Genomic DNA, 60,948 nt, shown 5'->3' with positions numbered 1-60,948 from the left:
CGGCGTCTCCGTTCTCGGTTCTTCAATCAGGTGATTCAGGCTGGTCTCTTTTACGGTTCAAAGGCGCGTGTTAGTGATCATCAAAGCTCGGGCTTGGCACCAGAGCAAGCTGCAGGTACTCCGTATTTCTTCCTTCCGTAGCTTGGGTTTCCCAAGATGATCAAAGATTATCATTCATCAGTTTTATCTTCCGTAGCTTGCGATTAAGTAGTACTTCTCCAACTTCTTTCGTTCTGTTCTCTGGCATGTCCTCGGCATGCTTCAGTGTGGTAAAGATGAGAAAGCCTGGTAAGAGCAGGGAGAGCAATGCATATTTCTATCCGGGTCACAAGGATGAGAAGGACAAGTATTTCTTCAAGGTTCTGGTTGGTGATTTTCGTGAACGATTGGTAAGTTTTCTAGTCCGTCCACTGTGTTCAGTGTGACTTTTGCTGTGGCCAGTGGCTCAGAAGTGGAGATATTGTGTTAGCAATTATATCAACCCCCGTCTCTGTTCATTTGCCCCAAAAGTTTTGGCTCCAAAACCAACCCAGAAACCTGAATGGAAAGATCTGGCCTCTTGTAGATGCAAATTGAAACCCAAGATATATGTGCCGTGTTATTGTTCTGAAGATATGCTAAAATATTGTTCATTTGTAATCAATGCTAGATTTTGACAGAAATGCTTGTGCAACCTGAGAATATTTATTGGCTCTAACATGTTGGACGTATTAATATAGTTAAAACAGTGATAAACTTAGCCCTTGTTTAGTTCCACCCCAACTTCCAAAAAGTTGCTACAGTATCTGTCACATCGAATGTTTGCGGCCCGTGCATGGAGCATTAAATATAGACGAAAAGAAAAACTAATTGCACAGTTTGGTGGGAAATTGCGAGACGAACGTTTTGAGCCTAATTAGTCCATGTTTGAACACTATTTGCCAAATAAAAACGAACGTGCTACAGTAGCCCCAAAATCCAAATTCCTACAACTAAACACAGCCTTAGACCTTATCTGTTTTGATGTCTGGAATGAAATCGTTGCACTATCAGCCAACTTCTTGAATTGAAGATATATATAAGAGCTTGTTCCGTGTAATTGCTGCAGGCCATACCTGACAAATTCGAGCAACATTTGAGAGGGCTAATAGCAAACAGTGTTAAGCTAGAATCACGCTGTGGACACACTTTTGATGTTGAAGTAGCTAAGAATCTGGGCAAAGTAGTCCTTCAAACGGGATGGAAGGAGTTTGTTACTGCCCATGACTTGAACATGGGGGACTTCTTGGTTTTCATGTACGACGGGACTTCTCGATTGAAGGTTTTCATATTTGATCTTAGTTGTTGCGAGAAAGTGCCGCCATGCCTTGTCAAGAGAAATCATATCTGCGGCAGAGAAACAAGGGAAATGCACATTGAAATTTCAAGCAGTTGTGGAGATCTTCCCATGAATGTCACCGCTAGTTCATCAACCTCCCTATCTGACTCATCAGGTTATGAGTCACCAAGTTGAACCAACTTGACTAGGATTTACTTTACAGATCATGACCACACATTTCTTTCTCTTTGTTTCTGTGTAGGAGAGTCTATATGTCCAGAAGATCAGAAATCACATTATGTTCCAGGTTACATCCTCCCACAGGGAACCTGTCTCACCGGTGTGCAGATGAAGAAACTGAAAGAGAGAGTCGGAGCTAGTAGTTCTACTATCCCCATCTATGGATGCATCATGAAGAAGAGCAATGTTCATGGAAAATCTCAGGTTATGGTGAGCTTGGAAACTTTATTCTTGGATTGATATTCTAGTGCAATTATGCTTCATTTTGAAAGCATGTTGTTGTAGAACAGGCGTTCCCCAGCTTTATGAGGGAGCGAGCTTCTACGATTTCAGAAACAGGGATAGGGGAACTGAAGTACCAGTGGGAGGAGTGGACTTCTTAGCAATCACCATCTTTTTCCTACAAAGCCATAGCCCAGCAAATCCCTTGCAAGCAAAATTAAACCACATAATCCTTCTCCCCTTTTCCTTGGCCAGGTCAATATGGCATTGAATAAAATCAGAAGATCAAGTAGAAAAAATATATAATTTTTAAGATTCAATTTTTTAATCTTTGAAGTACTACTAGCTCTACACAAATTGCCTTGAAGAAATAATTTAAAATCTTGATGCAAGTACTTCCAGCTTGATCTATTTTTCAGTTAACTTTTACACTTTCCTACTGCAATCAGGACATACCAAGAGTATATGCTGATGTATATCTACCATTTGAGGACCAAACACTGATGCTTCAATGCCGTGGCAAGAGTTGGGAAGTGCGGTGTGTGATTAAGAAGGCCAGAGTCAAAAGGCTTATGAAAGGGTGGAAACAGTTTACTTGTGACAACAAGTTGCGGCTGGGAGATCTCTGCCTCTTTGAGCTACTTGAAAATACGAAGTACACGATGAATGTGCATGTCATTCGTGCAAAATGAAATTTGGCAAACAGTTAACACTGTTGGTTCCAGCTTTTGCAATATGTTGGTAGCAGTGATATTAGGTTTGAGCGCCTAGCTTACCCTGCTGATATCATATGGCTTGTCCATCCCCTGACTGGGCAATTGGTTAGCTCATGTTCTGCCTAAGTTCAGACTGTTTCCCTTGTAATCCATCTATGTTTGTGTTTCGGTTGTGATGTAATTAGCTACTGCAACGTCAAGCCATGACGTTTCACTTGTAATCCATCTATGTTTTTCTTTCTGCTTTGATGCAATTAGCTACTGCAACGTCAAGATATGAGCTTGCTTGTGAAAGATACAAAATTTCTCCATATCACTCAAAGTTAACTTGGGCGCATTTATTTCCAGTCTCATAATCTTTTCTCCGCAAACACAAGAGATGTGCCGCTTAAAATCATGGTATGCAGAAAGATTGAGTGTTCACAGATATTACGCCATTTTATGTTACAAAGAGCTCATATGGTGCACACATTACACACACGGACCCTGCTCCTTTCGCCCTCACGGATTGCAGCACGAGGAGATCGCCAACAAGGAGTTCATGATCCATGTCGTTGCTCCGGTGAGGCCGCCGGCAAGAAACAAGGACCTCGCCATCGCCACCTTCGACCCCTTGCCCGGTAATGCTCTCGATTTCGGGGCGGTGAGGGCAATTCTTAGAGACTTTCTGCAGCTTGAGAGGGTCTTGCTGTCCTTGACATCCAGTTATCTCATTTGGGGACAACCTCATCCTTGAAAGCCCACATGTCTTTGACAATATCACCATCTCCTTGAAAGCCCCCATATCTTTTTCTTTTTATGAAAACCATCGCACTCCTAATGAAAATGGCGCGGACATGGCGCTCAGGCGCCCAACAATACGAAGTTACAAACTTGACACGGATGGTAATGGCATCGCTCTGTTTCATTGCAGGTGCATGGTGTTGGAATGATCTCCCAGCCAATAAGCCCAACGGCCTATTGGGCCTTGGTCACGCGCCCTGATCGGAGGCGCCCAACCCTACATGGTTGGTGGGCCCCGTCGCACTACGCTATATAAAGTGGTGGGGGCCAGCGGCTCATCGCACGAGGTTTGCTGTGAGCCACTCTGCCCCACCAACAAACCCTAAGTCCGATCTCAACAGGGTGCGCAGCCAGCGACGGGAAGCCGCCACCGTCATCACCGTCGGCCTCACCGCGCCGCCCCGCTCCGACGACAGCAACTACACCGACATCTTCCCCAACCATCGCTGCCCGTGCGCAGACTGCATCGATGAACCTGATGGAGGCCACTGGATCTTCCACCCCTGCGGTCTCAGGTTCGAACCCCCTATCTATCTATCTCTATGTCTCCATCTCTCTGTCTAGATGTACTAGGGCTTATTTAGGATCAACTGGTTACCTAGAAGTCCCTCGGTTCTACCCTAGATCGATCATATGGTTTTAACATTGGTACCAGAGCCAGTTTTATTCTAGGGTTTTTAGATCTAGAACGGGTAAATGATTAGAAAAGAAGGGGGCTTCGGCCGACAAAGGGTTCGGATGAACACTAACCCTAACAGGGTTAAGAAAATCAGAAAAGAAAAGGGTTCGGTTGAACCCTAACCCTAACTGGGTTAAAGAAAGAAGAAGGGCTCGGTTTCACGTTTAAACCAAACCTTAAAACACGAAATCAATTTGGGAAAAGAAACAGTGAAACCCCATCCCCAAACCCTAACCCTAATCTCCAAATCGGATGAAATCCGAGCATAAGAACCAAAGAAACCGAAAGGGGAAGAGGGGGAAGGGGGTGGCTTACCTCGCCGCCATGCAGCGTTGCTGTCACGTCGACGCGCGGGGAAAAGAAAGGGCCTGGCCGAGGGGCACAGCTCGCCGGGATCCGGCCACTAGGGGCGTCCGCGGCCAGGCCAGCTCGACGGTGGCATGCTCACCCGCTAGGGGAGCGCGCACACCTGGCGAGGGGGCCGGCGACGGCGCCAGGGCTCCACCGATTCGCCGCTTGAGTCGCTCGGTGCTGCTGTGGCTGCGCTGAGGAAAGAGAGAAAGAGGGCAGGGAAGACAGAGAGTGGAGAAGGCCGAATGGCACTAGGGTTCGAGGGCGCCGTGGCGGTCGCCGGTTTTGATCCTGCGATGCGCGCGGACGGCCGTCGGATTGGCGCGGACGACCGAGATTGATCGGGCCATTTTCGCAGCCCAGGCGGGCGCATGCGGCAACACGGCTTTGGTGGCCCAGGCCCTGGTTGCGGCCTGGGTGCGGCCGGGTGTCGCGAAGAGGTGGTGGGCCGGGCTATTTTGCCGGCCAGGCCGAATGATCAGTACTGTTTGAGTCAATTTTGTTTTTTCCTTTTCCAGTAAAAATTTTTATTTTCTGGAAAATGGAAATTGGCTAAAAAGAAAATAGAAAAGAGGATTTTCCTGTGGGTAAAATTCAAGAAAATGAGTTCATTTTTTCCGCTGCGTATTTAAAGATGTAATTTTCATTATTAAATTCGAACCAACGGGAGAATTTAATTTTAAAAATGGATATGTTTTAAATTGATTATAATATTGTTGTTATTCTAACCAACAGTTGATTAATGGCAATATTATGATGTTTTGTCTTGTATTAATTCTATTTCTGCCCAACTGATGATGTAGAATTAGTGTAGAGAACAATTGTATGTTTTAATTTTAACCAACGTTGAAAATAAGGCATGCGATTGTTATTGTTATTATTTGTGTTCTCACACTATTTGAATTGTGTTTTCAGGCGATTACAACTTGATGAGTTGTATTAAAGAGATCCCCACTCTAAAAGGGGATAACTACATTGAATGGAAGAAAAAGATCGACTTGGCCTTCATATTGGCTGAGGTGGAACTGGGTAGTCACCACACCGTGTCCTAAAGAACCTGTGGCACCGGTGAGGGAGACTGATGAGACTGATGCTGCATGGCAGAACAGAGAGCGGGACTTTGCTCCCGTAAAGATGTCTTTTGACCTTAACATAGAAAGTGGGTCACAGCCAATAAGAAATGTTTGGCTATGATAAAGAATACAATTGAGCCTGCAATAGTGGGCTCAATTCCAGACTGTGACACGGTCACAGAGTACCTAGAAAGAATAAAGAGTCAGTTCACTGGCTCTTCAAAGACATATGCAACCCAGCTGATCAAGCAGCTGGTCACAGAAAGGTACTCTGGTGGCGGCAGTGGCATTAGAGAGCACATACTGAGAATGAGCAATTTGGTATCTAAGCTCAAACCAATGGATTTGGCTCTCAAGGATGAGTTTCTTATTATTTGATTTTTGCTTCTTTGCCAAAAGAATTTGACACTTTTTGTTGTTAATTACAACATACAGCTCGAGAAATAGGATTTAGAAAAGCTCATAGCCATGTGTGTGCAGGAGGAGGAAAGAATAAAAGTTTCACAGGGTGGTACTAGTCAACTACCTAAAAGATAATAAGAAAAAGAACTATAATAACAGCTCTTGCTCCAAGTCATCTGAAAAGGGTCCCATACAACAGTCTCAGAACAAGCAATTCTCAGTGGATAAAGACCAGTGTCTCTATTGTAAGAAGATGGGACATTATAAGAAGAATTGTCCCGATTTCCTAAAGATGATTATGAAAAATAAAGGTGAGAACATTATTACGTTCGTAAATGAATCCGTGTATGTCAAGTTTTCAAAATCTACTTGGTGGATTGATTCATGTGCAACTATTCATGTTGCTAATTCTTTACAGGGATTCCAGTTCGATGAGAACTTTGCAAAGAAGCGAAAGTTTCATTAAAGTCGCAAATGGAGTACAAGCAGATGTTGAGGCCGTTGGCGATCTTCCGCTAGAGCTTGCTGATGGCTTCATACTTTTTCTTAGAGATGTTCTTTATGTACCTTCTTTGCAAAGAAACTTGATTAGTGTATCAAAGTTGGACCATGATGGTTATGATTGCCATTTTGGAAATGGCAAATGTCAGATATTGTTTAATAATAGATGTATTGGTCTTGCCTTCTGACAAGACGAGCTTTATTTGTTATCACTTCAGTGAAAATGTAAATTCCATATGTGATGTGAATGAGAATGTATCCTCATCAAACAATGCAAACAGAAAACGAAAGAGAGCTCATGATGCGTTGTCGAAATTATGGCACTGTCGTTTAGGCCATATTTCGAGGAGGAGAATAGAAAGACTAGTTAAGAATGATATTCTTCCTCCATTAGAGCTCTCAGATTTAGAACAATGTAGAGATTGCATAAAAGGAAAGTATGTAAAGAAAATTAAGAAAGATGCCAAACGAAGCACAGGAATTCTACAGATTATTCACACAGACATCTGTGGTCCCTTTCCTGTAAAGGGTGTGGATGGTTTTGATTCATTCATAACATTCACAGATGATTACTCCCGTTATGGCTACATTTATCCAATCAAAGAAAGAACAGAAGCATGGGATAAATTTAAGATATTTAAGGCAGAAGTTGAAAATCAACACGATTTAAAGATAAAGATAGTCAGGTCTGACCGTGGTGGGGAGTACTACGGTTGGCATACCCCATATGGCCAAGTTCTTGGACCTTTTGCAAGGTTCTTACAGGAGAATGGCATAGTAGTCCCAGTATTCCTACACCGGACGAACCTCAGTAGTAATGGAGTAGCTGAAAGGCGTAATCGTACCCTGATGGATATGGTGCGTAGTATGATAAGTTACTCCACTTTACCGATGAGTCTGTGGATGGAGGCGTTAAAACCGCACATTCATATTCTCAATAGAGTACCAAGTAAGTCGGTGCCCAAAACACCGTATGAGTTGTAGGACAGGAAGAGTACCCTCACTTAACCACTTGCGTGTGTGGGGGAGCCCTGCTGAGGCTAAAGTTTTTAACCCTAAACATTGGGAAGCTAGATCCCAAAATAGTGAGGTTACCATTTCATTGGCTACCCTAGAAAAGTCAAAAGATTTTCGTTTCTACTGTCCAGATAGACATACAAAGTTTAGTGGAAATAAGACATGCTTGTCTTCCTAGAGGATGAAATGATAAGGGGGAGCATAGGTAGCTTCGAGAAATTGACCTTGAAGAGAAGCGGGTGTATGCACCCACTCCGATAATTCATGAGCCCATTTTTCTCACTACCTGCTATTGCTGCACCGACAGTACAAGACACTGTGGTGCCAGCACCTGTTGTTATCCCGCCTGTGGCAACAATGAATGATGATGAGGAACCTGTTCTTCAGGATCCTATAGAACCTATTGCCACACATGAGGGGGAAGCAACAACAGCCTCAAACAGAAAATGTGCCAAATGAGGAGGCCCCTAGAAGGTCTCAAAGAGTTAGAAAATCAACTATTCCTGCTGATTATGAAGTGTACAACATTGAGGAATTTCAAATGGAGGATGATCCCACCTCATTTGAAGAAGCCATGAAAAGTGATCATTCATCAAAGTGGCTTGAGGCCATGGAAGATGAAATGAAATCAATGAATGCAAATAAAGTTTGAGATTTGGAGATAATTCCTAAAGGAGCCAAAACAGTAGGCTGTAAATGGGTCTACAAAACAAAACTTGACTCTCAAGGGAATATAGAGAGATATAAAGCCCGACTTGTGGCAAAATGCTTTACACAAAGAGAAGGAATTGATTATAATGAGACCTTTTCTCCAGTCTCATGTAAGGATTCCTTCAGAATCATAATGGCATTAGTGGCACATTACGATTTAGAATTACATCAGATGGATGTAAAGATGACATTTCTCAACGGAGACTTAGAGGAAAATGTTTACATGGCACAACCGAAAGGTTTTGTCATGGAAGAAAAGAACGAATGGGATGCCGCCTAAAGAAATCCATTTATGGATTAAAACAAGCTTTAAGACAGTGGTACTTGAAGTTTGATCAGACAATAAAAAATTTTGGGTTTAAAGATAATGTTGAGGACAATTGTGTCTACGCAAAGTTTAAGAATGGGAAGTTTATCTTCCTTGTCCTATATGTGGATGATATCTTACTTGCTAGTAGTGATGTCAGTCTACTACTAGAGACAAAGAAGTTTTTGTCCTCAAAATTGATATGAAAGATCTTGGTGAAGCTTCGTTCGTTCTAGGGATCGAGATTCACTTGAGATAGAAGAAAAGGGATATTAGGACTGTCACAAAAAGCATACATAGAAAAAGTCTTAAAGAAATTCAGTATGCACAAATGTAGTCTCTCACCTGCTCCTATAGTCAAGGGCGACAGATATGGGGATTTTCAATGCCCCAGGAACCAATATGAGATCGATCAAATGAAAGTGGTTCTATATGCTTCAGCTGTCGAAAGCTTGCAATATGCTCAAGTGTGCACGCGCCCTGACTTGGCATTTGTTATCGGGTTACTTGGCAGATTCCAGAGCAATCCTGGAATAGAACACTGGAAATTGGTAAAGAAAGTCTTACGTTATTTGCAAGGAATGAAAGGCCTCATGATGACGTATAGAAGATCTGATTCACTCCATATAGTGGGATATTCAGATTCTGATTATGCGGGAGATAATAGAAAATCCACAGTCTGGATATGTATTCACTCTCGCAGGGGGAGCTATTTCATGAAAAGCTCAAAGCAAACCGTCACTACATCGTCCACAATGTATGCCGAGTTTGTAGCGTGTTATGAGGCAACGGGGCAGGTGAACTGGCTAAAGAAGTTCATACCCGGTTTGAAGGTGGTTGACGACATCAATAGACCACTGAAGTTATACTGCGATAATAATCCAGCAGTACAGTATGCTCACAATAATAGGTCAAGTGGTGCTGCCAAACACATTGACATAAAGTATTATGTTGTGAAGGATAGAGTCCGGGATCAAATGATAAGTCTTGAGCATATAAGTACCGAAAAGATGCTCGCACATTCGCTTACAAAAGGCTTACCACCCAACGTGTTCAGAGAACATGTAGCCGGCATGGGTTTAAGGGAAAACCTATAATTCCTGAACTATAAAAGGCACAAAAGTTAAAGTATCTATTTTAGATCAGAGACGTGCATTGTAGCTGTTAAATCTATCGGCAATTGACCATGACGATGAAACATGCTCTATGCATCATCTGTGAAGAAATGAGAAAGGAGAAGAGGATTGAAGTTTAAAGTTTAAAGATAAAAGTAATAGTGTGAGATCAAGGAGGAGAATATTGGAATGATCTCCCAGCCAATAAGCCCAACGGCCTATTGGGCCTTGGTCACGCGCCCTGATCGGGGGCGCCCAACCCTACATGGTTGGTGGGCCCCTGTCGCACTGGGCTATATAAAGTGGTGGGGGCCGGCGGCTCATCGCACGAGGTTCACCGTGAGCCACTCTGCCCCACCAACAAACCCGAAGTCCGATCTCAACAGGGTGCGCAGCCAGCGACGGGAAGCCGCCACCGTCATCACCGTCGGCCTCACCGCGCTGCCCCGCTCCGACGACGACAACTACACCGACATCTTCCCCGACCATCGCTGCCCGTGCGCAAACTGTATCGACGAACCTGATGGAGGCCACTGGATCTTCCACCCCTGCGGTCTCAGGTTCGAACCCCCTATCTATCTATCTCTATATCTCCATCTCTCTGTCTAGATGTACTAAGGTTTATTTAGGATCAACTGGTTACCTAGAAGTCCCTCGGTTCTACCCTAGATCGATCCTATGGTTTTAACACATGGCTCTTAAGAACTCGTGCAGCACCGTCGTAGACGATCCCTCGTCCTACCGCCAGGCACTCGTCAACGCCACCTGGACCTCCTTGACCCGCCGCCTCATGGCTGCCGACTCCACAGTGTCCCCCATCACCGTCTCCATGGCCTCGGCCACCTTGGACCTCTCCACGGCTGAGCTCTCTAGGTTCCCACGCGCCACCTCCGCGCACACCCCCCACTCCTCTGCCAGCATCCACGCGTTGTAGAACTGCTCCGTAGCTATGGGCCACCCGAGGATGGGCACGCCGTGCTTTAGGCTCTCCAGCACCGAGTTCCACCCGCAGTGGCTGAGGAACGCGCCCGTGTCGGCGTGCGCTAGGATCCGCACCTGCGGCGCCCACCCGAGCACGACGAGGCCTCTCTTCTCGGCGTGCGCCCGTGCCTCGAACCCCTCGGGCAGCCACTCATCGCGGAATGCGCCGGCGACGTTGAACCCCACTGGCGGCCGGATCGCCCAGACGAACGGCCGGCAGGTGCTTTCCAGGGCTGCGGCGAGCTCCGTCATCTGCTTGGCTTGTATGGTGTTCTGTGACCCAAAAGAGATGTACAAGACGGATGACTGAGAATGCATGTCTAGCCACTGTAGAACGCTGTCGTCGGTCTCGTCTATGCTCGAGTCGTTGTCGCAGCGGACGAGAGGGCCGATGGGCTAGACCGGAGCCTTGCCGGTAGCACGGCGCATCATTGTCAGCCCCGTGCTCTCGAACTCCTCGACGGTGTTGGCGAGCACCACGTCCGTGTGATACCTGTGCCGTATGGCCCGCTGGTAGAACGCCGTCCACCGGTCGCTCAACTCGGCGTGGAGGAGGAAGACGGGCGACAGCTGCGACCGGTGGAGTGCCACGTCCGGGTACTCCGGCAGGCGGAGCAAGTCGTCGGAGCTGAAGGGCAGCACTGGCATGTGGTTCCACAGGGCGCGAAAGATGGCTGTGCCGAACGCGCCGCAGGAGACGAAGACCGCGTGCGCGCACCCGTGCCGCTGCGCGACGTCCACCGTCCACGCGACGAACACGTCGGCGACGATGCAGATGTCCGCCTCGTCACCGCTCTGTCCACGGAGGCCCGAGATGTAGTCGTCGAAGGCGGGCTCCAGGGACTCGAAGGCCTCGAAGAGCGTGACGAACGATGGCACCGGGAGGCAGCTGGTTGACTCTTAGCCGACGGGCAGGCCGTGGTCGGCCGGGACGAACGACGAGGAGGAGCGTAGGGCAGCGACGTTGCCTAGAGTGGAAACGAGCGTGATGGCGGCGTCCGAGAGCTCACGGGCGAGGAGGCGGGCGATGGTGAGGAAGCTGGCGTGGTGGCCCTGACCAGGGAAGGGAAAGAGCACGACGTGTTTGGTTCTCGAGGTGGCCATGGATGGGAGATGCGGCTGAGGCCGTCCTTCCACGCCAGCGATCCCGATTGGACAGGACGAACGCCATCGAGCAGCGAGGACCGAGGAAGTTCCTCATCCAGAGGACGACTCTTCCGCTTTGGAGGGGTATGAAGGATTACCATTCATTCACGGGGGAATTCCACGTGGGTCATTATAAAAGATAAAGATTGTAATGCCCTGTGTCTCTGAAAAAGCTTTACGGTCTTCAGCGTCACTGCTCCAACTTTTTCGTACCCTCCATGTCACTTCCGTCAGTTTGGGCTCTAACGCCGTCAATCTGTAGGTGTGAAAAGACGAAAATACCCTTAAGTCTAAATATGTCATTAAATTTTTTTGAGCATCTAAACGACTTAAAATGAAAAAACTCAAAACTAAAAAGTTGTAGATCTCGTCGAGATCTATAATTTTCATATAAAAATTATTTTTATTTAATTCCGCAAAAAAATAATATAATTTTTCTAAGATATATTAATAATATCAAATCATATTTTTTTTACGGAATTAAATGAAAATAATTTTTATATAAAAATTATAGATCTCGACGAGATCTACAACTTTCTATTTTTGAGTTTTTTCATTTGAAGTCGTTAAGATGCTCAAAAAAATTAATGACATATTTAAACTTAAGTGTATTTTCGTCTTTTCACATCTGTAGTTTGACGATGTTAGAGCCCAAATTAACGGAAGTGGCATGAATGACACGAAAAAGTTGGAGCAGTGGCGCTGAAGACCGCTGAACTTTTCTAGGGGCACACAAGGAGTTACGATCTTTTATAATGGCACACAAGAAATTCTCTCTTCATTCATTTCTTTTTAATCGGCTTCTTTCAATGAAAAAGTCATTTAACCTCGTGGGCTAAGATCTGTAGGCTCGTCCTTCTATTGGCATTTCTACTGACTTGCTGGACCAGACTCGCTGAAAGGCCTTCGGAACTCCAACTCCAACCACTGAATTTCTAGGCCCATACCAGAGTGCGGACGAGCTGCGTTCACAGGGTCCGGCATGACCGACTCCAGACTCTTGACGGCCAATTTATATAATTTTTGGGTCCGTTCGGCCAATCCCAAGGGCTTGTTACCTTTCTTCGAGGAAAAACAATGGACTGAAAACCGATCAAGACTCGAACATAGGTCGGGATGCCCGCGGCGCTTGTGCGTCCAAGTACTGGCCGCTAGTGGACCTATCCCTTTCCACCCCTCGCTCTAAGGGTGTCCTGGAGCGGCTGTGAACCCGTCGGCGGGCCAGCCTTCGAACTCCTGGTCCTAAATGGGCCGTATGAGCGTTTTCAGCTCCGTATCCCTCCTTACCTGCGACGGTTCTTGGCCCATCGACCGAGTGAACCGTCATCCGGCATGTCCTTCGAGGGCGCGGCTAGATATAGAGTGCGCACGATCTTCGGAGGGAGATGACGTGATGCAGCGCAGCGGGCGCGTGAACCTTGGCGGACGGTTCACCTTCTCACCCCGCTCTGTCCTATAAATAGCGGCCTCCCCTTCACGTTTCTGCACACCAAAACCACAACCTTACCTTCTTCGTTTCTCCACCGTCGCCGTTCGGATCTGTCGTGCTCGCTAATCCGCCACCGGAGCCCTAGATCTATAGCTTCCGCTTCTCCGCCGCCGCCTTTGTTTCTCCGCAGCCGCCTCCATCCTCCATGGATTCGTGGTACCGCTCCAATGTTACCCATGCGCGCATGGAGGGCCTCGTCAAGCGTGGTCTTCTCTACGGGAGGACCGATGCGGCGGAGTGGCTTGTGCCTGACCGTGAGGATGCGCCGGCACCGCTCGATGGCTATGTCATCTCCTTCGCGCCCTTCCATGAGCACGAACTCATGGTTCCTCCCCACCCGTTCTTTTGGGGTCTGTTGCACCACTATCAGATTGAGCTACAGCACTTGAACCCCAACGGGATCTAGCACATCGCGGCCTTCATCGCGATGTGCGAGGGGTACCTGGGGATCGAGCCCACTTCGAGCTGTGGAGATATTTCTTCTTCATCTCCTTGATCAAGAAGAAGGAGAGAGGCCGGGAGACCCTGGTGCCCATGGGATGCGCGGGCATCCACCTCTGGGTACATGCCCTGCCAGCTCTCTAGATCCAACATGGAGTGGCACTCATATTGGTTCTACCTGAAGAACGACCCTTCCGCTCCCTTGCCGGTCTTCTTCGGGCGCCTGGTCGAAGAGGTACCACCATCATGGCTGTGGGGGCCACCCGTCAAGGAGAAGAAGAGGATGTGCGACCTCCTTTAGGCCATCATGTTCCTGAAGACCCACAGCCTCTCACTATATGGGATGACGCTCGACGCGTAGCTCATCGAGTCGATGCTTGCCCAGGGGCTGCTCCACGACAGCGAGGTCACGCAGCGCATCAAGGAGGCCACGGGGGAGGCCGACGCCGTGTTCCCAATCCCAGGGCATCCCGTGATGCGGCTGGACACGGGCTTCATCGAGCTACCTGTGGGGTTAGCCTTTCGGGATTCTATCGTGCCACCGCCAGAGCACGCAGCTGTGAGGGCGGCGAACCGTGCCACGGATGAACAAAGGAAGAAGAAGGACAACAAGGAGAAGAAACGGTAGTCGAAGCAGTGAGCGAAGCTGCAGCGAGAGAAGCGGTGTCAAGGTTCATCGGAAGAAGAGGAGGAAGAAGAAGAGGAGGAGGAAGATGACGGCTCCAGGTCACCCATCCCGTGGGATGATCTAGCCACCAAGGAAGAGGACCCACGAAGAGTTTTCCTAGACTTCTGTCAGCAGTTTTTGGGATCCCATGGGATCTCAGGACGCGCGCATGTGCCCTAGAAGTTTCCCACGAAGATCTCTTTTAGGTCCGCCCAACTTTAGATTCGGTTGGGCAGAAGGTGTTTCAACCACATTCGTGCCGAATCGGCCAGGAACAATGGAAGGTTGCGGATAATGAAATTATCACTATCCGCTCCACCGGCTTGATAGGCAAGTTGATAATCCTCGAGCCATAGTCTGAGGTTTGTTTCTCCAAAGTATTTTGGGATGTTGGTCGGTGGTCGGTACCGCGGTGAGAAGACAGCATTGAGGATGTGTCAGCCAAAGGCCTGAGGTCCCGGCAAGTCGGGGCTTAGGCTTTGGTCCTCCCCGCTGTCGTAGTGTTCGTCACGACGAGGGTGGTAGCCACGGCTAGCCTCCTCCCTCTCATCACCATGGGCACGCCTGCGGACATCAAGGGTGTTGTAGTGTCATGGTAAAGGCCGAGATGCTCATGCACCGGGGCCGCGACGTGAGGCCTGTCGCCTCGCTGCGCCTGGTGGACCGACATGTCCCTATCGGGTCACTCTAAGGGCATGCGCTAGCTAGCGTCGAGCTTGCATCATTAGGACAACGAGCTCTCGGCCTGCTACGCTGCCACATGCTCGAGTAGCATGCGAATCTCATGATGGGCAGCGATGTTCTAGCTTGCCCGGGTGAAGTGTGGGAGGGCTTCGTCGTCCTCGATGATTCTTTGGTTCACGTCGCGGGCCATGGCGCGTGCACACCCACCATCTTCGCGGCGCTCGATCTCTCGCTCGAGCTCCGCGTGTTCCTGCTCAAGCTAGAGTCATGCTTCTTCGAGCTCTTGGTGCCATGCCCTTAGCTGCTCTACCCGCGGGTGAGGTAGGGCCCCTGCATCCCCCTCAACCTCCTCGTCGAGGTCGTCTATTAGGGTAGCCCCTCGCAGATGCTTTCGATGTATCCCTCAGGGGTTCCTTCCATGAAACATTCTTGCGAGGGGTGATGGCTTCCCCTGTTAGAGTCAGAGTCAGAGGGCGACTCTGATTCTCCCGCAAGGTCATGGAAAGATTCTATGATGTATTTGGCCATCCACACAAACTCATTGTTCATAGGGGTGGGGGTGTGTGCTGCGCCACAAGGTGGCCAACGATCTCTGCGATGTTGCACAGACCAAACAGGAGCGCAATCGGGACACTCCGGATGACGTATTCCAGGGAGAGCGGCTCTCCTTCGGCAAGCTACGTCATGATGTTGGTGAACGAGAAGGTGAGGCGGTGTAGGTCCTCCCAGGATGGTCAGGGTCCCAGGAAAGCGCCAAGCTAGCGCTCTAGCCTCCCATAATCGAAGCCGAGGAGCTGGTCACTCCTGGGGGCGCGGGCCTCTGGTTCGTGCAGCTACAGCTCCTCAAGCGCCTCAACGATCGCGTCGAGGCCGATGGAGTGGAGAGGTTGGACGGCGACGGGAACCTACGCCAACTCTCCCTCTGTCGTAACGATGAAGTCCAGGTTCCCAAAGCGCACATGCATGCCCGGGACCCAGCTGACGCTGTGACTAGCCATCTGACGCCTGATGTGGACGTCGAGATGCGCAAAAAAGCCCCTACCTAGCGCGTCAACTGTTGGTGTTTTCATACCACCAACGAGTAAATTTGTATTTGTGTGTCTAGATTGAATGGTGTGCTCGGAGGACATAAGGGTTTATACTGGTTCGGGCAAAACTTCTCTATGTCCAGTTCACTGTTGCTCATGTTACCGGCACTTGGTTTGCAGTAGGAGTTACAAACAGGCGAGAGAGGAAGAGGATCCCAAGTCTTTGGTGGAAGGAGTGATCGGGTGCTGAGAGCTCGCTTGCCACTCAGTCGTGTGCTCGTGTCGTGCTCTTATGTTCAGATCCCCCCTCCTTGGGGTGCCCTGCTTCTCTTTTTATAGACGAAGGGAAAGCGCGGGTTACAGAGGAGGAAAAGTAGAAGAACGAGAGAGAGAAGAAGGCTTCTAGGGTTGTCGGGTCCTTCTCCTTCATGCGAATCCCGCTGATCCTATAGACATCAACAAGGACGGCTCCATGTCATGGCCCTATTCGTCAATGGCGCCATGTGCAGGCGTCATTTCCGGTCATGGCATTCCACTCCGTCCCGACGGACGCGTGGTGAACTGACGAGCCTGTCAGCGTCCGTACAAGGATTAGGTAGAACAGCACCAGCATGCCCGACACTGTTCTTGATGTGAATCCCTAGGTATGGTCTATCATGGCTATGGGTTACATCGAAGCATGCCAGCCTCTTCCCTAGCGTCTGAGTTTTGACCTAGGTCCATATGCTTGGACCTTAAGTGGTTGGCGGCGGTATGGGTCCTCATCGGACGAGACGGAACCCGCGTCCTCGAGGTCGGGCGGGGCGGAGCCCACGACCTTAGGCGAGACGGAAACCGTGTCCTTAGGGCTAGGCAAGATGGAGCCCGCACCCAAGGGGTCGGGCAAGAAGGAGCCCGCGGCCTCGAGGTCGGGCAAGACAGAGCCCGCGGCCTCGAGGTCGGGTGAGATGGAGCCCACGACCTTAGGCGAGATGGAACCTGTGGCCTTGGGTAAGATGGAACCCGCGTCCTTGGGGTTGGGCGAGATGAAGCCCGTACCCAAGGGGTCGGGCGAGACAGAGCCCATGGCCTCGAGGTCGGGAAAGACGAAGCCCGTGGCCTTGAGGTCAGGCAAGACGAAACCCGCGGCCTTGGGCGAGACGGAACCCGTGGCCCTGGGGTCGGGCGAGACGAAGCCCGCACCCAAGGGGTCGGGTGAGATGGAGCCCGCGGCCTTGAGGTTGGGCGAGACGGAGCCCACGGCCATGGGGTTGGGCGAGACCTTTTAATACGTCTCGAGCCATCTGGGGAAGTTAGCGTGGGCGCTAACTTGCTTGCTTTGTGTATCCCTAATATCGATACCTGATAGGTTGTTCACAGTGTTTTGTCCGCACAAAACAAGCTCCAAAAGACTAGGCAAATGAGTGACCCATTTTAGGTGGGAGCCAACGCGGGACATAAATAAGTGTCCTCTCTCCGTCCTTCTACGTCTCCACGCAGGCGCCAGGCCCACCACCTTGAGGGAAGGGGATGACCAGAGCCTGGTCTGGCGAGAGCAACGCCTTAGGGTTGCAGCACCGGAGCCGGCTCAACGTGGATCAGAGCTGAGGAAGGGGGTCATAGGTGCCACTCCGGTGGACCGTAGGGCCATGCCGCCAATGCTGCTCTGCCGATGAGGGGAGGAGAGGGCGGCCAGATCTTGTGTTGAGGAAGGAGGTCGCAGGTGCTGCTCGCGGTGGGGATGGAGGCGGCGAACGAAGGGGCCACGCCGTGAAGGGGCCCATGCTGGGGACGCTGCCAGAGCTCATCCGCACGCCTCGCTGGATCTCACGCCGAAGCTCCCAACTCGGTGGTCTCTCCTACAGCGGCGCTCTGCCCACAATGGTGCCCGTGAGGCGGCGGACGAAGGGGCAGTGCCGCCAAGGGGCCCACACTGGGGACGCTGCCGGAGCTCGTCTGTGCGAAGGGGCGCCACACCTTGTTGGATCTCGCAGCTCGGTGGCTAGCCGTGGGGAAGACGAAGACGGAGGAGCAGGTAGCACTGGGTGGAAAGAGGAGGAGGTCGTCGTCGCGGAGGTGCGCATCGGCATGGCGAGGTGGGTCCGCGGTAGGGGAGCCACCAACGTGGTGAGGCGGGTCTGTGGCGGCGCACGGCCAGCACGGTGAGGCGGGTCCACGGTAGCACACGACCGGTGGGGAGCGGCCCGACGCGGCGAGGCGGGCGACGCTCGGCTGGGCGACGTTCCGAGCTTCTCGTTTTGCGTCGGCTGTTGGAAAAGGGAAGTTTTGGGTCCGTGACCCTTTCGCTGTGCGCTACCCAAACCATCGAATGCCTCTCGTTTTTAGGTCCGGGCTGTTGGAGACAGTCTAACCACGTCGTTCTCTAATCTGAATCGAAGCTCTTCGTCCCTACCGGCCCACCACCGCTAGCCTTGCCCACTATCCTGACCAGAGGCGCCCTTCCACGAGCTGCACTGCCCACTGCCAAACCCTCACCCCCTCCTCCCCATCCTCCCTTAATCCTAATCAGACGATGAAGATGTCGCTTTCTTTGCCCCCCGCCACTGGCTCTGCCCATCCGGATGTCTCACACCGCCCGCTTGGCGATGCCCCAACCGTCTCGCGTGCCGCCCCCAACCCGCCACCACCGTTCGGCTCCTCTCCCATCTACGGCCATAGGGCATGGGGATTCTTCCATGAAAATCAGAAATTTCCAACACCAAATCCCCCACTGTTGTTGCCTCGTCCATCGCCACTGCCCTACGGCGTCGCCAGCCGCATGGCCCACTGCTCCCCCCACTGCCCTACGGCGTCGCCAGCCGCATGGCCCACTGCTCCCCCGCACTGGGCTACCTCCACCCTTCCTTAATCTTAGGAAGAATACATGTATCGCGTGCAGTAGCAACAAACTCACATTGAATACAAATTTTGGGTGAGTAGGTGACTTCACGTTTGGATGTACTAGGCGCTATACGGAGTTACATATTGGCGGTGAGGAGTTATATCATAGGAAAAATATAGGTACTAGAGAATTAACAGAAGAGATAGAGAGAGAAAAAAAGACAAAAGGATAGACCCCGTGAGCACACATGAGGTTCTATGTTATAGATCTTAGAGCGTCTCCAATTATCTAGCTTAGAGCTAGCTCAATCATTTTTTTAATTATTTTGAATAGTGGAAAACACAAGAGACTAGCCTGAACTCAAGAGATAGTCTCGCATTTTTCACGATGCATTCCTCTCTCACAACACGATATTCAAGGTCCCTTGCTGATGTCTCTCTTCTGCGTATTAATTAGCTTAGAGCTAGTGCTAGCTGATACTGTTGAATAAGTCCTTAAGATCTTTAGGCTAGCTCCAATAGTAAATTATAAGGTTGCTCCAAGCACATTGTTTCGTATTATTTAATAAAAGAGAGAAATATTAGCCCTCAAGAGCTAGTGTGATACATACATTTTAAAATTATATGAGGATGTCATTTGTTATATAGGGCTATTCATGTACTTATAAATTGACTTAGAGCTAGCACTGTTAGCAACTTACATCATTGAAGGTGCCCTAACCTTTCATTTCTACCAACGATCGTCCCATTATCATGTTCATTTTTTTTTCCATAAAGAAGTTCTTGGAAAATTGACTAACGAAGGCAAAAATCACAAAACAAAAAGATACACATTGCCAGAATAGTGTGACGCACGCATAGACCATTTTGCTCTGCAGTGCGCTCGTCGGATACCACGTACCTTTTTGTAGTTTCAGTGCGTAGTCTCTTGGGGCCAGGGAAAGGAAAACAGTACCTAACCACTACCACACATGTCGTTGCTTCCGCTTGCTACTTTACTGCAAATGTCATGTCAAGTATATTGATACAAACGCATACTCTCCCTCAGGCCAAAAATAGAAATGCATCTTGTTTTTCAAAAAGTCGAATTATCTCAACTTGTTAAATATATAAAAAATATTAATATTTATGATATCGAATAAACATTAGATTCATTATGTAATATGTTTTCATATAATATTATTTTATTTAAATTCAGTTAAACTTTAAATTTATTAACTCATCAAAAGGAGAGAAATAAAAAACCTCGATCTGCGGGGTATGACGGGCCCTCGGTTTTTCATTAAGAAGAAGATATTATCACGGAAATCCCCAAATCCCAGCCACACCCATACACAAAGGTGAGAATTAGAACATATTCCCTCTGTCCCTAAATATTGATCGTTTTCGTTTCTCGAGAAACAACTTTGATTAAATATATATTAAAAATATTAATATTTATGCTATATATTTAGTATCCTTAGAACGATCTTTAAATCTAGTTTTTTAGTAAATTTATTTCAAGATACAAATGTTGCATAAGTTTTTTATAAATCGAGTCAAACTTAGAGCACACATAACAACGACGACAGTTATTCCACAAAGGTGAGAATTAGAACATATTCCCTCTGTCCCTAAATATCGATCGTTTTCGCTTCTCGAGAAACAACTTTGATTAAATATATATTAAAAATATTAATATTTATGCTATATATTTAGTATCATTAGAACGATCTTTGAATCTAGTTTTTTAGTAAATTTATTTCAAGATACAAATGTTGCATGAATTTTTTTATAAATCGAGTCAAACTTAGAGCACGCATAACAACGACGACAGTTGTTTAGGGACGGAACGAGTAGATAGTAGGATACAGTTGCCAATTATTGTTTCGCAAATAACTTGAATGTTAAGGCATATCTATATAGTAAGATTTAAACACAATGCAGAAATAACCTCTGCAAATAAAACAAACGCTCAAACTTTATAATTTGATGGAATCAAAATATGCTTTTTCAAACTTTTTATAAAACTTATTGAATGGATTCCAGTGCCTCAAATAATAGCACTTTGATCAAGTTTAATGCACTTTGATAAGACTACTTCTATGTAAACCAGTGAACAAGTTTAATTTATTTGAGAAGTGAGTATAGTTCAGTTGGCTAGATTAATTAATTGTGGACTCGTGCAAGTGAATCTTGCATACTCGTGAGTCTTCAGTCATGATACGTACTTGCAGTTTCAGGTCCCTTTAGAATACGGGATACATTTTTCTTGTGAAAAAATAACTAATTAATTCTTGTCAAATTCTCGTAGGATCTCTATGAATTTCTCTGTTCCAAAGAGGCTATCAATTAAGAGTCACTTCGTCAATTTCAAGATCTTCTAGTCTAGTGTTTTGGAGGCGTTTATATAGGCAGGGTGTGCTTCTGTGTATTACTAAAGATGAGTTTTACACATGAGTACGTGAAACATATTTACGTTAAAAGAATTGGGTTTCACTGGGATATGGCAACTTCATAATTAGGAAAGCTTACGGTCATATATGGAATCATGCGTTTTTCCATGAGAAATATTTTCAAATAACTCTACTGCATAAAAAAAAGGGCGTACCCAGTTAGAGAGCTCCCGCTCTGTGCGGGGTCTGGAAAACGGTGTTAGTGGCAAGCCTTACCCTCGCCTGTGCAATGCGAGGAGACCACGACTCAAACCCGGGACCTTCCAGTCACAGACGGTAAGACTCTACCGCTTGCACCAGGCCCACCCTTCATATAACTCTACTGCATAGATGTAAATAAATACTTCCTCCGTTCAAAATTATAATTCATTTGACTTTTTTATCCCAAGCTTGACCACTCGTCTTATTTAAAAAAATTTGTGCAGACATAGTCAAATTTAAGTCATTATTGAACAACTTTTGTTAATAAACCAAGCCACAGTCAAAGAAATGATATTTTGCACAAATTTTTGAATAAAACGAGTGGTCAAAATTAGGGTCAAAAAGTCAAACGAATTATAATTTAGAACGGATTTAGTATAAAAGAACTGGTATTTTGGTCGGCCAACTTTCATCTATTTATTAGCCTCTGAAGTCCCCACACTCAATGCTATCTCAACGCCGAGGAGAACTGTAGAACCTGATGTCTCTGAGCTCCCCTGCATCCTCCATTCAGCACTTCCCTCTCTGCTTTTGTGATCTCACATTTTTCCCTAGCTAATCTCTCTCTGTCTTCTTCCGGATCTATAGAATATGATGAAGAACCTGGACAAGAACTGCAGGATTTGCATGGAGTGGCAAGAGCATTACTACTGGAACCACATGGCCGACGACAATGAAGCATTTCTTCAAGCCTATGGTCGGGGACTTCACTGAAACCATGGTGAGAAAGAAAGCATCTCAAGCTTCCCTTGCATGCGTTGCTCTCCATCTGTGATTGAATGTGTTAGGAATCCACTTCCCTGGGTTATTTTGGGCGTGCATGTTGGTATACGCAGAGGAAGATTGCTGTGTTCTTCACTTACGGTGTATTGCTGTACAGAAAATTTCAGCATTCGCATCTCAATAGGCTTTCTAGCTTCATGCATTTCCATAGTAATAAGCTTAAGCATGATTACTAGGTAAAGAAAAGAAGAAATGTGTCACAGAACCAAAAAAAAATAAAAACTTATTTTGTTGCAGAGCATACCTGCAAGATTTGCAAATAACTTCAACGGCCACATCTCTGAGGTCATCAGTCTGAAGTCCCCAAAGTGGCAAGACATGGAGCATCGGAGTAGGCAGTGATACCGATGAAGTAGTTCTCCAGTCTGGCTGGAAGGAGTTCGTCAGCTCTCACAGCATCGACGAAGGAGACTGCATGCTCTTCAAGTACACCGGAGTGTCCTCCTTCGATGTCCTCGTGTTCGACTCGAGCGGCTGCGAGAAAACATGGCCCCATTTTGCCCACAGCAGCAGCCATGGGTACGAAAGAATTGAGAGCTCTGCAGGGCGTGAAGGACCACGGCTTGGCTACCGTAGATTCAAGGGAGGACCAAGACTGCACCTGCACACCGCAGTCGCTGCCAAGCGATGGCGATGAGGAGGATGAGGATGAGGATGATGCGCATCTGGAGCTGGCACTTCACAAGAATACCAGCAGGAGCATCCCCAAACGATGCAAACGCAAGCTTTACCGTGATATTGGTAGGTGAAAGATAGAGTATCAGTATCTGATTGTAGAATTTTGTAGTATCACTGTGAAAAGATATGATGTAATGTACCTGCAGAGCAAGTTCATGGTGAAGTAAAACATGATGACGAAGATGATGCTGAGCTCCACCATGACGGTGGTGGAAGTGAAAGGCCTGCGAAGACAGGGTACTACTTCTGCAAGAACGGGCCGGTCAGCGAATACCATCTGACGGAGCAAGAGAGGGAGGAGATCTCAAGCATCCGCGTGCCTGTAGAGCCGAGGAACCCGGTGTTCGTGCAGGTGATGCACCCGACCCATCTCCCCAGCACCAAACCCGGTGTGGTAGTAAGTAACCTCCCTGGCTCCCTTCGGAAAGACATTACTACTGCCAGGCAAAAACTCGACCTGCTGCTTATTCTGTTGGCCTTTCAGGGCATTTCTTCAGAATTCGCGGACAAATACCTGGGAACAACCTCAAGGGACGTCATCCTTGAGAGATCCGGCAGCAAGGGGAAGTGGCACGTCCGCTTCAACCGCAACAGGTTCAGCCGTGGCCTCACCGGCCGCGGATGGAGCGAGTTCGTCGCCTACAATGACCTCCTCTGCCACGACGTCTGCCTCTTCGAGCTCATGATGAATGGCAAGCGGCGGCCGACGGTGACCGTGCACGTCCTGCGCAAGGTGCGCGGCGCCTTTGTCCTGCTGCGCTGAAGACCTTGCTCCTGCATCCTGCCAGACTGAAGTCTCTCCTCTTTCTGTCTCTCTGCGTAGCGCGGTTACTGTGTGTTGATGTTGCCTACCGTGTAGTTTGGTTACTGTGTTGAGCTGCAATTACTTTTCAATAAGCACAAGCAGCTCCTATCTCCGTATGTTCCTTTGATTTGTCAGTAACTTCTGGCGGAGTGTTTGATCTAGATAAAAATCTGTTGCATTGTGCACAGCTCGTTTCATGAGCTCGGTACAAAGCAACACTTTCTTCTAGCTGATAAAATCTCTTGCATTGCGCACAACTCACAACTAGTTTCGTGAGCTCGTAGAAAGGAACGCTATCTTTTTGGCTCATAAAAATCTCTTGCACTGTGCACAGCCGGTTTCTTGAGCTCGTTCAAGGTAACACTTCATCTTTCTTGCTGATAAAAATATGTTGCATTGTGGACAACTGGTTTCAGGAGCTCGTACATAGGACCACTATCTTTCTGGCTGATAAAAATCCATCGCTTGTGCAAACTGGTTTCATGAGCTCGTAGAAAGGAACACTTTACACCAGACAACATGGTCCTGAGACATGGTAAGAAGCACGAGCACGCAGTGGAATCTGCTAACACGTCGAGGCATCATGGGAACAAGGTAAAATGAAACCTTAGTTCCAATCGATGTGAAACAGTGAATAGCAGGCTTACATATGATTATTTATATAATAAGTTGCAGCAAGTACACTGTCCGTTTGCCCATACGAGGTACTAAGAACTCTGCAAAATGCTGGAAAAAGGGACGCAAGCCCGACGAGTTTCTAAAAGATGCAACCTCCAAATAATCCAATCCTTGCATTAAGTCTCTGAAGGGCGGGCCTGGTGCAAGCGGTAGAGTCTTACCGTCTGTGATCGAAAGGTCCCAGGTTCGAATCACGATCTCCTCGTATTGCACAGACAAGAGTAAGGCTTGCCACTGACACCCTTTCCCTAGACCCCACACACAGCGGGAGCTCTCTGCACTGGGTATATCCTTTTTTTTTTGCATTAAGTCCCTGCAAAATAAATCAGAAACGGTAAGCCAAAAACTAAATTCATACAAAATTATATCAGAATGCAAAAATAATTATAATATAACAACAGTTCACATACTGTTTCTTTTATAAAAAAAATCAAACTCATTGAAGGGCATGCTAAGAAAAACAAAAGGAGTTGTATCTCATTCAATATAATCCAGGTATACTGTCAATCTGTAGTGCTACTGTGGGGAGGGTGGACAAGCAGATGTCTCAGAACATAAGTATAATGGAGGACCGAACGTAGCTCGGTTGGCTTGCTCGCCGGGTGTGCCAGCGGCCGGGCGTGAGTTCGATCCCCAAGATCGACACTCGCGTGCCTCATGGGGGCCCCCATAATAAATTTGCAGGTCATGTGTATCTACATCCTCACGCGTGGATGCGCCACAATGGTCAGAGTGACGTGCCCGTCACGTGTGAAGTCAGAAGACTTCGAATATCTCTCAGCTACGTGCAGCCTCTTCGTGTAGGTGTAGGTCTAGCTTGCACACTAGGGTGGGTGTGTGTGAGTTTGTGTGCGTGTGGTGGTGTGAGTTGGTGCTTGCGTTCAGATACTACAACTTGTACTCGAAGAGTTGAGGTATCAAAAAAATAATGGAAAAAAAGGAAAAAAGAAGATAGAAGTTCTTAGACTAGATGCAGTATGACATGCAGGACACTACACAGACTTCATGGTACAAAAACCTGTACTTAACAGTATTGACCTTGACAGACATGGCAGGATATAGGCTCCTCAAGTTCTGTGATTTTACTTTCAACAAGATATAACTGTTTCTTTTAGCCTTCCAAGTTGTCCCAGACAATCAATTTATTTTAGTTGTTTGCATTCGATGAATGGTTTCTTCATTAGATTAGATACATTAACAAAGTAACAACAAAAATATCTTGCTTTTCACAGAAGCACCTTTTCCATGGTTTAAAACTGCTTCCCAAGCATCATGCATCATCGCCATTTCCTAACAGATCCAGACCACAAAAATCCTCATATCAATCTTATTATTATAAAACTAATTATTATGAGCTAATGCATGTGGAGACCATTGATACAATAATCGCTTGCACATTTTAGTCTTAAAATTTGACCAGCAACGCAGCACAATAGTATTGGGACAACCAAAAGTGTATTTCACACTTGCAGACCATATGAGTATGCAGTTTGGTAACAGAAGATCAGCAAAATCGTATTGCAAGGGCAAATACCTGGACACATAAAATAAGTAGTGAACCATTAATGCAAATATGTGCATAAGTACAAAGGGATTCCCAATATTCTATAAATAATGGATGTGCAGTAGTACTAGCACCGAACCTTAGAGATCGTTAAACATAACAATGGGCAAAATCACCAACATCTATAGTGCACCAAGACTATGAAGTTCACTTATAGTTATAGTTGCATACATATTTGTTAAGGATTAAGTCCACTTTTGGCCCCTCAATTATTGTGTCGGTCTAATTTTAAACCTCAACTACAAAACCGTCTAGTACCGGTACCCCAACTGTCAAAACCGTTCACTTTTAGCACATGGGCGGGGGCAAGGCTGTTTTGACCGACGTTGAGCGGTTTTGACACGCAACCTCCATCTCAGTGACATGTGGGGCCCACGCGTCATCGACTCAGTCCCTCCCTCTCCATCCTCACGGCCATGGCTCGTGGGGTGCTGGTGCTGGTGGTGCGCCTGCTGGGGAACGGAGGTGGGGCACGGGAGCTTGCGCTTCGGGAGGGGAGGCTTGCCGGAGGACACGGCGAGGCTGCATCCCTTGGACACGCTCCCTTCGTTGCCGCCCGCGGTCACGGACGACAGGAACGAGGTCGAGGTCCCGGGCACGGCCGGCGCTGCCGCCTTGGTCGCCGCCAACGCCAGGACCGGGACCGGCTTGGTGAAGTCCAGCACCAGTAGGGCCTTCTTCTGAGGCGGTTGCTCCGCCGCCGCCTGCGACACGGCCTGGAGCGTCGTCTCCGTCTCCATCGGCTCCACCACCATGGCGACGGAGGCGGCGGGCGTGCGGTGGAACCGGGCGTGCCCCATGCACGTGCGGTCCAGCAGGTTTATGACACGACGGAACCGGGACACCTCCTGGTCGGCGATCTGCCTGAGCGGTGGCGACTCCACCCACCCCGCGGCGCACGGGGACGACAGCGAGGAAGCCAGAGGCTCCAGGCTGCGCAGCCCCGCCGCGGCCGCCTCCTGGAACGCCAGCTGCTCGTATGCCCCGGCCTCGCCGCTGCAGAACATCAGGTCCACCGCCATGGCTTGCCTCCTCCTCTGTTGCCTGCCTCCTTTCGGCCTTGGGAGCGGCTCTGGAGCCTGGATCGTTGCTTGGATTGTGTTGGAGGTCAGATCCGCGCGGTGGTGCTGCTGCTGCTGCTTTCTTGGGTTGTGGGATTGTGAGGTGGGAACAGGTGGTGGTGGGGGTGGCAGTGGCGGACGGCCGCGGCGAGCAGCTCGGCGTGGGCGCGGCAAAGCGCGACGGCCTCCTGGTCGTCGAGCTTGGACCCTTGCACCCCATCGCGTGCGTGCGTGCCTGCCGCCGGCGCTGGTGGCTGCGCTGCGGGCGCGCTCAGTGGTCTGGAGTGAAGTGGAGCAGGGAGGCATTGGCCGTGAGGATGGAGAGGGAGGGACTGAGTCGATGACGCGTGGGCCTCACATGTCACTGAGATGGAGGTTGCGTGACAAAACTGCTCAACGTCGGTCAAAACAGCCTTGCCCTCGCCCAGGTGCTAAAAGTGAACGGTTTTGACAGTTGAGGTACCGGTACTAGACGGTTTTGTAGTTGAGGGTTAAAATTAGACCGACACAATAGTTGAGGGGCCAAAAGTGGACTTAATCCATTTGTTAAAAATAATACCACATTTGGGAAAACTTCAAACATCATCAAAACCAGCAGTGCAGCACAGATGTAAGCAGTTTTGTAAAAAAACATATTTTCTCTAATATCATTTAGAAAACGATTGAAAAGGTTTATCTAGAAGTTTGAATACTGCTCAGACCCACTTCAAGCAGTAAAATCAACATTCGAATAGGACACAACCTCAGAATACACTTATCCAATGAAACACCAATCTCTCAAACTCACAAATAATGCATACTATATTCTTCTAATTTCTTAACACAGATAACACACAGGAAAATAAAAGGACCTACATCATCTTATGCAATAGGATACGAATCATTCTGTCTCATCTCTTCATCAACCGTCTTTCCCATTTTGGCCTATCAAATCCCAATTTTGAGTTCTTGTATTAGTTGTCAAACAACTTTACAAAGAACAAAGGAACGAAGGACAAACAACAAATTGCTATGATTAATAGTCAATGAACAAACAACGGGTAGGGAAGTCAACATAGCTCAAGATGTTAGTTACACAATTAACAACACAGCCTTTTATTCCCAAGAAACTTGGGGTGCTAGAGTTGAAACCGAACATGAGCAAGAGCAACCAACTTGACCAGTTACATAATTAAAATTGATCAAAAGGTTAACAGCTCTTGAAGGGCAAGATATTAATTAAAACAAGTAAAGAACCAATAAGCACTATCTAAATCACTATAACAGAGACATTGTGTGCTTAACCATCCTCTGAGAGCGTCCTGATCAGAAAATTAAAAAAGAGAAGATTTTTTTCATGGCCGTATTTGGGTGTGGGAGCAAAAGTAAAATCCCTATATATTTGTTGCAGAAAGATTTTCCATTTCCCCAATTTACCATGATGCTGAAATTCACTTCCAATCAACTGGCTCCAAGTGCTGGTAGGTGATAATGCACATTTTTGGCACACAAGTGCCACAGCAACCCATTTCCACCCAAAACCCACCAGGAAAGGTACTCAAACACTCAACGGTCTAGTTCTAATTGTTAACATGGAGACATGGACAACATTTCAACAATCAGTCTGAATCAGAACCATGACATAACGATGCAAGAAAATACAACTAGACATATTCCCAAACTAGTATTCCCTCCATTCCAAATTGGAATGGATGGAGTATGATTTAATACCTCAAGCAACAATCCATTCCTGGTTCAGCTCTGCAAAATCCTTACGCTATTTCCCATGACACAGGGGCCAGTCCTCCCAAGGCACATGCAAATAACCATTGCATAACACGAATTGAACAAATATAAGGATTTCAAATCTTGGACGAAAAGAGCAATCATAGGTACACACGGATACACAGTATCATAAGATGATGAAATCGACATATATGATGCATAATCACTAACTTGCTAGCGATCCTGACAAGTGCGGCAGAAGAGGGTACCCTGGGAGAGCTCACAGCACGCCCGCACGCTCGTCGTCGAGTGCCCGGTGAGCCTCACCACGACCGCCGCTGGGGACCCCGCCATCGCCGCCAACGGCCTACAAGGATCATAACCAACCAGTCACTCCCCATAAGACCGCATCCCCCACGGCCTAGGAGTCGGGCACCATTTCGATTTACCTCGCGGTCGCGAAGGCGAAGGCGGGGACGGAGCGGCGCGGGGAGGCAGGGAGTGGAGCCGCCGAGCGGAGGCGCGAGGCGGCGGAGGAGGAAGAGGATGCGGCGCGGGCACGGACGGCGGCGAAGAGGGAGCGGGAGGCGGCGCCGCGCCAAGCCATGGCCTAGGGTTTCGTCGGAGGAGGGAGTGGATTGCGGACTGCGGAATTGCGGAGGCGAATTTGGGCGGTTTAGGGTTTTAGGGAAAAGATACAGTACTGGGCCTCCGGTCCCATTAAAATCGGCCCATATGTCTGGTGAAGATCCGTTTCCATTAGGTTGGGCCATAACTATTTTGAGGAATTTCTCCAAAAAAAAATACTATTTTGAGGAATGCCAATTGCCAACATTTAGTTTAGGCTATGTTTGGATGCAAAGTATTTTTAGAGTATTGAATAAGTATATTATGATTTTGTAAAATGCTTTGGGTGCTTCAGCGTGTTTGGATATAATTTACTATGTAGTTTCTAAAACCATGATTTTAGCAAAACTGTAGTTTTTATGGAGTTTTAGAAATTTCACACATGACCTTCTTTTTTCTAAACCCCGATTGTGTATCTCTTTGGTTTATAAACCACTATTTTATGATACTATAATTTTTGAAAACCATATCTTCCAAATAATCCCTTAGATGTATTTCCTAGGTTTTCAGCGAGTGGCAACAAGCGATCTTAGGAAGAACATAACCAAAAGTCCTTTATTGTAATATTTGTTTTAAAGGTTGCTTTCAGTCGAGTTATTTGACTTTTGTACCGTATCTGTTTTCCTTTACAAATATATATGAGCCACTCCTTTAAGTTTTCTTCATTAAAGTTTCCTATATACATTCACCTAAAATTGAAGTCGAGCTAAACAGTAAGTAACTAGCAAGTTGGCTCGCAATATAGCACACGTAGCTACTTTCCTTATTGTAGCATTTGTTTTTTATTCAAAAATCATTTCCAAATGGTTTTCTTTATTTGTTTGATTGTAATTTTCTTCTCTCGATGCATGTCTACTATATCCATCAGCATGAACTCCAACCCTAGCTTTGAGCTATTGCCATCTTTCTTGTCTCTTCCATTCTTTTCCATTCCTATATATCTTGTGATTTACCGCTTGTCCATTAATTTAAAAAGTATATATCAGGATTGCAATATTTAATAATAGTTCTTATCTATCTTTGAATTATGCATCCTACCTTGGTCATGTTGTACATGCTACATACTAGGATGTTCATGTTGCCACTATCATAATTTTAATTTCTTCTTAATTTGAATATGAATTAGGTGCCTGTAAATTAATTCATGTCATTATTAGGGCTTCTCCTGGCCTGCCATAGGATGAGAGCGAGGGAGCAGCGGTGAAGAGATCTAGGAGGGGAGGAGCGGAGTGGATGCAGCTGGTCGTGAAGTGGGTAAGGGCGGTGGAAGAGGACGACCCATCGTGAGGATCGAGGTGGAAGGGGCCTAGCTATGGGACCAACATGGTAGGCCAGCGACACTCTTTATGGGAAGGTTTGAAGGCTAAACGATAATTTTTATTGGATGGAGGGAGTATATCTTTTGTCTAAACTCTAATAAATTAGGTGATTTTTATATGCAAATCGAATATATCAAAAGAAATCTATTATAGAAAATTTGTCAATTGGTCCTATCTTGAGGGCACACCATGCAAACGGAGCCCAAACTCATTCTTCCTCTATTCAGCAAGACGGCAGGACTCCTCTTGTGTGCCCTTCATATATAACTTATGTTGCACAAAAATACTCGTGTGCGTTTTGTATGATTCGAACCCACATACTTTCTCCTCGCACGAGCATTCCTTAACATCCCTCCACAATATATACTTGTTGTTCGATAGCAATACGAAAACCATCTCTTTGAATCTTTCATGGAAGTTATTTTCAACAATGTTTGATATATATAAGCAAGAGCCTTTGGGCCGCTTAATCCAACCATTAGTAGAAATTGTTTTCAGAAACAATTGCCTTAAGCGACTCTAACTCTATCCCTACTTAAATCTTTTAAAGTGAGACCAAATTAAACGTATAGAAAAGAGTATCAATATTTATAACACAAATAGGTACACCATGAAATATATCTCATGACAAATATGAAGACACTTCATCTATTCCAAATTAACTATAAGATCTTTGGCTTTTCTAGATGCATTATTGCTATCTAGTGTCATAAATATTAATATATATTTTTTATAAATCTGATTAAACTCAAAATGATTTCGTTCGGTGCTATGCTAGAATTGCATTGTTTTTGAGACGAAGTACTACATCTCGTGGGTCGCAAGCCTCATCATGACTTAATGTGTGCCGGTGTAAAAAAAACAACATAATGGCTCAATTATCATGTTTCAGTGCGATGGCATGAGCAAAATTGTGAAATGGACATGCAACTATGCAAAGGATATCCGTGGCGAGCTAGAGGAGACCGATGAGCATGCTCATGCATGCATGGATCGGCCGGGCCGGTGTGGATGGGGCCGGCGCTGGGACGATTGACGTGAACGCTAGCTGCACGGACCCTGCATGCATGCACGCGCGTGCGTGCTTTGTGTTTCTTGGATCCATGTCCAATTGTCCATCCACGATCGTCGATCGGGTGTGGCGGCCTGGAGGGGAAGCAGCTCCTGTGTGTGCAGCATGAATGCCTTGGACTTCGAGCTAGCTCATCTTTGTTGCGAATGAATCGCAGGCGTGGCGCGTGTTTTCGCTGTGCACGTCTGACGCAGTGTCTCTCTGCATGATGCATATGGGCATGAACGGGTTTGAACGTACTCGTATCCATCTTAATCTGTATATATGAAGTATGTTAGAATGAAAATTAGTTAATTTTCCACCACAGTCTACTACGTGAATCGAAATGAATATGAGTGCATCCAAAAACCCTTAATTTCGATTTCACTCCGTACGTATGTAGGGACATTTCGCAGATGCACGCCTGCACGCGGCTGCTAGCTTGCTCTAATATATGTAGGGCTCTCTCCCTCTATCTTGTGTCACTGATGATATAATTGCTTAGCATGCATGTTTTGTCTTCTGAGATCTTACTGACACCTGCCTTGATAGTCATACAGTGAATCATTATGAGAATTATTATTAAGGGATCATATTGGTGTGCAAAGAGAAAAATGCTTCCCTCCCGTTCTAAATTATAGTTCAGTTTTGCTTTTACCCTAAGTTAACTCTCTAACTAACTCTGACTAAGTCTATATAAAAATACGTAAACATCTACAACATCAAATTAGTTTTATTAAATTAGAAAATTTGACTTAGTACAAAACTAAAGTGAGAATGGCCTAGTTTAAAAAAAAGAAATATATATAACTTTTACAATGTATAGCTTCTACTAGCAAAACACTGCAATGTGTCAATAATTTTCTTCAGAGAAAAATTTTCCCCGCTTTTTTCAAATGAAATAATAAAGCGCAAAAAGCGTCAATTCACTACAATATATTCTAGGCGTGCCCACCAAAATTGTCCAAGCCAAGTTGTTCACTACTACTTGAAAAACAATGTGATTGGAATAGAGACCCTCATAATTCTCAAAAGCTATATTGCATCTACTGAGGCGAAATTCTGTGTTGCCACTTTGACTCTCGATAGACTTGATCCTCTTGTCTCCAGCCATGAAAGTCTTGAAGGTTCACTTGCCTTTTCTTCTAGCTGCATAATCTTGTGTTCCATAGGCCCCCAGTCCTGTTGTTTGTATAAAGGGCGCCATCTTTGCATCATCTTTGCCGCCATATTTAGTATCATTCTCACATCTTTCCAGCATACACCTGAAAACAAATACGTTCCTTAGTTTCCACAAACTCCATATATAGTACAGCAGATGTACATTCTTGGTAAGAGCTCTTCTACCACATAACCAGTTTTGAGCAACAGATTTAAATCTGAGCCTACATTTCAATGTAGGATTTCACTCACAATGTTCCAAATATTCTAGTATTCTTGGCGTAAGATTTTTTTTAAAGGGAGATTCGTATACGAGACATTAGATGTGTGCATGGAAGATATGATGTGCATATATGTATAGTCAGTCAACTAGCAGGCCTGCAACAGATGGAGAAAATATACGAATGCATTTGAGAGCTATAGGGACCAATATAATGCATCGTTGTCTCATCTATTTGTCCTTGCAGTAGTCCATCAACCGAGGCATGCACGATATGCAATGTTATTACTGCTGTGTTTTTACTGTACGAAGCATGCATATGATGGTCCCTGGATATGCATGTTAGTTTGGGCTACGAAAGGTGCATTTTGTTCCTTGATCCCTGTAACAAGAATAATGTTTCCGGCTGGTGTTTGGTTCCACGGACTCAATTTTAGTCTGTCACATCAGACGTTCGGATATTAATTAGGAGGACTAAATATGAGTTAATTATAAAACTAATTACATAGATGGAGACTAATTTACGAGATGAATTTATTAAGCCTAATTAACCCATCATTAGCACATATTTACTGTAGCACCACTTTGTCAAATCATGGACTAATTAGGCTTAAAAAATTCGTCTCGTAAATTAGTCGTAATCTGTGTAATTAGTTATTTTTTTTAGTTTATATTTAATACTACATGCATATGTCCAAACATCCAATGGAACCGGCACTAAAATTCGGTTGGTTGCTAGCAACCAGCATGCATGCCACAGGCCCTACGACCAGCAGGTTTGCACAAGCAGGGAGTAGTAGTAGAACACTGCGGTTTGGCAAACAGCAAGCTAGCGAGGAACTGGACAACCTGTCTGGAAGACCGATGCATCTATATTTGTGCTGCTGGTCCTGCCCTTCGTTGCTGTGGACCATGCGTGCCAGAGAAAAGCGTTCAAACAAGGCATCATGATGCATAGCACTACGGCATAATGTTGGTTTTATTGCTGCTTCCAGTGCTTTGTCGGTCTTTCATAACTTGGCTGTACCATTTCAGATTATAATGTCATGTTAGAAATTATAGCTCTCAAACTTTCTTTTGAGTAAAACTCTGTTCAAATCAAATTTTACACACCTAATATTTTTTATGAAACAGGAGGGGTTGCCCCCTACTGGAGACTTATTAAATTAAAAGACGTACAACGAGTACGAACAGGTCAGGAAACAAAGAAGTTTAAAAAGATTACAAATAAGCTTCTAGCCATTGACTAATTGAGGGTTGACATTTCTTCTTTCCTCTCAGCGGAACGTGAGCAAACTCTGTCTCGAAGACGTTCCTGCATCGAGAAATTGTTGGTTGAATATCTCTGAAAATCTTGCATTCCTGACAGACCAAATTGACCAACACATGGCATCCAAAAATCCATTGACTAGTTTCATGATTTTTGAAGCACTAGAGAATTAATTATGTAATTAACAAGAAAAAAGTCATTTATATTTTTTTGTTGAAGATTTAAATACAAATTTGGATATAAACTCATTTTTATGTGATAGAGGGTTTCATAAGGAATCCAAAAAAATTATTTCACAATTTTTGGAGCTAGGATGATTTTCTATGAACTTTACAAGATTGTGCATTCATGTGAAGGTGCTGATGTGTTCCGGTGGACCACCCGTGGTGTGTCAATGGACAGCCCTTAAGAATGTCTAGATAGGGTGTAACTGGGCGCGTCTTGATAGACTGCCTGTTGGGACTCCTTTCAGAACTCCGGTGGGGATGCCAGAGAGCGATTCCGGGTACATCAGGACACCGAATTGGGTGCGGTTTATTATTGTGGATTCTAGTGTCGGTGTTTCGAACAAGCACCGGCTAGTAAATTTATAATTAGTTGCGCGTTAGGCTCAGGATGGTGTACTAAAGGACACTAAGGTTTATACTGGTTCGAGGCAGAACGTCTCTGCGTCCAGTCTGCTGCTGCTCGTGTTATTAGTACCAAAAAAAGGTTCGTAGTAGGGGTATAAACGGTCGAGAGAGGAATAGGTCTCAAGTCTCTGATGGAAAGGTCGAAAGGACGTCCAAGAGCTCGGTTGCTGCTTGGCTGTGTGTTGTGTGTTGCTGCTCTGCCCTCCCTTTTATAGACCAATGGGAGAGCAGGGAGTTACAGATGGGAGAAAGAGAAAAAAAACAAAGGTAGAGAAGGTCCTTCGGGGGAGCTAGGTCTTCCTTTTCCCGTGTGCCTGCCCTGCTAATATGGCAGACCGTGTCAGGGATGGCGTGTTCGCTGATCCTTATAGGGCCATGCCCTGGACCTCTGTCAGCAAGTGGGTGCGTCCCATCCTACGCCGGTGGATGGTGCGGCGTGTCAGAGGGCCAAGCTGCGACCCTTCGGGGAGTAGACGGGGAAGTGACCCTACGTCCGTCACTGTAGGTGATGTGAATTCTGTCTTGAATCATAGTGGTTGTCGCATGCTTGTGTTAGTATCTGCGTCCTGATGGCTGCATGACGGTGCCTACAACACTGTGGGACAAAAGTCGGTGCCAACAACACTGCTCGGGCACTGTTAGGTCGAAAAGGGTTTAAAGCGTCCGTCCCATCGTATCCTGATGGTGTCTTCCTGTAGGCGTACAGGGCATGGCCCTCGATACTGTGGTTGACTTGAATGTCCTGTCGTACTCATGTGCTTGTCTTTATGAAGGATCAGGGTGCAGGTCGTCGGGCGAGGCGGAGCTTAGCCCTCAGTCAGTCGGGCGAGGCGGAGCCTGCCCTCGGACTATCGGGCGAGGCACAGCTAGCCCTTAGCCACCGGGCAGGGCAGAGCCCGCCCTCGGGCAGTCGGGCGAGGCGGAGCCCGCCCTCAGACGTCGGGGGAGGCAGAGCCTGCCCTTAGCCATCGGGCGAGGTGGAGTCTAGCCCTCGGATGTCGGGCAAGGCGGAGCCAGCCATTAGCCATCGGGCGAGGCGGAGTCTAGCCCTCGGGGGTCGGGCGAGGCGGGACCAATCTTCCGTCGTTCGAGCAAGAAGCGCAGTAGCGTTCTTGTCTGACCGGAAGTGTGAACGTTTGATGGTTATTAGTTCTACCTCACTGGGTACCCCGGTATTAGGTCCCCGACTGTAGCCCCCGAGTGATTCGGAAAGAATCGTCCGGGGGGTGTTTCGATTCACTAGAGGGTGCGCGCGAGCGCACCCAATGGGTGTTGCCCCCGGGTGATTCAGGCAGAATCGGCCAGGGAGTATTTTGATTCGTTAGAGAGTGCGCGCGAGCGCACCCGTCAGGTGTAGCCCCAAAGCCCCTGGGTGATTTGGGCAGAATTGGTTGGGGGGTATTTTGATTCGCTAGAGGGTGCACATGAGCGCACCTGTTGGGTGTAGCCCCCGAGCCCCTGGGTGATTCGGGTAGAATCGGCCAGGGGGTATTTCGATTCGCTAGAGGGTGTGCGCGAGCGCACCTATCGGGTGTAGCCCCCGAGCCCTTAGGTGATTTGGGCAGAATCGCCTGGGGGGTAATTTTGGACCCTTTGTGGGTAAGGCTGTGCGATTTGATTTTTGTCAACTGGATAGTTTTAAGGGAACCCTAGTATCTCGTTCGTGTAGATTTCGTCTAGGGTTAGCCTGGCTGGGGCTCGACTGTGGATCGAGGATCCACTGATGCTCGTGTACCTAAGTCCTGGTCGCTCGGCCCATCCCTCGTTGGGACGGCCATCGAGACTGTTGGGCCGGCCCTTGGACTCCTGGGCCTAGGCGGGCCGAAGAAGAAGCTTTTTGACCCGTATCCCCTCTGTGGGAAAAGTGTCCGGTCCACTTGGGAAGGCGAATCGTCCGACGTGATTTTGGTGGGAAAGGATAGGGATCACGGGCGCATATCCCGCGACATGACGCGGTGGTGTGTCATGGTAGGCTCAGAGATCGAGGCGGACGGTTGCTCTTCTCGCATCCGTCGCCCCTATAAAACCATGGGGTTCACCCCCAGGGTTCCGTACTTCACCTCCTCGCCTTCATATCTACAACCTCCGCCGCTAATTGCCTAAGCCTCCCACACCCGTATTGCTGCCGCCGTCAAGCTCGCATCTGCATCGCAGCCGCCGTCGAGCTTGCATCCACCCCCTTTCCCATTGTTTTAATGGAGCCGTGGTGCAGATCCAACATTACCCCTCAGTGCCTAGAGGGCCTCGTCCGCCGTGGCCTCCTTCGCCCGTTGTCTGCCATTGAGGAGTGGTGGCTGCCTGGTGATGAGGATGAGCCATTGCCGCCCAAAGGATATGTCGTGTCCTTTGCTCTCTTCCATGAGTGGGGATTCGCCGTACCTACTCATAAGTTCCTTCGAGGGCTGTTGGATTACTACCAGGTGGAGTTGCAGCACCTTAATCCCAATGGGGTCTAGCAAATTGCGGCGTTCATCGCCCTATGTGAGGGGTTCCTAGGGATTAGTCCCCACTTCGATCTATGGCAGTATTTCTTTACCGTCAACCTATCAAAGAAGCGGGTTGGGAAGAAAGAGCTGAGCATGCCGATGGGATGTGCCAGCATTCATCTGCGCAACAACCGGGCAAATGACTACCCATTGATACATCTATCGACCTCCAACAAGGGGTGGCACTCACAGTGGTTTTACGTCATGGATGACGTAGCCACCCCCTTGCCGGTGTTCTCCGGGCGCATCATCGAAGATGTCCTGGGGTCGAGGAAGTGGGGTGTCCTGGACAAAGATAAGAAGAGGATCAAGGACCATCTCGCCGCCCACCAAATTCTGAAGGAGAGGGGCATGAAGGGATCAGGGATCATCGACGCCTACCACGCATAGAGGGTGGCACCACTGATGAGCCATGCGCTCCCCCTATTTCTAATGGTGCCCGAGGCATCGCCTTAAGGGATGGCACTCATCGACAAAGCGCTCCCCCCACTGAAGTGGCACAACAGATCAAGGAGGCGATGAAGCCTTTAAAGGACAGCGCCGGCATGTCCTTGATTTCATATACCCGGTGCGGGGGCATCCCCCGATGTGGCCGGAACCGGGGTTCATCGATTTTGTAAGTTCCCTTTTCCCATGCCTCCTCATCACTTGAATTTCTGGCCCCTTGATGTTGACCTTGGGATAGCAGGACCAGCCAAAGACTCATCCTCAGGGATAGCCCAGCTCCGCTGCCGAAGGACCAGATCCTAGCGACAGCGAATCACACCGTGGTCGAGTGGGATAGGAGGACAAGGGAGCTCAAAAAGAAGAAGATGCTACGGAAGCAGCAAGCACGGGATCGAGGAGAGGAGATAGACAGCGACGATGATGACGACGATGACAAGGAGTTTGACGAGGTAGTAGCCGACGTGGATTGGGATGTAATGGAGACGGCGATCCTGATCTTTCGTCAGGTGATGGTAACTATCGTTGTGGCGGAGAATGACACACCGATCCGTCTTCAGATCGAAAGATCGAACCCTGCAATCTTAGCACCACAGCTCCTCTGGTTATCAACCGAGTCACAGACCAGGTTGACCTCGCCAAGAAGGCTAATCCCTGCCTACGCAACGAAGAACACAAGCAAGAACAAGAAAGAATACAACCAAATTACAGATGAATGATTAAACTCACGAAGTTAGGGTCTCACAAACCGATGAACAGCGAAACTGTTCTTGACAGAATATTCTAAGCAAAACCTGAACCCTAATGGAGGGGCGGCGGCTGTTTATGAAGACTCTAGGGTCGTGCAAGACCCCTGGACGCGGCCCTAATGGGCCCAAACTCGATACATGGTCCAACGGACCAAAAGATGGTGTCGCAGCACCCTGGCAGATTCTGGACGCTGACTTGTTTCGACGATTCCCGTTGATTCCGAACAGATTTTGATGTGAAACCACTTGGATTGGCTTCCTTATCAAATTAGCTTTCCATCCATATGTGGATCATCGAAAACAGAGTCCGGATGCGCCTTGGGTGACCAGTTTAAGGCAGACTGATCCTGGAGGCCGAGGCAGACTCGAATTCTTGTTGGACTGGGCCTCCGACTTGTGTTGGACGTCCTTGCTGGTCATCATCACCTCCACCACTTCATCTAAGTCCTTCATGACCCTCTCCAATGTTCCTAAGCAAGATAACATTATTAGGTAGTAGTCTATTCTCAAAAGTATGAAAAAATATCGCTTAAGAACGAGCTCACCTCTAAATTGAGTTGTCGCTTTCGAGCCCGGATCATTGGACTTTGCATGACGCTTGGAGGATCAGCGGGTACCTCTGAAGAAGTGATGTCCTCATCATCCTCCCCCTCTTGAATTGGAGTTGTCCTCGACTCAAGCTCATCTTCTTCTCCCAAATAAGGTTTCAAATCTGCAATGTTAAAGGTGGGACTAACCCCGAACTCGGGTGGCAATTCAAGTTCATAGGCATTATCATTTATTTTCTCGATGATCTTATAAGGACCAGCTGCTCTTGGCATTAATTTAGACTTACATAGCTCAGGAAATCTATCTTTTCTTAAATGTAACCAAACTAAATCACCCGGTTCAAGTTTAATCTCTTTTCTACCTTTACTACCAGCAATTCTATACTTTTCATTCATGCTTTCAATATTTGCTTTAATTGTTTCATGCAATTTACGAATAAAATCAGCACGCTCTCTAGCATCACTATGTATTCTCTCAGTGGTAGGTAAAGGCAAAAGATCAATAGGAGCACGGGGGTTAAAACCATACACTACCTGAAAAGGACTTACCTTGGTGGTGGAATGTTCCGCCCTGTTATATGCAAACCCCACGTATGGTAAATACTCTTTCCACATCTTCAAATTGTGCTTCAAAATGGCTCTCAACATGGTGGACAATGTTCGATTCACAACCTCAGTTTGTCCATCAGTTTGGGGATGACATGTTTTAAAATAGCAGCTTGGTCCCCAATTTATTCCACAACGTGCGCCAAAAATGACTCAAGAATTTTGCATCACGATCTGAAACAATAGTAAAAGGCATACCATGCAAGCGAACGATTTCTTGAAAGAAAAGGTCAGCAATATGAACAGCATCGTCGCTCTTATGACAAGGAATAAAATGTGCCATCTTAGAAAAATGATCAACCACCACAAAAATACTATCCCTCCCCCTCTTAGTCCTTGGCAATCCCAACACAAAATCCATAGATATATCTGCCCAAGGAGTAGAAGGAATAGGAAGAGGCATATACAAACCATGTGGGTTCAATCGCGACTTAGCTTTTTGACATGTGGCACACCGAGCCACGTACCGCTCTACATCTCGCCTCATCCTTGGCCAAAAGAAGTGTGTGGACAACACCTCCTCCGTCTTCTTGGCACCAAAATGTCCCATCAATCCGCCTCCATGTGCCTCCTGCAACAACAAAAGATGAACGGAACCAACTGGAATGCATAGGCGGTTAGCTCTAAACAAAAACCCATCGCTGATCATAAACTTATTCCATGTGCGTCCCTCTCTACAATTAAGCAACACATCCTTAAAATCAGGATCAAGCGCATATTGTTCTTTAATGGATTGAAGACCAAAAATTCAGCAATCAAGTTGGGACAGCAATATATATCTTCTAGACAAAGCATCAGCAATCACATTATCCTTCCTTTTCTTGTGTTTGATAATATAAGGAAAAGATTTATTAAATTCAACCCATTTAGCATGCCTATGATTCAGATTATTTTGAGAGCGAAGATACTTAAGCGATTCATGATTAGAATGAATAACAAATTCTTTAGGCCACAAATAATGATGCCACGTCTCTAAAGAACGAACAAGTGCATACAATTCTTTATCATACGTGGAATAATTAAGAACAGGACCATGTATTTTTTCACTAAAGTAAGCAACTGGTTTACCATCTTGCATCAAAACACCACCAATGCCAACTCCACTAGCATCACATTCTAGCTCAAAAGTCTTACCAAAATTTGGAAGTTGCAGCAATGGTGCGTGTGTAAGCTTGTCCTTCAAAGTGTCAAAGGACTCCTCATGTACCTCTCTCCAATGAAACACCACTCCTTTCTTCGTCAACTCATGCAATGGGGCAGCAATGGTGCTGAAATCTTTGACGAAGCGGCGGTAGACCAAGAAAACTCCTCACCTGTGTGATGGTTTGGGGAACCGGCCAGCTCTTTATGGCTTCAATTTTCATCTCATCCACCTCAATTCCCTATGGAGTTACAACATAGCCAAGAAAAGAAACTCGATCCGTGCAAAAGATGCACTTCTCAAGGTTACCAAATAGACGTGCATCACGTAAAGCATTAAAAACAGCACGTAAGTGATTCATATGTTCATTAAAAGACTTGCTATAAATCAATATATCATCAAAGTAAACTACCACAAAATGTTCAATAAAAGCTCTTAAAACCTCATTCATTAAGCGCATGAAAGTGATAGGTGCATTTGTCAAACCAAAAGGCATTACTAACATACAACCCGAATTTGGTTTTAAATGCGGTTTTCCATTCATCTCCAAGTTTCATTCTAATTTGGTGGTAGCCACTTCGCAAGTCAATCTTAGTAAAAATTATAGAACCACACAACTCATCAATCATGTCGTCTAGCCTAGGAATAGGATGACGATACCAAATAGTAATATTATTGATGGCTCTACAATCAACACACATACGCCAACTTCCATCTTTCTTAGGAACCAAAAGTATAGGAACGGCACAAGGACTAAGGCTTTCACGTACATACCCGCGGTCCAAAAGGTCTTGGACTTGTCGTTGAATTTCCTTAGTCTCCTCAGGATTGGTTCGATAAGCAGCACGGTTGGGCAAGGTTGCTCCCGGAATCAAATCGATTTGATGCTCTATCCCTCTCATAGGTGGCAGCCCTGGGGGTATCTCAGCTAGAAAAATGTCCTCATACTCCTGCAAAAGGTTAGTGACAGCAGGAGGTACCGAGCTAACAATATCATCAAGCGAAAACATAGCTCGTTTGCATACCAAAGCATAGGAAATATCATCATCAAAAATTTCAGCAAAGTCACATTTTGTTGCAAGCATAACACCACCCTTCAATTTAATCCCCTCAACCTTAGAAATAGATGTAGACTTATCCTTTTTAGGTGGAAAAATAGAATTAGCAACTTGCTGATTTTCAGATTGAACATCATTCAAACTAGCAGCGCGTTCTCTATCAGCTTGTACAATTTGAGCAGGGGTCAAAGGTACCAAAGTAATTTTCTTTTCTTTATGCACAAAAGTGTATTTATTACTTCTATCATGGTGTGTAGCATCATTATCATGTTCCCAAGGACGACCCAATAAAAGTGAACAAGCTTGCATAGGTACCACATCACAATCAACAGAATCAGCATAAGAACCAATGGAAAATGAAACTCTGCAAGTTTGTGTTACCTTTGCTTTACCAGAATCATTTAGCCACTAAATATGGTATGGATGTGGGTGTGGGTGTGTGGTCAAGCCAAGCTTCTTGACCAAATCAGAACTCACCAAATTGTTGCAGCTACCTCCATCAATAATGACATGTGCTCAACGGTCGCTGATGACGAAGAAAATCTAGAACAAGTTATGGCGTTGTAGCTTCTCAGGTTGCTGGACTTGTGAGCTGAGCACCTGCTATACAATGATGCTCCTATAGGACGCCGTGGCTTTGTCACCAAGGACTTCGCCATCCTCCTCATCTGCATCTTGGTCTTCTTCATCCTCAATGTCAAAGGTGCTGATGTAACCATCTTCTGTAGCAATATATGCCCGCTGACTTGGGCAATCCTTCTGCACATGGCTAATGCCGTGGCAGCGGTGGCACTGAATACCCGAAGTGCGTCCCGTCGATGCAACGGATGAGGAACTCTTGGTAGGCACCTGCAAAGAATTTTTGCCTGAATCTGAAGGTCTTGCGGGAGGTGCCTCAGGTGTAGCGGAAACTCCAGAGGTTGATGGTCGCTTGCTCGCTGGTGGAGGTGCAAGAAAAGTGGTTGGCTTGGTCAGCCCCGAAGATGGTGCCGAGAGTGGCGTGTATGTGCTGGTGCTGACCTTGCTCTTGCCCTGCTGTTCACGCCCCTGCAATTCCTTTTCTGCAAGCATAGCAAACTGAAACAACTGGCTGACAGTGTTAAATTCTTTATAATCAACAATGTCCTGAATCTCACGCCTCAAACCCGAATAAAAATGACAAATGGCATCTTCGTTTCCCTCCACAACACTACAGCGCATCAATCTCTTTTGGAGCTCACCATAGTAATCCTGTACAGATTTATCTCCTTGTTCTAAATGCATCAATTTCTTACGCAAGTCTCTATGATAAGAAGGAGGAACAAAACGATCACGCATAGCTACCTTAAGTTCTTCCCATGTACCAGGTAAAGCATCCTGTGTAGCTAGCCCATTCCACCAAATAATGGCCAAATCCTTAAACTCACTAGTAGCTTGTCTAACTCTATGCTGCTCAGGTACAAGGTGGGCACTAAACTTTTGTTCTACCGTCATCTCCCAATCAAGATATCCCTCAGCATCATAATGACCCGAAAAAGATGGTATTGTGAACTTAATCTTAGCATAAGGATCATCGGGCACATGGTGATTATTACCTTGACGGTGGTGGTGGACACCACCCATACCTGTTGTGTTGCGATGAAGACGTTGTCGTAATCTCTCTTGTCGGAAAGTTGCTCGATCCATGTTTCTAGCGGCATCATGCACCGTGTCTTCTTGCAAGAGACCATCGGTGTTGCTATCAGAGACGTCATTGTTGTTGACCACCACCAATGTTTCCAACTCAGTAACCTTGTCGGTTAGTGTGGAAATTCGTTTGTCCAACCTCTCCATGCTGTTGCCAATGTTGAGTTCAATGAGTGCGTCAGTGACGGCCTTCCTGACGGCCTCATTCATCCTTTTTTGGGCATCCTCTACAACAGCTTGTAGTTGCTCTTGACTGACACACTCATTGAAACCCTTAGGGTTGTTATCTCTAGTCTGTTCATCTCTTGCCATTGAAAACACAAAAACAGGAACAAACGGTGAAAGTTATCCCTACCAAATGACTTCGTGGTTGCAATGGTGTCACTTTTCATAGCAAGTGGAAGCGTCTTACCAAGCTCTTACAAAGTTCTTACCAACACAAGCAGTGGGCAGTACAACCGGCGGCTGGTTCGTGATACCTGTGAGGCAGTGGTACCGAGATTGCAAGGTCCTTTGTCTGTACTGATCTAAAGAGTTTGTGGAGCTTGGAAGGCACTCAAAGAGTAATATGTATATCTGGCACACAAGTCAGTAATAGAAAGTAATGCTGAATTATAGTCCAAAGTACTTATTCTCGTTGCTGGTCTAAAGTGTTACAAGTACCAGGTGTGTGACAAAAGTATGGTGGATAGCAAGGTGATAGGTGTGAGAAAAACAAGTATGGTGGATGGAGACAGCAACACAAAAAGGAACCAGACAACACACGCTAACACAGCTCACTTTGGTCTTCTCTATGTGCTCCTCTAAATATTGTTCCTCTTTTGCCCCTCTCTTTTTTTCTATTTTTTGGGCTGTCGTTGTTTTTTGGGAAATTTCGACTTTTTATTTTTATTTTTTGATATTTTTCCTTTACTTAGAAGCACAAAAGAAGTAACCACAGAAAATATGAGCTCAAACAAGTGAAAGACGTTGCCTGTTGAATTTTTAGAAAACTGGATCAAAATCGACAAAAGCCTTGTGACCACGAAAAGAGGATCTTGTGACCACTTTTTGACCAATCTAAAAATTTCGAACCCTAGCTTTGGTAGGGATGGATGGATCCGAATTTTTTTTCTGATCGATTTGCGTATATGGAACGTCGAAAACGGAGTTCGTATGCGAAAACTAGACCAGTTTTAAGAATTGGCTCCGAATTAGAGGACAAAACGGGAACAATGTGTGCAAAATTGGTCACAACAGCCAAGATTTGATGGAAACGATGGGGAAAAAACACGCGAACTGGACTCTAACACGACCTAACTAGCAACAAGACCTCGACCAGGACACAAACTCAACACTACGGACTCTAAAACTGAAATATGCAAAGGCTATGGCGCGAAAGGTTCTAGGACAGGAAAAACGAGTATGGCACTGGACTATGGGACGAATGCGAAACACTCAAACTAGGGAATAAATGTGAACCTGATGGTATACCTTAGCTCTGATTACCACTTAATGGAGATGGGGATCCCGATCTTCCGTCAAGTAATGGTAACTATCGTTGTGGCGGAGAATGACACACCGATCCGGCTTCAGATCGAAAGATCGAACCCTGCAATCTTAGCACCATAGCTCCTCTAGTTTTCAACCGAGTCATGGACCAGGTTGACCTCGCCAAGAAGGCTAATCCCTGCCTGCGCAATGAAGAACACAAGCAAGAATAAGAAAGAATGCAACCAAATTGCAGATGAATGATTAAACTCACGAAGTTGGGGTCTCACAAACCGATGAACGGCGAAACTGTTCTTGACAGAATATTCTAAGCAAAACTCGAACCCTAATGGAGGGGCGGCGGCTGTTTATGAAGACTCTAGGGTCATGCAAGACCCCTGGACACGCCCCTAATGGGCCCCAACTCGATACATGGTCCAACGGACCAAAAGACAGTGTCGCAGCACCCTGGCAGATTCTGGACGCTGACTTGTTTTGACGATTCCTGTTGATTCCGAATAGCTTTTGATGTGAAACCACTTGGATTGGCTTCCTTATCAAATTAGCTTTCCATCCATATGTGGATCATTGAAAACAAAGTCCAGATGCGTCCTGGGTGACCAGTTTAAGGTAGACTGGTCCTGGAGGCCGAGGCAGACTCGAATTCTTGTTGGACTGGGCCTCTGACTTGTGTTGGACGTCCTTGCTGGTCATCATCACCTCCACCACTTCATCTAAGTCCTTCATGACCCTCTCCAATGTTCCTAAGCAAGATAACATCATTAGGTAGTAGTCTATTCTCAAAAGTATGAAAAGTATCGCTTAAGAACGAGCTCACCTTTAAATTGAGTTGTCGCTTTCGAGCCTGGGTCATTGGACCTTGCATGATGGTTGGAGGATCAGCGGGTACCTCTGAAGAAGTGATGTCCTCATCTGGATGTATTGGAGGGGCGAGGATTTGCTGACAGGCACCCAATTGTCCACGTAGGGACCCTTCCTGTTCCACGTGGGGGGAAGTGAGTCCATGAGGGCAGTGGAGCTGGGCCCATCCTTGGGTCTAGTGGGAGCCGGTGGATCCGCCGCCACACCCGGGGTGCTGGCGGAGGATCGGTGAATGGGGGGAGGTGGATCTGCCGCCGCGCTCGAGGTGCTGATGAAGGGGGTGGCTCCGATGTCGTGCCCCACGAGCCAATGGGGGCGGGCGGCCCTGCCGCCGTGCCTGAGGTACCGACAGAGAGGGGTGGCTTTGTCGTCGCACCCTCGAAGATAAGGGAGGTGAGACCCTCTGCCCGAGAGCAGGAGGTGGGTTCGAAGTGGTCCCGCTCGGATGAGTTGGAGCAGGAATCTAGGGGTTCATCCCCAAAACATTCCTACCGCCCAACAGCGCCGGAGTAAGTCACCGATTCCTCTTTTTTTTCCTGTTTTTCGGTGTGACCTTATGCCTTTTAACTTTTTGTAGACTCTTGCGACTGGGGCCATTCCTTGGTGTCGGCAGCCCAAGAAGAGTGTCACTCTTCAGGCGGAACGGGTGTCGTCGCCTGACGTCACTCCTAGTTTTGGGCAGGAGCGGAGTCGATGTTGCGGCCTTATCGGTCAGGTCAGGCACCACCAGTGGTGGTGCCCATGCCCTCGATGGGTCAGGCAGAGCACCGAGGCTGAGGAAGCAGCCCTCGGGGGTCGCTGAGCAGACGACGGTGGAGGTGACTCCTGCCGCCTACATTGGGGGGGGGATAGAGCCACCGCCCACGCTTGTGGCACCTCTTGTGGTCAGGTGTGGCATCACAAGTCGAGCCCCCAGGTGTCAGCAAGCGGAGGTGGCCACGACCGTGCCAAGTCAGGAACAGCCGGACAGTAGCCACGGCGGTGTCCAAGAGAGCGGACGTAATCTATGCCACCGACAGGCCCTAGCGGCAACTGCCCGAGGCAGGCCAAATGGAGGAGGACACGGCCAGAGGGTCCTCAAGCATAGTGGCGGTGGTGGAGAGGATCAGCAGGGGGTCGCCTGCGTGGGGTGAGCCACCGCTCTGGTGGATGGCGCCTCAGGACCCAATGTCGACTCTCTTCTCGCTCGACGATGCTTCAAAGAGCATGGAGCGGGAGAGTCTCGACATTGGGTTCTCGGCCATGATGGATGCCTTAAGATAGGCCAGGGGCGTCCTACGTGATGTCATCATTCCCACTGGCCGGGTATGCGCTTGATCTTCCCTCCCGCCTTCTTCTTTTCTTCATGTATTCTTGTATTTTTCATATTTTTGATATCGGTCTTCTTTTCAGTCCCTTATTGCTCGTAGCTGGGGGAAATCCCAGTTCCTCTGCGAGCAGAAGGCAGAATGGGACCACCTCACCGAGGAGGCCCGGCTGCACGGAGATGTGAGTGCCTAGCTTGCTGTCGCCCAACAGCGGGAAGCCGAGGTGCGTCGGGACGCGGAGGTGGTCCGCGGGATGTTCTAGGATCTATCGGTTAGGGTACATTAGGACGAGGAGGCGGTTGCCAGGGTCTGAAAGGAGCAGGATGAACTGCTCCAGAAGGATGCCGAGGCTAGCCAGCGGGCCATCGACCTCCTGGCTAAGCTGGAGACGGAGCAGGATCTCAAGTTGAGGGCCGAGGAAAGGTCCGCGGCCCTACAGCAGAGGGCGAATTAGGATGTCGGGGAGATCTCCCGGCTGCCCAAGGAGCGAGATGAGCTACGCCAGACTGTAGAAAGACTTCGATCGGAGTGTGGCTCAGTCCACGAGGAGCGTGACCGGGCCATCCAAGAGCGCGATGAGGCGTGTCAGGTGGTCAACTCCCTCCGGGCGGATCTTGGAGTCGCCGTGACCCAAAGGCTGGAGGCCAAGAACGTCTCTACCGGGCTAGGCACAGAGCTCGCCGAGGTGTGGGGGATTCTTCAGGCTGAGAGTGATGATCACGATCTCCTACACGCTGTCGTCGGGGTGGTCTTCGATGACCTAGGGGTGGCGCAGCCAGAGGAAACCAGCTCACTTGCGGCCCGTGCCACGGGTATCATGGTGCAGGTGGGCCAGCTTGAGGACGATGCCTTTCATGTCGGGATCACCCAAGCCTTTACTATTGCCCGCTCTCACTATGATCAGGAAATCAACTTGGAGGTAATGAGCCTTGTCTTTGCGCCTGGCTATGAAAACTCTGAGCTGGATGAGATTGAGAAGGCGGTGACTCCCATTGCGCGGAACCTGGCGAACAGGCTGAAAGACATGGTTCTCCCTTCAAGGAAGTAGTTAGTTGGATAAGTTTGCCAAACATTTATCAGTAATATATGGACAAGTGTCGGTACTTTCGTGTTCGAAAATAGTTTCATTTCATAATTTTGTTTCATTCGTTTTGATCTTACTTTCTTCCCTTTTGCAATCGAGAAAAAAGGTTTATGCGATCCGACCCTTCCGTTTGTTAAGACCATAGAGCCTGAGGTGTATAAGGGGGAAATTTGAATTATGCTGGTGAACAAAGTTACCATAGTCGTCGGGGCGTGGGCTTTTTGCTGTCTTACCTAGGTGTGCTCGTTTATCTGTTCCCACGAACCTTGCCACCAATCTTAGCACGACGAAAAGGTCTAATGCAATGAATGTTTTGAAAAAGAGGAGATATTTATACCTTTGTCAGCCCCTGGGTATGATCTGACCCCTTGCGGCTATTGGGGCCAGATGTTACTGGAGACCGAAACTGAGGGTAGTGAACTTGCTCTTGTATTCGCATGTATCCCTTACTTTGGATTTTGGCGATGGTTCCATGATCGTGTGTTTGGTCTTATCGCTGGCCCAGCCTTCCCCGAGCCCCCGCACTGTGGTGGGGATTCGATCAAGGGCTGGCTTGTTTTGTGACTGTCGCCCCATCCGTGGTTTTTTCGCAACTAGAGGGATTGAGGCTGATGTCACTTGCCTCGATGGCTTGAGTGACGTGCCTGATGAGCTCGCTAATGGGGATGTTCGAACAGAATCTGATCCCACTGCTTTGTGATAGGGTCAGCAAAGTTCTCGAGCGGCGTTTCGTTGCTCCTTGACCTGCCTTCCAACAGATTCCCCCTTAATGGGGACTCTATGGGCTCGTCAAGAGGCTGGATTGAACTTAGAAGGTTGAGATGACCCTTGATGCCTCAATGTGGGTTGGGCAAATGCCACTGAGGCTCATCTGTGTTTTCTCCTTTGGCTCTTGTTGGACGCGAGGCGGCCTTAGACCCTTCGCGGGTCAGCCTTCGAACCTCAATCTCTCAATCTCAGATCGAGCGGCTTGAGCTTCCGAGCCCCTTAGGGTCTGATAGGGGTCAACTGTGTTTCGCGGGTCACCCCATCCTCGGTTTCTGCAACCGGAGGGGCTGAGTTGACGACACTTGCCTCGACGGCTCGAGTGTCACGCTCAATGAGCTCACTAATGGGTATGTTCGTGTGGAATCTGGGTCCATCATTCGCTGATGGGGTCGGTGGAGCCCTCATGTGGCATTCCACTACTTCTTAACCCGCCTCTCGGTGGATGCCCGAGCCGTTCGGTAGGCTCAGGTGGCCCGTTGGCCTCTCCTCGACGGAGATTCTGTGGGTTTGGCTCAAGGTTTGAATTGAATGAGAAAGGTCAAGATGTCCCTATCCGCTTCTGAGCGGGGTCGGGCAAGGCTGCTGGGGCTCATCACGGTTTTTCTCCCTTGGCTCTATTTGACGTGAGGCGGCCTCGAGCCCTTCATAGGCCAACCTTCGAACCTCGGTCGGTTGTCGCTCATATCGAATGAGGCAGGCGCCGCTTCATGGCGTGACATGAAGTGTTGAGATGCGACGATCGCATATGCAACGTGTGTATGATGGGATTAATGTATGACTTAATTGAAATGAAAGCGAGGGTTGGTAAGGTTACCTCGGTGGTATGGGCAACGAGAGGCTCTTACCGGACATGTCCGTGCGGGGTTCGAGTCCGACGTTTGTGATGGGGCCGACATGACCTGCACGGGCATTGCGATTTTTTGTTTCCATCTCTCGGTGGCGATTCGAGCCGTTCGATTGACTTTAAGCGACCTGACAGCTTCTCCTTGAAGGAGATTCTATAGGCAGACCCCTCTGAACCCTTATTGAGAAGGCGGATGCAAGAACTTGGGGGTATGGGAAACTATGAATTCTATTATGCTGGTGAACAAAAACATTGTAGCTACCGGGGCATAGGGTCTAGCAGTTTATCTAGTTTTACTCAAAGTTATACACCCGCACCCCGCGTCTCTGGTTTTTAAATGTAAGGAGGGGTCGTGCGATCAGGATGTCTAAACAAGTAGACACCCTCGGTAGCCCTCGAGCAATGTTCGTGCCCCTACCGTTGCTAGGGTCGGAGGCTTGGTAATGAAATTAACACGCAAAGTAAGTAATAGAGGTTCTTATCTTTCAGTGATCGTTCGTTCGTTGTTTTACCTAGGCCGTCTGATTGACCTAGGAGGCCCGTTGGGCCCCCCTAGATGGGGGTTCCATCGTTGGGTCGTTCCACCTGTCGGCATTGATTTCCCATCTGCATTGAATAGGGGAAGGAAGAGAGTTTTTTGTCCCAACCTTTTGCCTTTCCTCAGCTGTTGCGCCTCTTCCTTAAATAGGGAGGGAGAGGGGAGTTCACGTCCCATTCCTTAGCCTACTTCTGAGCCTCTACCTCTTCTCCTTCCTTTCCATCGAATGCGTTCGTGCGTCGCAGCGGTTCCTAAGTGAGAGAGGGTAATGCCAGGGATAGAAAAACTCATAGATCCGCTCATGAATCCAGAGCGTGATGTCGAGCTAGAGGTCATCCAATGTAGATGAGATGGTGTCTGCTGCCTTTGCCGAGAAGGGACCGCTTCCGTCGAAGGAAGAGGTGCACTAGAGGGTGCTGAGGGTCATCGGTTTCGCCGTCGTTCCTAGCGGCCTTTCTTCGGTGGGGAACGTTCCCCGCATAGACATTGTTGTCAGGTTTGTGGCTGATCACGTTGGCATAGTCCCTCGATGCTCCGGCGGAGGTGCCGTTGTTAGGGTTGCATCTGATCATGATGGCATAGTCCCTAGATGCCCTAGCGGAGGTGCTGTTGTTAGGGTTGCGGCTAATGACGATGGTGCAGTCCCTGGACGCCCCAACGGAGGTGCCATAGTCACCGACGTGGTGCTCGATGCTTGTAGATGACGACGCCCTTGAGGATCCCACGGAGCGGTAGGACAGTCGCCGATGGAGAGCGTGGCGCGGCAATCAGTAGTATACTCATAGTAGAACTGATCAGAAACTATAATAGAATAAGTTTGTGAGGGAGCCCCAAAGTGAACAGTTTTTGTATTTATGAATACGTCAGTCCTTTTCATGATGAAATTACTTTGTAAGCGATGAATTTGTGTGAAAAATGAATAAGTTTCCTAACTTTCATTACGGCAAACAGCTTTTTGGCTTTTCTCCCTCTTTTTGTAAAAGAGGCTTGGTGCCTTCGCCCCTTCCCATAGTTAAGGTCAGTGAAAACTTAGAGTGCGGGCGAGCCAATTTTGATCACACTAGTGAGCAAGGAGGCCATAGCCGCCGGGGCATGGGTTTCCCGTAGTCCTACAAGTTATTCTCAGATTTTGTTCCTGAAATCCTAGCCCTCAGGACTCGCTATGAGAAAAGAGGGAAAACTCAGAGAATGTTTGCAAAGATAACACAGAAAGTGTTTGCAAGATAAGCGTACTTATATCAGCCCCTGAGTGAGGTCCGACCCCTCGCTCTTTGTAGGGGTCAGAAGTCACTAAAGATTGGGGATTTTTTGAGACAAAACTGATAAGAAAGAGTATGCGTTTATTTAAGGGTAAAAACGACATAGCTACTGAATGTTCTAGGCGTTGGTGAAGGCCTCACCGTCGATGGTTTTCAACTTGTAGGCGCCTAGATGGAGTACTTCCGTGATGATGTAAGGCCCCTCCTAGGGAGGGGAGAGCTTGTGACAGTCCTTGTTGCTCTGTATGAGGCATAGAACCAGGTCCCCGATGTTGAAGGCTCAGTCCTGCACCCGTCGGCTATGGTACCGACGCAGCGCCTGCTGGTACTTGGCCGAATGGAGGAGGGCGATGTCATGGGCTTTGTCTAGCTGGTCCATGGCATCTTCATGGGATGCCTTGGCTCCCTATTCATTGTATGCTCTGATTCTTGGTGCTCCATAGTCGAGGTCCATCTGGTGGATGGCCTCAGAACCATAGACCATGAAGAAAGGTGTGTAGCCGGTGGTCTGGCTAGGAGTTGTCCTTAGGCTCTAGAGCACCGTAGGGAGCTCGGCGACCTAGTGTGCACCGAACTTGTTCAACCGGTTGAAGATCCTAGGGTTGAGGCCCTGTAGGAGCATGCTGTTTGCGCGCTCGACCTGCCCGTTCGTTCGGGGGTGCGCGACAGCAGCCCAATCGACTCAGATGTATTGTTCATTGCAGAATCAAATGAATTTCTTGCCGGTGAACTATGTGCCATTATCTGTGATGATGGAGTTCGGTACTCTAAAGCGATGGATGATGTCGAGGAAGAACATAATAGCTTGCTCAGACTTGATGATGGAGATCGGCCGAGCTTGGATCTATTTTGTGAACTTGTCTACGGTGACAAGCAAGTGGGTGTAGCCCACGGGATCCTTTTTGAGAGGCCTGACCAGATTGAGCCCCCAGACCGTGAAGGGCCATGTCATGCATTGTACTGGCACCCTTCGTAGGTGCATATGATTTGCTCGGCGTCGGCTACTGCAGTGGGCCAGTAGAAGCCCTGTCGGAATGCGTTCCCAACCAATGTTCTAGGCTCGGTGTGGTGACTGCAGACCCCACCACAGATATCGCTCAGCAAAAGCTTCCCCTGTTCAATAGGGATACAGAGCTGCAGGATCCTGGTGTGGCTCCGTTTGTAGAATTTGCCTTCTACAAGAACGAAGGACTTGGCGCGACGCGCGAGCCATCGAGCCTCCATCTTATCATCGGCAGCGCGTCATAGAGGAGGTAGTCGAGGTAGAGTGTTCTCTAGTTGTCTAGGGGGTCAGGCTCTATCGCTGGTTCCTCTTCAAGCTCCATGACCTCAGGGCCAGAGGGAGCCATCAGTTGGTCAGCCCTCAGGGCTAGATCAGACAGGCCATTGTTGGCCCATTCTGACCCTTTGTAGCATACCAAGGGCTTATGTTGGTCGCTGGTGAAGATGCCTGTTGGCACTGGCTCTCGACCAGACATCGCTTTTGCAAGTGCGTCAGCCACCTCGTTGAGGCACCTTGGGATGTGATTGAGTTCGAGGCCATCGAATTTATCCTCTAGCTGTCAGACCTCCTAGTAGTACGTAGCCATCTTGGCATTGTGGCAGCTGTCATGACTTGGTTGACGACCAGCTGAGAGTCGCCTCGGATGTCGAGGCGTTGGATGCCCAACTCGATGGCGATTCATAGGCCGTTGATGAGCGCTTTGTACTCAGCCACATTATTTGATGAGGGGAAATGGAGCCGAACCATGTACCTCATGCAGACCTGAGGGGTGATACGAAGACTAGCCCCACGCCGATGCCCCTCTTCATCAGCGATCCATCGAAGTACATCATCCAGTACTATTGATCGATGACCGCCGGTGGTGTCTGGACCTCGGTCCATTCCATGATTAAGTCAGCCAACACCTGGGAATTGATTATTGTTTGGGAGGCATATGTGATGCCTTGATCCATCAGCTCGAGCGCCCACTTCACGATTCTTCCTGTGGCATCCTAGCTCTGGATGACCTCACCGAGGGGGAACGACGTCACGACCGTAACAGGGTGTGACTTGAAGTAGTGACGTAGCTTCCTCTTGGTGATGAGGACGGTGTATAGGAGCTTCTAGATCTAGGAGTAGCGGGTCTTGGAGTCGGATAGTACCTCACTGATGAAGTACACAGGGTGCTACACCTTGAGGGCATGCCCCTCTTCCTCCCGCTCTACTATCAGGGCAGCGCTGACCACCTGCGTGGTGGCCGCTATGTATAGCAGGAGGGATTCTTCGTTGCTTGGAGGAACTAGGATCGGGGGCTTTGTTAGAAGTAGTTTGACCATGTCAAGTGCCTCCTGGGCCTCGGACGTCCACTCGAAGCGGTCGGCTTTCTTCAGGAGTCGATAAAGGGGAGACCTCATTCGCCGAGGTGTGAGATGAATTGGCTGAGGGCGGTGAGGCACCCAATGATTCGCTGAACCCCCTTTATGTTCTGAATCGGGCCCATTCTTGTGATGGCAGAAATCTTCTCTGGGTTGGCTTCGATGCCATGCTCGGAGATGATGAAGCCGAGTATCATGCCCCTTGGGACCCCAAAATCTTCTTCGAGTTTCGCAAAGGTTTGCCCAAGATCGGCAACGAGATGGTTGGCTCACTTGGACTTGACCATGATGTCATCAACATAGGCCTCAACAGTCTGCCCGATGAGGTCCCCGAAGCATTTGAGCATACAGCGCTGGTACATGGCCCCAGTGTTCTTCAGACTGAACGGCATTGAGACATAGCAGAACGATCCAAAGGGGATGATGAAAGATGTCGCGAGCTAGTTGGATTCTTTCATCATGATTTGATGGTAGCCGAAGTACGCATCAAGGAAGCAGAGGGTTTCGCACCTCGAGGTAGAGTCGACTATTTGGTCTATGCGCGGCAAAGGAAATGGATCCTTTGGGCATGCTTTGTTGAGGCCCGTATAGTCAACACACATCCTCTATTTCCTGCTCTTCTTTCATACAAGAATAGGATTAGCTAACCACTCTGGGTGGTGTACTTCCCTGATGAATCCAGTGGCCGATAGCTTCGCTATCTCTTCACCGATGGCCTTGCGCTTTTCCTCATCGAAGCGACACAGGCGTTGCTTCACTGGCTTGGAGCCTGGATGGATTTTCAAGGTATGCTCGGTGACCTGCCTCGAAATGCCTAGCATATCCGAGGGTTTCCACACAAAGATGTCTTTGTTGCCGTGGAGGAAGTCGACGAGCGCGCTTTCCTATTCGAAGAAAAGTGTGGTACCAATGCGTACCGTTTTACCCTTGGAGCTATTGGGATCTATGAGGACCCCCTTAGAGCCCTCTGCTGATTTGAATGACCCAGTCGATTTCTTCACGTCGAACGCTTCTTCGGAGACCTCCTCCCCGAGAGTGGCGAGTTCCCCGGAGGCGATGATTGCCGTGGCATGGCCACAACACTCGACCTCGCACTTGTAGGCGTGCTAGAAGGAGGTGCTGATGGTGATGACCCCTGTGATGGCCCAGCATCTTTAGCTTGAGGTATGTATAGTTGGGGATGGCAATGAACTTTGCGTAGCATGGTCGTCCTAGGATCGCGTGGAAGGTTCTTAGGAACCCAACCACCTTGAAGGTGAGAGTCTCAGTCCTATAATTGAACTGATCCCCAAAGGTAACGGGTAGATCGATCTACCCGAGTGGCATGGCCTGCTTCTTAGGCATGATGCTGTGAAAAGGCGCTCGGGTTGGGTGGAGGCGCGTCCAGTCGACGCCCATCACGTCGAGCGTCTTGGCATACATGATGTTGAGGCCACTGCCTCCGTCCATCAGTACTTTGGTGAGTTGCTTTGGGCCGACGATTAGGTTTACCACAAGTGGATACCTTCCCAGGTGTGGGACAACATCCGGATGGTCGGTCCGATCGAAGGTTATGGTGGACTCCAACCACCGGAGGAAGGGTGGTGTGGCCGGTTGGGCCATGTAGACTTGGCGGCATGTAACCTTCTGGTGACATTTGGAGTCATAGGCCACTGATCCTCCAAAGATCATGAGGTAGCCATTGAGTGTCAGAAAGTCATCGTCCTTCTCCTCGGTGTCATCCGTAGTGGGGGCAGGTTCCTTCCCTTGCTCCCCTTTGTTGGAGCTTCTGAACAAGAACTTTCGCATGAGGCTGCAGTCCTTGAGCAGATGCTTTATGGGAAGGTGTTGTTCGAGCATGGCCCCTCAAGCATTTTTTTGAAGTGGTTCGGAGCACCCTCAGCGGGCTTCCAACCACCCTTGTGGTCAGCAGCGGCCATGAGTGAGTCCTTGCGCTGTTGCTTCTTATTCTTTCTTTTGGCGGAATGATTGGAGGTGCGTTCATCGGCACCCTCGTCCCGCCTTGCCTTGCCTTTGAGGCAATTCAAAGATTGCTCTGACCACCTCCTCTCCTGAGGCGTGGCTGGTGGTGATGTCTAGGAGTTCCTTGGTGGTTCACGGGCCCTTGCATCCTAGCTTATGAACCAAAGACTTGTAGGTCGTCCAGGACAGGAAGGCTCCTATCACGTCGATGTCGGCGATATTAGGGAGCTCGTTGCACTACCAGGAAGAAGCACCAGATGTGCCCATGGAGGGTCTCACCGGCCTTTTGATGGCAGTTCTTGAGGTCCCATGGGTTTCCAAGGCGTTTGTACGTGCCCTAGAAGTTTTCCACAAAGATCTCCTTCAGATCCGCCCAACTCTAGATTGCGTTGGACGGTAGGTGTTCCAACCATGCTCGTGCCAAATCGGTCAAGAATAGTGGGAGGTTGCAGATAATGAAGTCATCATTATCCACACCACCGGCTTGACAGGCAAGCCAATAGTCTTTAAGCCAAAGTCTGGGGTTTGTCTCCCCAGAGTATTTAGGGATATTGGTAGGCGGTCGATACCTTGGCAGGAATGCAGCATTGAGGATGTGTCGGCTGAAGGCCTGAGGCCCTAGGAGGCTAGGGCTTGGGCTCCAGTCCTTGCCGCTATCGTAGCGTCCGCCGCGTTGAGGATGATAGCCATGGCGGGTTCCTTCCCTTGGGTCGATGTAGGCGCGTCTACAGGCGTCGATGGTGCTGTGTGCGTCGCGGTTGTGGCCGAGACATTGATGTACTAGGATCACACCGCGCTGCCCGATGCCTTATGGTGCTTGGTGGACTGATGCGTCCCTAGCAGGACACACCGAGGGCGTACGCTAGCTGGTGTCGAGCTCGCATCACTAGGACAATGAGCTTTCCGCCTGCTACGCCACCACACGCTCGAGCAGCGTGCGTATTTTGTGGTGGGCCCGACGATCCTCGGGCGTTGTGGCATCTAGAAGGCCATGAAGCAAGGCTGTTGCGGCGGTGATGTTTCTGGCTTGCCTCGAGCGAAGTGAGGAAGGGTTTCATCATCGGCGATGATCCTTTGGTTTACGTCATGGGCCACGGCGCTTGTGCGCCCACTGTTTCCATAGTCGTTCAATCTCCTGATCGACCTCCGCATACTCCCGAACAAGTTGTTGTCCGACTTTGTCTATGTCCTGCTTTTGGGCTCTAGTTGCTCCACCCCCAAGTGAGGTGGGGCTGACTATCCCCCCTTCGGTTCCATCGCCGAGGTTGCCTACCGGAGTAGTCTCCTCCATGGAGATGCTTTTCAACATGTCCCTTGGGGGTTTCCACCATGAAACATTCCTAGGAAGGGTGATGGCTCCCCCTGCTGGAGTCAGAGCCAGAGTCCAACCCCGGCCCCTCCACGAGGAGGCCAGTGGAGGGATTCCTTGACTGCTTTCGATCATCCCTACGAACTCGTTGTTCACTGGGGACGGGATCGTGCGCTGTGCCACAAGGTGGCTAACGGTTCGCACGTGGCATTGCTGAAGACCGAACTGGAAGCACCATCGGGGTGCTTTCATGCGAAGTGTTTTGGAGAGAGGGTGAGGCGGCGTGGGTCCTCCCTGGACGGCTGGGGTCTAGGAGAGATGACGGGCCGGCGCTCAAGCCTCCCGTAGTTGAAGCTGACTGGAGGGGAGAGGCTGGGTGGCGGCGTGGGCCAATGCCTAACTCTCCCCCCACCATGACGATGTAGTCTAGGTCACCGAAATGCACAGTGTGCGCTAGGGACCTAGCTGATTGCGTGGCTAGCCATCCAAGGCTTAATTTGGAACTGCGCAAAGGCCCCCTACCTAGCGCGCCAACTGTCGGTGTTTTCGAACAAGCACCGGCTAGTAAATTTATAATTGTTGCGCGTTAGGCTCGGATGGTGTACTAAAGGACACAAGGTTTATACTGGTTCGGGCAGAACGTCCCTACGTCCTAGTCTAGTTGCTGCTCATGTTATTAGTACTGAAAAATGGTTCAGTAGTAGGGGGTACAAACGGTCCGAGAGAGGGATGGGTCCCAAGTCTCTGATGGAAAGGTCAAAAGGACGCCAAGAGCTCGGTTGCTGCTTGGCTGTGTGTTGTGTGTCAAAAATGATCGATCAAAATTCGGTCCCCTTAGTGGGGTGCCCTACCCTCCCTTTTATAGACCAAGGGGGAGCAGGGGTTACTAGATGGGAGAAAGAGGAAAAAACCAAAGGTAGAGAAGGTCCTTCGGGGGAGCTAGGTCTTCCTTTTCCCTGTGTGCCTGCCCTGCTAACATGGTAGACCATGTAGGGATGGCAGTGTTCACTGATCCTTATAGGGTCATGCCCTGGCCTCTGTTAGCAAGTGGGTGCATCCCATCCTACGCCGGAGGATGGTGCGGCATGTCAGAGGGCCAAGCTATGACCCTTCGGGGAGTAGACGGGGAAGTGACACTATGTCCATCACTAGTAGGTGATGTGAATTCTAGTCTTAGATTGTAGTGATTGTCGCATGCTTGTGTTAGTATCCATGTCCGATGGCTGATGGCGGTGCCTACAACACTATGGGACAAAAGTCGGCGCCTACAACACTATTCGGGCACTGTTAGGTCAGAAAGGTCTTAAAGTGCATGTCCCATCATATCCTAACGGTGCCCTGTTCGGGCACTATAGGCATATAGGGCATGGCCCTCGATACTGTGGTTGACTTGAATGTCCTATCGTACCCTGTGCTCGTCTTTATGAAGGATCAGGGTGCAGTCATCGGGCGAGGCGGAGCTAGCCCTCAGTCATCGAGCGAGGCAGAGCCTGCCCTCAGACATCGAGCGAGGCAGGGCTAGCCCTTAGCCATCGGGTGAGGCGACGCCACCCTCAGGCATTGGACGAGGTGGAGTCTAGCCCTTAGCCATCGGGTGAGACGGAGCCCGCCCTTGGACGTCGAGTGAGGCAGAGCCTGCCCTTAGCCATCGGGTAAGGCAGCAGTCTAGCCCTCGGGGGTCGGGCGAGGCGGAGCCTGCCCTCGGATATCGAGCAAGGCAGAGCCAACCCTTAGCCATCGGGCGAGGCTGGAGTCTAGCCCTCAGGGGTCGGGTGAGGCGGGACCAATCTTCCGTCGTTCGGGCAAGAAGCGCATAGTAGTGTTCTTGTCTGACCAGGAAGTTTCAACATTCGATGGTTATTAGTTCCACCTCACTGGGTACCCCGGTATTAGGTCCCCGACACCTAGTGACATGGGGACTCATTCTAAGTGTTGGGTTTCTCATGCGTTGTGTGTGGAGGACTCAAGCTAATCCATGGTTGGGTTGGCCATGGATGGGCTAGAGCTCAAGGGGAGGGTGATTGAGTGGGGGATGGAGTGGGAGATGGCTTGGGTGGCTCATCAAGTGCATAGGGGTGCTCCTCCTGTGGTAACTCTGCCCTAGGGGTGGCATGAGGTGGGAGATCAGCCTTGAGGACCTTCATGGGAGCTTAAGGAAGAAGAATACTTGGGACCAAGGGGAGCTTGGCACCCTGCTCCTCTCCTCCTTTCTTCTTCCTTCTTCCTTCCTCTCCTCTCTTTCTCTGTTGTCTCTTGTTCTATTGTGTGGGAGGGAACAAGGGAGACGGAGGCAGAGGGAGGGAACTAGTGTTGTGTAGGTATGGGTGGGCTGGCAGGTGACCAATGGGGCTATGTGCCTAACACCACAAAATTATATGGAACAACCGTCCATGGGCTCTAACGGACTGTTTGTTGGTGCCATGTATTGTGCAGACGACGGTATCGGTCCAATTGTTTAATGTTTTGTGGTTCCAATGGATTATTCATCGGAACCCAGGCTGTGTGGATCCCCTATAATTGTTTGACAGACTATCCGTTGGACAATAACAGAGCTGGACTAGTCTAGGTGGGGTCTACCATATGCAGAGCATATGTGTGTAGGCTGATATGTCACTTACAAATAGTCCATGATATGCCCATGGACAATCTGTCAGGACACCAAGGGTTCCCTAATTATGGTCTTTTGACTAGTTTAACTAAATATGGTCTTGTGCAGCCTCTCATGCTTCTCTTGGACTCCAATGTGTTGGGGTGGTTCCATCATTGTGCATTCCCCTAGGGTTCTTCGTCTTCCAGGGTTGATGATCCATGTTTCGGGTTCCAAAGGTGATTCGCTTGAATCGCGTTTGGCATCTGCCTCCACTAACTTCATGGCTGAAGGAGGCCTTGCATTGGATATAAAGCACGCACTTGCTTTACTTGTTCTCGTAAAGGATCATAGACAAGGAAGGGTTGACCATACTTGGAAGTCAAGGGTGGATGAAACATTTGCAATGAAAGGTAACTCATGGTTAAATCAAGGGTATATAAGAGAAGGCAATAAGTTTGTACAATCCATGCCAAGGAAGAAACACAGATTGTATGATCAAGGTCATTGGAAAAAGTTGCAACCAAGACATCCAAAGACGGTGATGTGTTGGTCAAGTTCGTGTCAGAGGATCGGGCTTGTCATATTATCTTGGTAAAGAAGGAAGATTTGGGCTTTAGAAGTACTTAACAAAAGTTTTAAAAGGGTAGATTTTGGGGCCAACTACATAGGATTCATTAAAAATTAGTAGCCCTCATCACAATTCTATTCTATGCTACACTAAAATGGGGAAACTAAATAAACTAGCTAAACCATCATATTTGCTAGAGAATCAAAAGCAATCTAATTAATGAAGCAAACTAGCTACAAATTAAATGGGTTCACATGTACTATCCTTAAATTATCGATACCTTACGAATTCACCAAAAAATTGGTAGCCTTCATGAAGAATTCTATGAAAGGAATGCTCTCTAAAATGAGAAAAAACAAGCATGAGAATAATAAACAATCTAAGAACAAAATAAGCTATAAATTCAAAGGATTGCTAGTTACCCACGTTAAAACAAGGAGATAATGTCCATCC

The 60,948-nt window shown here is 48.2% G+C and overlaps 3 protein-coding genes and 2 pseudogenes across 7 annotated transcripts; 2 read left to right on the top strand and 3 right to left on the bottom strand.

The window, feature by feature from the left end:
* Window positions 1-245: 245 nt before the first annotated feature.
* On the top strand, window positions 246-2,451 carry LOC136451250 (putative B3 domain-containing protein Os03g0621600). Its single transcript, XM_066451970.1, has 4 exons — window positions 246-389; window positions 1,088-1,472; window positions 1,560-1,747; window positions 2,209-2,451. The coding sequence occupies exons 1-4, from the start codon at window positions 246-248 to the stop codon at window positions 2,449-2,451; spliced, it is 960 nt and encodes a 319-aa protein (XP_066308067.1).
* A 7,647-nt stretch (window positions 2,452-10,098) lies between these two features.
* On the bottom strand, window positions 10,099-11,499 carry LOC136451241 (UDP-glycosyltransferase 92A1-like; annotated as a pseudogene).
* A 10,296-nt stretch (window positions 11,500-21,795) lies between these two features.
* On the top strand, window positions 21,796-24,044 carry LOC136471379 (B3 domain-containing protein Os03g0622200-like; annotated as a pseudogene).
* Window positions 24,045-24,196: 152 nt separating this feature from the next.
* On the bottom strand, window positions 24,197-29,219 carry LOC136471386 (uncharacterized). 5 transcript variants are annotated; one of them, XM_066469123.1, is made up of 4 exons: window positions 29,029-29,219; window positions 28,849-28,946; window positions 25,489-25,540; window positions 24,197-24,563 (listed from the first exon to the last, which is right to left on the bottom strand). In XM_066469123.1, the coding sequence occupies exons 1-3, from the start codon at window positions 29,184-29,186 to the stop codon at window positions 25,521-25,523; spliced, it is 276 nt and encodes a 91-aa protein (XP_066325220.1). In that variant the 5' UTR covers window positions 29,187-29,219; the 3' UTR covers window positions 24,197-24,563; window positions 25,489-25,520. The 5 variants fall into 5 exon arrangements, 3 of the variants coding, with proteins under 3 accessions (XP_066325220.1, XP_066325228.1, XP_066325212.1); XR_010762015.1 differs by lacking the exon at window positions 25,489-25,540 and adding an exon at window positions 27,731-27,799 and having other exon boundaries at window positions 24,201-24,563; window positions 28,811-28,946; XM_066469131.1 differs by lacking the exon at window positions 25,489-25,540 and having other exon boundaries at window positions 24,202-24,563.
* Window positions 25,711-27,159, bottom strand: LOC136510073 (WRKY transcription factor WRKY51-like). Its single transcript, XM_066504645.1, has 2 exons — window positions 26,227-27,159; window positions 25,711-25,784 (listed from the first exon to the last, which is right to left on the bottom strand). Exons 1-2 carry the CDS (start codon window positions 26,834-26,836, stop codon window positions 25,711-25,713), a joined length of 684 nt encoding a protein of 227 aa, XP_066360742.1. The 5' UTR covers window positions 26,837-27,159.
* Window positions 29,220-60,948: the final 31,729 nt, after the last annotated feature.

Source organism: Miscanthus floridulus, chromosome 1, assembly GCF_019320115.1.
Source record: "Miscanthus floridulus cultivar M001 chromosome 1, ASM1932011v1, whole genome shotgun sequence".
Taxonomy (NCBI): Eukaryota; Viridiplantae; Streptophyta; class Magnoliopsida; order Poales; family Poaceae; genus Miscanthus; species Miscanthus floridulus.
This window is presented reverse-complemented; position numbering and strand designations above follow the sequence as displayed.

Bases quoted from the DNA above. Each gene is read 5' to 3' on its own strand.
- LOC136451250 (XM_066451970.1), top strand. From the start codon at position 246: ATGTCCTCGGCATGCTTCAGTGTGGTAAAGATGAGAAAGCCTGGTAAG. The intron at 390-1,087 runs GTAAGTTTTCTA...TAATTGCTGCAG, and splicing joins GTGATTTTCGTGAACGATTG to GCCATACCTGACAAATTCGA. The intron at 1,473-1,559 runs GTTATGAGTCAC...GTTTCTGTGTAG, and splicing joins CTCCCTATCTGACTCATCAG to GAGAGTCTATATGTCCAGAA.
- LOC136510073 (XM_066504645.1), bottom strand. From the start codon at position 26,836: ATGGCGGTGGACCTGATGTTCTGCAGCGGCGAGGCCGGGGCATACGAG. The intron at 25,785-26,226 runs GTGAGGATGGAG...TTATGTGTCCAG, and splicing joins GCACCCCACGAGCCATGGCC to GTATTTGCCCTTGCAATACG.
- LOC136471386 (XM_066469115.1), bottom strand. From the start codon at position 29,186: ATGGCTTGGCGCGGCGCCGCCTCCCGCTCCCTCTTCGCCGCCGTCCGT. The intron at 28,947-29,028 runs GTAAATCGAAAT...TGATCCTTGTAG, and splicing joins TTCGCCTTCGCGACCGCGAG to GCCGTTGGCGGCGATGGCGG.